The following is a 72,089-nucleotide window of genomic DNA, read 5'->3' on the forward strand; positions in this document are numbered from 1 at the left end:
AGTTTTAAAAACTCTGTGGTTAGAATTCCATGGGAAAATACAAATTGGCACATTAAAGACTCTGAGGATTCTTGTGTCAAAGAAACGTATTTAACTTTTTTTGTGTTCGAAATTCACAAATTTATTTGATGATGGAACTATTATTTTATTAGCGATCGATTGATGGAATAGTTCAGGGAACACACTTTGGGAAACACCAATCTAACGCAGTAAGAATTTTCTTTTTCCTGTGCTGAAGAACGGAACTCGCTGACTCCATTTCAGCCTCGAGTACCGCCCCTCTCCTGATGGAAGCAGACTGTGCTGGGACTCCCTGCTTGCTTTCTCATCCACTTGCGTGTCTAACAAGCTTCCCATTCACTGGCTCCTGCTCTGCCACCCAGAATGAGCAGAAGTTTTTCCATTGCCCTATTAAAATCTTGCAGACCTTTAAAGGATCTCACAAAGTGGTTGTGACCATCTTCAGCCATCTCAGCCAGTACTCTGGTGGTTCCATCGGACTTTGTGCTAACAGCAAACATCGCCTGTAAGGACTCCAGTCCTAGAATCTTGGGTGGGGCGGGGGGGCGGGGGGAGGGCGGGGGCGGGGGCGGGGTTTGTTTAAACTCTCTTGGACCAGCCACCTGCTCTGTGGCCACTCTGTGGACGACTCACTCCCCTGTCTGGAGAGTGTCATTATTCTGACTGCCTTTTTAAAGGTTTTTATCCCTACAAAAGTTGACTTTAGGACCTCCTAACAGGGGACCTCTGTCCCAGTACTGGCTCTATCTGCTGCTGTCAGTCTCACACAAAGTAATTCAACAAGCCATTAGTATTTATTGACTAGGTGCTGGTGCGGCAATACCTGCCTCTCGGGGCTGTTGAAAGAGTTGGAGGAGTTCATGGATGGAATGAGTGGTTCCCGGCAGGGAATAATCATTAAAAGCTACTTCTTCATAGTTGGTGCTTTGCACTGATAGTATAGAGGTGAGGAGCACAGAATTTAAAGCCAGAAAGAAGTGGATTCAAAGTGCAGCTCTTCCTCTTGCTGTCTGTGTGGCACTGGTCAAGCTACCTAACCTCTCCAGTGGAATCTCCACTTCATTTAGACAACGGAAATGATAGTGGCCTATCCCATTGTGGTACTGGGAGCCATAAATGAAATACTGTACGAAAAGCTAGCATAATATATGATATATGGCACAGAGTGAGGGTTTCATAAATAGTAACTATGATTTGTATTAGTGCAGAGCAATGGTGGGGTGTGTGCATCTGTGTGCAGATGCAAGGACTGCTCAGTCTATGGAGACAGAAATATCAGTAAATAAGTGTAACATCAAATGGATTGTACATGCTACACAAACATACGCAGGGAAAATAAATTAATTTTGACAAACGAAACAAACATTTTGGAGGTAGCATTTGACATTGACATAAGAACATGAGTAGATTCTATAAATTTAGGGCAATATGAAGGAGGAAGAGGATGCTAGGTACAGGGAACAGCATGAGCAAGTCAGGGATCAGAAAAATCACAGGATGTTAGAGGCTGAAGCAGGGTTGTGTGTTCACTCCTGTTTGGGATCATGGAGTGGGGAGTGTGGACATGGGGCTGCACTGCCAGGCTAGGACCAGATCATGGAGAGCTCTGGATGCTGATCTGAGGAGTTGAGATTTCCTTTTTTAAACTCTGAGGAACCAGCAAAAGTTGGAACAGGATAATTATAAGATTCATCCCTGAATGAACTTGCTCCCCATCTCACCAGCAGCGCTGTGGTGGAGCCACTGGGGTTGTGACCCCACTTTGTTTCTGTTCCAGCAGTTGAAAAAGGGCCAGATGTGTAGCAAGGATGTCACATAAATGTATAGGGGGCTCCTGTCAGAACATTTGGGTGTTGGGAACACTGAAGCGGCTGTGACAGAGCTGGGAGCTTTCCTCTCATTATCCACATCAGGGTTTGGAACCAGAAAGTCTGGCTTCTAATCCCTCTGTTGAATTGTGAGCTCAGTTGTGGGAGAGGTGTTTTCAGTTTTCTGTTTTTGTTTTAATCCCCCTTAGGAGTTGTCAGAGGTGCAAGGGGCCTCCTCACAGTATTCTGCCCTCCTGAGCACCACCAGGCGAACTGCTGAGTTTTCAGTGGTTAGCAAAACAGCCCTGCTTCCTCCCCTCCCCTCCCCCATTGATACTCATATTCTGGAAGGGAACTCAAGATGTTAATTAAATAATCACACAAAATAAGTAACTGGAAATTGTAATGTCACAAAGGAAAGGAGTTAGGGGAGTATAGGAGGGCAGCCCAGTTGAGTCTGGGTGACCAGGCATGACATCTCTGAGGTAATAACATTTGAGGGGGGAAAGAGGGGTCCAGGCAGCGAGAACAGCATGTGCAAAGGCCCTGAGGTGGCAAAGAGCTTAGAGCATCAAGAAACTTGAATAAGAGCCAGTGTAAGCCAGGTGCGGTGGCTCATGCCTGTAATCCCAGCACTTTGGGATGCCGAGGCAGGTGGATCACCTGAGGTTGGGAGTTCGAGACCAGCCTGACCAATGGTGAAACCTCGTCTCTATTAAAAACACAAAGTTAGCCAGGAATGGTGGTGCATGCCTGTAATTCCAACTACTCGGGAGGCTGAGGCAGGAGAATAGTTTGAGCCTGGGAGGCAGAATTTGCGGTGAGCAGAGATCGCACCACCATTGCACTCCAGCATGGGCAACAAGAGTGAAACTCTGTGTCAAAAACAAACAAACAAAAAGAGCCAGTGTAGCTAGCACGCAGTGAGTGAGCGGGAGAGAGGCATGGGCTGAGGTCAGGGGAATAGGAAGAATGCGATGATTAACTTTAGTGCTGGAGGAGAAATGGAGAAAGCAGGCTGTGTACGTGTACGTGAGTTGTGTAGGTGAGTTGCTGTGAGGATGGGAATAGGGGTGGAAGTCCAGGGGTGAAGATGGCCCACACTTGGTTTCTGATAAGGATAGACAGTTGAAAGGGGCTGATAGCATCTTGATGAAGGGTGATGGTTGAGTGATAGGAAGACGCAGAGAGACTGGAGAGGAGGTTTGGTGACTCTAAATAGGGTGAAAATGTAGCAGCTAAGGAAGTTATAAAAATGACTTCAAGTTATAAAAATGACTAAGGCAAAGTTATAAAATAGGCAAAATCTGCTTTATTGCTTCTCCATTTCTGTATCTTTGATAATTTCCTACCCCATAAGCATCACACTTCATGCTTTCATTCAACAAGCATTGACGGAGTCCCTCTTTCATGGCACATGAAGCCCCATGCTGGGGATGCAGAGATGGACAGAAACAGACACATTCCTGAACTTGTGGAGCTGCTGAGAAAGTAAGATTGAATAGCTGAATCCAGGTGGTTTTGCTTTATTTTTCTTAATAAGCTTTGTAGGGGGTCTTCGGTGTACTGTAAAACTGAAGGGTGAGAATTAACCTCTTAATTCTGGCAAAGACTTGATAATCACGGAACAATTTTTTTTGAGAGGGTATCTAAATTATTTCCAAAACATCATTCAATCCTTTCTGTGGAGAACAGAGTTGATCAATTTAACCTGAAATTTTAATCAGGAGGTTTTTGAAATTCACTGACTCAATGTGTCATTGAAAAGATCAAACTCTGCTATAATTTCACCTGTTTATTTTTAAATCAGACATTGAATTTCATCTTCAATTAGCAATGCTTTTGGGCATCTTGATGTGTGCAAAGCACAAAGACTGCTCATTATCTTTAAAGAGTTTGCGGGCAGTTAGATCTACTTTAGAACAGTTGCCAGCCTTTTGGCCCAAAGAATGAACATGGCATCATTTACTGGGCTGTCTACTGATTCTGGGCATCTGCAAGGCCCGTCCTGAATACTGAAAATACAAAATGCAGAACACTATGCATGAGAAAAAAGTAATTAAAAAAAGACAGCTCGGAGTGGAATGTTTCTTAGGCTGAGTGTAGAAAAAGTTACTGATAAGGAACATAGTGGGAAAACCAGTCAGGATTTGCAGTGCCCTGGTGTGGGGTATGGGAGCCTTGTCTAGTCTAGTCTTGGGCCCAGGCAAATGAGTAGCCTCTGAGCGCTGGGTGTTTTCTGTGATTTTCCTCCTTGGGGAAAATACTCTGGGCTTATCTCCACAGTTAGAGGGGTCGTGTAGCTTAATGTAAACACTCGAGGCAGCATTCTAACTTTTCTAGTTTAGGTTCCCATGAGTTCAGTTGGCCTGACTCAGCCTCTGATAAACTCGGGACACTGACGGAACCAAACGTCTGAACGGGCAAAGCTGAGGACCAGTCCCCAACCTGAAGTCACTTCACTGAGGTCCCTTAGGGGCTGGGCAGCCTGCCTTATCCTGGCAAGTCCCTCAGCCTCACCCTTGGGTGGAGTGCCACACAGTGATTCCCAGAAAAGCCAAAAATAATTAACTGAGGGCTTTATTTTCTTTAGCATTACTAGTTACTAAAGTAACTCAGTGAATTCTCTTGCTGCTCACACGGTTAGACCGCTGCCTCATGGAAAGATGCCTTGAAGTTTGACTGATTTGAGTTTTAGTGTAAGCTCTGCCCCTGAGTCACATTGTCTAAGTCCATTAACTTCCCGAACTTCAGTTTCTTCATCTGTACAATATAAACCCTCTTACAGGGTTGGAAAGAGCTTGCATGGATGAGCAATGATGTATTTAAAAATGTGGATCAGCACCTGGAAGAAACAGTCCTAAGGGCTGCTGTTTACGGAAATATTTGCTGGAGAGAGAGAGGGAAAGCCCAAACCATTTTCTTAGAGTGAGGAAGGAGGGAAGGAACACTAGATAATCCGGTCACAGGAGAAGCTCTGCTGGAGAGAGGAGAGGCTTGTCAAGAAAGATGGGGGCTTGTCAACACCTAGGCAGGTGTTAAGGTTCCAGGCAGCCCTGGTGTGCCTTAGAATCGGCCAAGTTCTTCGCAGTTGGAAGAGTTCCGAATCAGGCTTCAAGGAAAGGCGGGGAAATCACCGAAGCCTCTCTCTTGGGCTACTCTTCACCCCTTTCACCTCCCGGACCAAGCAGGTCTCCCAAAGGGCGGGGGGCCTCGGTTACTAAGCGTGAACGCGTCCATAGTAACCGCCGCCCAACTGGTTTCCCTCCTGGCCCGACAGCTCCCGCCTCTCCTCTGACTGGCCAATCAGCTCCCGGCGAGCCGCCGGGACGGCCGCTGAGTGGCCCACAGGTGCTGCTATCGTCACAGATAGGAAAGGCGGGGCCAGGGCCGGACTGGTCTGGGCCCCAGTCGGCGGCTGCAGGTGGCAAGCTGCGACCCCTTCCTCTCACCGCCCCTTCCCGCCCCTCGCCGGGCATCCGGCGACAGGTGAGTGGTCTCGCTGACTCCAGCCTGCCTCTAGGACGACCGCAAAGGATCCCCCTTCGCCAACCAGGACTCCAACCTCTGGCCTCCGGATCACGGGAGGTCGCGGATACCCTGCAATTCCTCCCACCATCTTCACTTTTCTTTCCAAATAAAAGCCATACAAATCCACAGGCACCTCCCACCCAGACGTCTATTTCCTCGTAATTTACCTTTCTGATGCTTTTCAAGGTTTGAGAAGTTATTTCTAAACGTGGAACCAGGGAAGGGGCATCCGAACCCCTGCACTGTGCTAACTCATTTAATTTCTTAATTCTAATTATTACCCGTTAGCAGTGCTGTGCCTTTCCACTGCGGTGCTGGCCGCCCCGCACGGTGTTCCTCGTCCCCTCTGCTTCAGTAGCCGATCCTTCAGATCTGCAGCCACGGGGAGGAGAGTTCAATCACCTGGTCTTGTAGTCAGAGCTCCTGAAATTCAGATCAAAGCTGTTCTCTCACCGTCCAAAGCCATTTCTGTTTAGCTATGGCTGCAAAGCTTTCGGTTGTGTTTGGGCAGTTTAGACCAAACCCCTTTATGTTTTCTCCTGGATGTATATGGTGTTGTAGAGAAATAAACATCCTGGAAATGGGTAAAATTATTTGTTTGATTATTGTGAAAAAAATACATAGTTTTACTAATAGGCAAAAATGTTTTGAGGTAACTGACAAAATATTCTACTTTTTTCTTCTTTAAAATAAAATACTTCACACAATAGGTAGAGTGAACCCAGGGGTGAATCCATGTGCCCAGCCCAAACTTAAACCAACAAAAAATCGATTACAGGCAGAGTTGAGGCCTCTTAACGTAACCCTTGGAAATCCTATTCTCCTCTCTCCTTCCCTATTCCTATTAACCTACAAAATGTAGCATTTACTTATGTTCTGCATATTTTTATACTTTTGCTACTCATATGTTTATCCCAAGCCAATGTATACTTTTTTTTTTTCTTTTGATACGGAGTCTCACTCTTGTCGCCCAGGCTGGAGTGCAATGGCGTGATCTCAGCTCACTGGAACCTCTGCCTCCCGGATTCAAGCAATTCTCCTGCCTCAGCCTGCTGAGTAGCTGGGATTACAGGCGCCTGCCAACACGCCTGGCTAATTTTGTGTGTGTGTGTGTGTGTATTTTTAGTAGAGACGGGGTTTCATCAAGTTGCCCAGGCTGGTCTCAAACTCCTGACCTCCTCATCTGCCCGCCTCGGCCTCCGAAAGTGCTGGGATTATAGGCATGAGCCACCGCACCCAGCCTACTATTACATTTTGAGTTGATAGAATGGTTATGCTGTACGTGTTCCAGGTCATTCATTTGAACTGTTGTGTGGTGATTCTTGTGTGAATTTACCGCATATTACGTATGCACCCTCCTGTTGATGGACTTTTAGTTTGCTCCCTTTAAAAATATTAGAAAGGAATTCTTGTACATTCTAATTGTAAACATATTTGAATATGTTTGAACACATTCAAACATATTTGAATATGACATTTCAACTTTACTGGATACCACAGTGTAGCTCTCCAATGTGTAATAATTTATACACCATCAATGAATCGAGTTCCTTAACCAAACTTTTTTTTTTGAAGAGATGAAGTTTTCCTGTGTTCTTACGTAATATATGCGTAAAGAGAAATTAAACATTGATGTCTGATATGATTTCTTCTACTTCTGGTATTTGTTAGTGCATTGGCAGCACTGTTTTATTTCCGCTCCAATTTGGAACTGTAATTAAGTGGCTACAAAGGAACTAAAGAGGTTTGTACGTGAGCCCTTCAAGCCTATGCTTGCCCCTGATCTAAGGCAGGGTGTGGAGCAAGTCATGTAAACCTGTGTCTTCTGCAGAAAATGGTCTGTAGATTTTTGTACTTTAAAATATTTATGATCTTCAAGTCTTGCTTAAATATGCTAATAAAATGTTTACCCAATATGAAGCCAACTTTTGGATTGCAAATGGAGCTTTCCGGTTCTTAAAACCTCTGTGTGATTGATTATATATTTAGCATGTTAATATTTATAGAAGACTATTATAGCATTTTTTTCAGTATGTAAATAACTGTTGACCATAAATTAAGTGCACCTAGTTAAACATTGTATTTCACTTTGTAGCCCATGTCTCGTTTCTTAAAATTCTGTTTGGTCATATGTCTTAGTTTTCTGCTGCTATAACAGAATACCAGATACTGGGTGATTTATAAAGAACAGAGATTTATTGGACTCACAGTTCTGGAGGCTGGGAAGTCCAAGATTCAGGGGCTACACCTGATGAGGGTCTTCTTGCTGCATCATAATATGGCAGAAGGACAAGAGAATGAAAGAGACAGAGACAACGGGGGTGAATTTATTATTTTATCAGGAGCCCACTTCTGTGATAACTAATCCACTCCCACAATAATGGTAGTATTCCATTTATGAGGTCAGACCCTTTATAACATAATCACCTCTTAAAAGTCTCACCTCTTAATACTGCACAATGGTAATTAAATTTCAACTTGAGTTTTAGAGGGGAGCATTCAAACCAAAACATCATGATTAAATGTACAATAAAAAACAATTGCCTAATTTAAAGGATTTTTCCATAGCTATTTTCAGTCATTTTCCCAAAGAATTTGCTCAGTTTCTTTACAAATATGAGATATTTATAGCGTCAGTTAATGATCTTAGTATGTGCTGCACATGCTCTCTTAAGAATTGACTGGAAGGGCATGGTAGCTCACGCCTGTAATCCCAGCACTTTGGGAGGCAGAGACGAGCGGATCATGAGGTCAGGAGATAGAGACCACCCTGGCTAACACGGAGAAACCGCGTCTCTATTAAATAATAATAATAATAAATTAACCGGGCGTGGTGGCGGGCGCCTGTAGTCCCAGCTACTCGGGAGGCTGAGGCAGGAGAATGGTGTGAACCCGGGAGGCGGAGCTTGCAGTGAGCCAAGATGGCGCCACTGCACTCCAGCCTGGGGAACAGAGCGAGACTCCGTCTCAGGAGAAAAAAAAAAAAAAGAATCGACTAAGTTAGAATTTAGAGAGTAAGTTAATCATTGTAAAAGACGCACACCACCAAAGTAAACCATAGGCTTTTAAAAACTAAGGTATTTCTTCCTTAACAGTCTGATAGAATTCACTAGTGAACCCATTGGAGCTTGAACTTTTCTTTGAGGAAAGTTTTTAAACTGTAGATTCAATTTTTAAAAAATACTACAGGGTCCCTCAGGTTATCTAACTCTTCTTTAATCAGTTTTTGTTATTTGTATATCTTTCGAAAATTTTGTCCATTTCACCTATGTTGTCAAATTTCTTGCCATAAAGTTGTTAGTAATATTGCTTTATTCACTTTATATAATGTTTGCAGGAATATTGCCTCTCTTGTTCCTGATATTAGTAATTTGTCTTCTCTTTTTAATTTTGATAAGCCTATCAAGTGGTTTATCAATTTTATTGATAGAGTTTTATTGTTTTTCATTTCTATTTGTCTATTTTCTATTTCATTGATTTTTTTCCTCTTTTCTTCCTTCTACTTTGGGTTTATTTTTTTTTTCCTAGCATTTTAAGATGAAAGCACAGATCACTGATTTTACCTCATTCTTATTTACTAATGTAAACACTTAAAGCTATAAATTTATCACTAATAACTATTTTAGCTGCATCTCACAAATTTTGTTATACTGTTTTCATTTTCATTAAGAATATTTTCTAATTTCCCATGTAATTATTGACTCCTGAGGTATGGAGTAAGGTGTTGTTTCATTTGCTACTATTTGGGGATTTTCCAAATATCTTTCTATCACTGATTTCTAACTTAATTCTGATATGGTCAGTTAACATACTTTGTATACTTTTGATATTTTAAGTTTATTTAGACTTGTTTGTGACTCATGATATGGTCTACATTGGTGAATGTTTTCTAAAACATTCTAAAGATGCAAATTAGGTCCAGTTAGTTGTAATGTTGTTCAAATAGTCTATGTATCAACCAATTTTTTGTTTACTTGTTCTATGATTTAGTAACAGACAAATGTTGAAATATTCAAATATAATGTGGATTTGTCTATTTCTCACTTTAGTTCTGTCAATTTTTGCTTTAGGTGTTGAAAGTTAGGTAAATGATTACATAAACATTTAATATTGTTATATCTCTTTGACTGATCCCTTTATCCTTATTTTTCTCTCTATCTCCGATAATACTTCTTGTTTAGAAGTCTACTTGATTTGATATTAATATAGCCACTTCTGTATTCTTTTGATTAGTGTTTAAACAGTTTATCTTTTTTTCATACTTTTATTTATTTATTTATTTATATTTTTTTGAAATGGAGTCTCACTCTGTTACCTAGGCTGGAGTGCAGTGGCATGGTCCTCTGCCTCCCGGGTTTAAGCAGTTCTCCACCTCAGCCTCTCAAGTCGCTGAGATTACAGGTATCTGTCACCATGCCTAGCTAATTTTTGTATTTTTAGCAGAGTTGGGGTTTTATCATCTTGGCCAAGCTGGTCTTGAACTTCTGACTTCATGATCCACTCGCCTCGGCCTCCCAAAGTGCTGAGATTACAGGCGTGAGCCACTGCTCCCGGCCTATACTTTTATTTTTAACTTCTTTGTGTTTTATATTTAAAATGAGATTTTTCCTAGACAGATTATAGTTCAATATTGCTATTTAAAAACCATTTCTAACAATCTGTGCCTTTTAATTGGATTGTTTAATTATCAGTGTAGTTGGATTTGTATTATTTTTCTATTTGGTTTTTCTTTGTCTTATTTTTGGTTCTCTTTTCTCTTGGAATAATTATGAGTCTTTTTTGTCTTCCGTTTTTTCCCCCTTCATTATTGGTTAAAATTCTTGTTTTTTAGGCTTAGATACTGCTCCAGGTCAGTGGTTCAAAACCACTTTTATCTCAGGACCCCTTTACATTCTTAAAAATATTGAGGACCTCAATGAGCTTTTACTTATGTGGATTATATCTATTGTATTTATTATACTAGAAATTAAAAATTATAAATTATTTTAAAATAACCATAATAACCCATTATACATTAGCATAATGTTTTTATTAAAATATTTTCTGGAACCAAAAATAATTTAGTAAGAAGTATTTAGTATTGTTTTATATTTTTGGCATAGTAATTTTTAGCGTAGTGGCTGGGCTCTCATCTTCATTCAGCCTGTTGCCATAGTATGAATCATGTCGCCTCTGCAAAACTCCATTGTAAATTTGTGAGAAAGGCAAATAGCATCTGAGTATTTACCATGAAAACCATTTTGACCATTTCACCTCCCAAGAGGTCTTAGGCATGCCCATGGGTCCTTAGTTTACATTTTGAGAACTGGCTACTCTAAAGTTTGCAATACGTATTTTTAACTTATCACAGTGTATGTTTAAGTGACATTATTTCATTTCAGTTATAAGACCCTTATCATCTAATATGGCCATCTAAGCCCTCCTGTCCTTTGTGCTATGGCTACCATATAATTTACTTCTATTTTATTAATGCCACAATTTTTTATTTTTACTTTAAATAATGATCTTTTAAAGAAATTTGAAAGTTAGAAAGATTTTGTTTTTCTTATTAACACACATGCTTACCATTTCTGACATTCTTCATTTCTTTGTGTAGATCCAACTTTCCATCTGGTATAATTTCCTTTTCCCTGAAGAATTTCCTTTAACAATTCTCTTATTGCAGGTCTGCTGATGATGAATTCTTCTGGATTTTGTTTTTATGAAAACATTTTATTTCAGCTTCATGTTTTGAAGGATATTTTCACTAGCTACAGAATTTGAGGCTTACACTTTCTTCCAGCCCTTTAAAACTGTTGTTTGTCTTCTGGTCTGGGTAGTTTCTGACAATAATTCAGCACTGATTCTTGTCTTTGTTCTTTTTTTCCAAATGTGTCTTTTCTCTCTGATTTTCAAATTTTCTCTTTATCACTGGTTTTCAGCAATTTGATCATGAGCCTTGGAGTGGTGGTGGCAGCAGGGGGTTGTGTGTGTGTGCATGTGTGTGTGTGTGTATATTTATCTTCTTGGAGTTTGTAGAACTTTTTGACCTAGATATTTATAGTTTTCAGAAAAGTTGGAAAACATTCAGCCATTATTTCCTCAAATATTTTTGTCCTTCTTCTTTTTTTTTATGACACTGCAAAACCTTAATATTAGAACCTTTGCTGTTGTACCATAGGTTACCAAGGTGCTTTTCATTGTCTTTTTTAGTTAAAAAAAAATCTCCGAGCTCACCAATCTTTACTACTACAATTTCTAATATGCTGTTAATCTCATGTAGTGAAGTTGTACAAGTATAATATTGTATGTTTTATCCCTAAAGTTTGTTTGGTTCTTCTTTAGTCTTCCGTTTCTCTCTTCTCAATGTCCTTGTATCAAATACTTTAATGCAGTTTACTAGTTCCATCATCTCTGCCATTTCTAAGCCTCCTTCCATTGACTGAGTTTTCTTTAGGGGTTACATTTTTGTGCTCCTTATTACGTCTGGTCATTTTTGACTGGATGCTGGACATTGTGATGTTACATATTTGCGTGTCTTGATGTTGTAAGGTAGTTACTTGTGGATTAGCTTGATATCTTTGAGACCTGTTTTCAAGCTTTGCTAGAGTGAGTCTTCATTACCTTCACTCCAGGCATAGTTAAGCCCTACCTCTAACGTATGGCCTCTCTGGTGTCTCCCCTGAATGCTCCAGGTGGTTGCCAGTGACCCTCCAATCTAGTTAGTTTGTGTTCATAATGTATCTCCACCCTCTGTCAGTTCTGGAAATTGTTCAGCTAACAGCTCTGCCATCGCTCTTTGCCAGGGTTTGTGGAGTGTTCCTTGATGCCTGTGCAGCCTATCCTCAGCAAAGACAAAGATCCCCATGTCGATTTCTGGATCTCTATGTCTGCGTAGCTCACTTTATTCCATAAACCTGCTTTACAGTTTCTAGCTTTCTCAGCCTCCCCGAATTCTGATCACTTTCTCAACTCACAAAGGCTTCCAGGCTCTGTTCAGTTTTCATGTTTTTTCTCATTGTCTGAAAATTGCCTTTGGGTACAATGCCTTGACAATCAGAGGGCTCACCTTATTTGTTTCCCTTCTTTCAAGGATCAGAGTCTTATGATGCCTGTTGTCTGAGGTCTGAATGCAGTTATTTCATATATTTTGTCTAGATTTTTAGATATAAGAAGCTAAGTCTGGTTTTTATTATTCTCTCATGGTTGGAGGTAGAAGTCAGTTTTCAGTTTTTAAGTATTTTTTAGTTCATGACAGTCTTGGTTTTCTTGACCATTCATGGCCCAAAATGCATGACAGTGGAATACTTTGGTGAAACCATCCCCACGTGATGTTTGATTCAGTCTTCCTGAATGACGTACGAGATGGCTGGTAGAACTAGAACTTCAGTTGTGGCTGTAAAATATTATCTCTCCATATGAAACTGACAGCCGTACATGAGGAGTTCTACTTCTATGATCTTTAAACCACTATGCTTTATGCTTTAGATCCCAGATTCTATGACAAATCTCACCTCTAATTAAAAAACAAATCACCAGGTGCTTTTGTAAACTGTATTTGTTTTTCTCAGTTCACATATCTCATCTGGTGTATAAACCCTTGCATCTTCAGATATCACCCCCGGAGCAGATGGCTTACCGTTCAAACATGGGTTGAGATGTCTCAAGATGCCAATATAACAAATGCTGGGAAAACTCGGGTGGCATTCTACAAGTGAAATTACATGGTTGAAGGATGAAGTGAGCTATTGGTTTCTAGATCTCTTATTGTCAAGAATTAAGCAGGCTCATTAAGCATCATTAAGATGGCTCATGCCTGTAATCCCAGCACTTTGGGAAGTTGAGGCGGGAGATCACTTGTGGCCAGAGTTTGAGACCAGCTTGGGCAACATAGTGAAACCTGCTCATCTCTACTAAAATAAATAAATAAAATTAGCCAGGCATGGTGGTGTGTGTTTGTAGCTCCAGCTACTTGGGAGGATTGCTTGAGCCTAGGAGTTTAAGGCTGCAGTGGGCTGTGATCATGTCAATGCATTCCAGCCTGGGCAACACAGCAAGATTCTGTCTCTAAAAATAAAATAAACCAGCCCAGCATGGTGGCTCATGCCTGTAATCCCAGCACTTTGGGAGGCCGAGGCAGGTGGATCACGAGGTCAGGAGATCAAGAGCATCCTGGCTAACAAGGTGAAACCCTGACTCTACTAAAAATACAGAAAAATTAGCCAGGTATGGTGGTGGGCGCCTGTAGTCCCAGCTACTCAGGAGGCTGAGGCAGGAGAATGGCGTGAACCGGGAGGCGGAGCTTGCAGTGAGCCGAGATCGTGCCACTGCACTGGAGTCTGGGTGACAGAGCAAGACTCCGTCTAAAAGTAAAATAAAATAAAATAAACCAAAGCAAAGTAGGAGTGGTCTATCACCACTTGAAGTTTCTTGCTAGAAGTAAACCAGATTATTTATTGATCTGACATGGGGAAGGGGTTGGAACTAAAGACAACCTTAAGGACCCTAAGGTCTCAGTACTTGAAATTTCCTTTTTCAAAACATAATGTTCAAGTTTCAAATTGAAGCAAAGAACTGCAAGTGGTAACTAAGGCTTTTATTTTCACCATCAGTCTGTAAGTTTGGCCAGTATAACATGTTTGGGGGCTATAGGAAGAAAGAATTTAGCAGAAAGAGAGCTAGGGTTGTATAAGCACAGGGCCATGGGTGGATGTTTTATCAAACGATCTGTGGGGATTGTGATTTGAACACAGTTCTACAGATAGATTATTTTGTAGTTGGGTACCAAAGTCCTCAACACATAGCTATTTTAGTAGTCACTAAATAATTTTTATTTTTCTGAGCAGTGCATAGAATTGGATCTGATTGTATTTTTCCTTTTTAGTAAACAAGTCCATAGACATTAACCCCAAAACAGAATGACATTTAAATGCTAAAAGATATGTTACGGTCTGTGGCATCCTTGGTTTTCTGGAATAATAATGATCAAAAGTTTCAGATAATGGAACTGGTAAAAAGAATGAAGTAGATTAGTAGATCTGTATGTTCTAACAGGAGGAGTGGCCCAGAAAATATACTTAAGTTAAAAAAAAAAAAGCATGATCTACAATGATACACACAATGATCAGGATAATTCAGTTTTTGTATTAAAAAGCTTTATATAGAGGTATAGATGGTATATAGGTAGAGGTATATAAAATATAAATAATACATATGTTGGTATATGAATAGGAAAAATCTGGAAAGATACAACTATTAATGAACTATTTAGTGGCTACTTCTGAGGAGTTCACCTTTGCGAGGAGGAAGGATATTTATCTTTTACTTTATCTACTTCTCTGAGGTAGCAATTTAAAAAGTTAAGATCTATTGCACACTTTCTATGTGCCCGACACTGTGCTAAGCCTTCTAAATACTTAGCATTGTCTTAGCCCTCATAACCCTATGGCTTCCCTAGGATTTCTGTTATACGTTGGAGGTGCTTACAGGTTGCAGGTGGCCAGGAAAGGAGATCCAGGTACTTGCCTTGAACTGTGTTTGCATATGAACCACACCATTGTTATCCAGAAGAAGTGTTTATTTAGGATGACTTGTGGGGGCAGGGGTGGGGAGTTGCCAAGCAATCCCCTGCTGCTACCACTGCTCACAACAGTCCAAAGAAGGAAGTGCTATTATTATTCCCTATTATTTCTAAGTGAAGTAACCGAGGCACAGAGAGTTAAGCAATTTGCCCAATGTCACATAGCTAGTAAATAGGTGGACTCACCTTATTTATCTTTTCTCATGGCTCAGAGTCCTGTGCTGTCCATTGTCCAATGTCTAAAAACAGCAGTCTAGATTTTTAGATATAAGAAGCTAAGTCTAGTTTTTACTACTCTATCATGGTTTGAGACGGAAATCTATTTATTTATTTATTTTTTAGACAGCGTCTCTCTGTATCCCAGGCTGGAGTGCAGTGGCGCGACCTCAGCTCACTGCAATCTATCTGGCCCCCACCCCTGCCACTGGGTTCAAGCAATTCTCCTGCCTCAGCCTCCTGAGTAGATGGGATTACAGGTGCCTGCCACAACAGCTAGCTAGTTTTTGTATTTTTAGTAGAGACGGCATTTCGTCTAGTTGGCTAGGCTGGTCTCGAACTCCTGACCTCAAGTGAGAATTCTATGTTGAATCCTTATCCATTAAGATGCATAGTTTAGGCTCCTAATTTGAATTTGTTGCAACAAGACAATATTACTCTCATAATTTTTATAAAAATTTAAAAGTTCAAATGGCCAATAAAAATGTGACCTTAATACATTCTAGAGACACAGAGATTAAAAAGAAACTTTGTTGGAATAGATTATCAACGGTGAATGTGAATCACAAATGAGAACAAGCATCTAATGTGTTTGAGCTGTATGTTTCATCAGAGATTAATTTATGTGACTGTCTTATTTTACTTTTCATTTTTTAACAGGAGAGATTTACAAATAGTGTTTTGGCATCATGGAACGCGTAGGTTGTACTTTAATGTCAACTTACGCCCACCCTAGACCAACACCAACCAACTTTCTGCCAGCCATCAGTACCATGGCCTCAAGCTACAGGGACCGCTTTCCCCACTCCAATTTGACCCATAGCCTGAGCCTTCCTTGGAGACCCAACACATACTACAAAGTCGCCTCCAGTTACCCAAGCGTGGCCCCGTACTGCACCAGATCACAGAGGGTGTCCGAGAATGCCATGCTTCCCTTTGTGTCCAACAGAACCACCTTCTTCACAAGATACACACCAGATGACTGGTACAGGTCCAATTTAACCAACTATCAAGAGTCCAACACTTCCCGACATAATTCGGAGAAACTAAGAGTAGATACATCTCGCCTGATTCAAGACAAATATCAACAAACAAGAAAAACCCAGGCAGACACAACCCAAAACCTGGGAGAACGTGTCAATGACATAGGGTTTTGGAAATCTGAAATCATCCATGAGTTGGATGAAATGATTGGAGAGACAAATGCACTTATTGATGTGAAGAAAAGACTGGAGCGGGCTTTGATGGAGACTGAAGCCCCTCTTCAGGTAAAGACCTTATGATAGAAGGCACTGCAGTTTTGTGATTGTAACCCACTGGTTGAGTTACTGTGGTTATTTATATATTGAATTATGTTTTACTTCTCTGTAGAAGCCAACCCCCATCAATAAATCTGCGACTGGTTTCAGCAATGGCAAAACCACTGTCTATTTTTTTTTTTAATGCATTATACACTGTAAGAACAACCATTTTAAGAAGTAATTCTGAATGCAAAGCAAAGAAGACCAATTACAGAGACACCATTAGGATACACAACGTTTTAAGGTGAACATGCCATCTGTATTCTGCCATTCTCACATTGCTATAAAGAAATACCTGAGGCTCAGTAATTTATAAAGAAAAGAGGTTTAATTGGCACCTGGTTCTACAGGCTGTACAGGAAACAGTGGCTTCTGCTTCTGGGGAGCCCTCAGGAAGCTTCCAATCATGGTGGAAGGCAAAGGAGGAGCAGGTATCTTGAAGGGTCCCGGGGCAAGAGAGAAAGGGGGAAGGTGCCACACACTTTTAAAAACGAGATCTCCAGAGAACTCATTCACTATTCTGAGAACAGCGACGAGTGGATGGTGCTAAACCATTCATGAGGGATCTACCGCCACGATCCAATCACCTCCCACCAGGCCCCACCCCCAACATTGGGGATTACAATTTGAATTGAGATTTGTGCAGGGACACAGATCCAAACCATATTACCATCTTATCTCTTAAATAGGCTGCTTCATCACTGCTGTCCCTAAATTAAAATAAACAATATTTGATTGTTTATTTATACAACCAAAAACTTTATTTTACAACCAAAATTTTATTTATACAACCAAAAACTTAATTTTTTTAGTCTGTATCATGAAACGCCTCCTGTGTATATGTTATGATTCCCTTTCAAGACGTAGTGACATCATCAAATGAGACCATCTTAGGACATGGAATTTGCTTGACTAAATAGAAAAATGGGGCTGAGATTAGGCCAGTTGCCATAGTAATGTAGGGAGCATTTCAGTTGGTTACTGGCCTCTGACCAGGCTTCTGAATGGGCTCAAGTCACCTCTAACCCTCAGGCTATGTGATGGGCCCTCCAACCCCTCTCCACCCTCCTCCATTGAAAGAAGACATTCCATGTTTGAAGACGTGCAAATTATAGAAATTATTTTAGAAGTATACATTTTGATGAGCACAGCTAGCACCATTTTTCTTCATGTTTGCATGACTTATTCCCATGCGATGAGCACTTCCCGTAGGTCTCTACCATGGCGTCTGTAGTAGAAGAGTTTAGAGAATCAAGGAACTGGAAGTCTGGTGGGTGGAGGAGTTTCTTGGGGCACCCTGCGCACTGTCACTTCCTATTGCAACCCCTCCCCACTATACAGAAACACACACAGAGGCACACAGTCCCCAGGAATCCTGAGAACAGTTGATAGTTCACTAATGATCTTTTTGAATTAGTTCATCATAAAATTTTGTTTAGAATCAGAAGGGCTTCTACACCTTCCCTGAGCCTCAGATTCCTCTGAAATATTGATTTATTCTACAGTTCATCCTACCCCCGACTGCCTTTAAGAATTGAAAATATCCTTAAAATGATAGCTACTTTCTTAATTTCCAGTGGAGATTCAGTTTCTTCTCTTAGTAACCCTTTCAGTTATGACTACTTTCAGAAAGATGGTTCTAACTGGAATTTTTTCTGCAGCTTTTGTCCAGATGTTCTTGTGTGTTTGAAAATTTATTGTCAACAAAGTATTGGAAAGTCCTTTTTAAAATTAGTCACATGAACAGATAAGCTTCCAAAGAGAAAATACAGGCAATCAACAAATATAAGAAAAAATGTTAAAGCTGAATGATAAAATACAAATTAGATCAATGAAATAACTACCTTTGGCCTATCAAACTTGCAATAATGAAAATTTATAGCATTTAGAGCTGCCATAGGAGAGAAAATGGACACTTTCATATATTACTGGTGGGGCTATGGATTGGTAGAAATTTCCTGGAAAGCAGTTTGGTAATATATATTAAGATAATCAGAGTTCCCCTCTACCCTTTAATTCTTTTTCTGGTAAGTGATATTATTAAGCAATTAGAGATTCGCCCAAAGATTTTGTTCAAAGATAGTATATCTGGATTATAGTATACATACCATTATATTTTATGCTTTTAAAAATTTAATATTATTTGGGAGTCCTATGTGATGAAATTGTCTTTGAAAAAAGCATTTTAACTGCTGCATAATGTTCTTTCATACATAATTTATTGTTAGAAATTTAAGCTGTTTTCCATTAGAGCCACTAACATACTTTATCTCAAAGAATATTTCATGATTTGGGTCTACTATTTAATGTCAATACTAAAAAGCACAATATAAAGCTGTAAGAACATTATAACCTCTATCTTGTTAAAACAAACAAACAAAGTAGTAATAGGAGTATGGCTAAATCATATTTTCTACTTTTCTGTATTTTTTCTCTTTAGTGAGTAAAGGCATATTATTCTGATAATTGGGAAAACAATAAATGATACTTTAAAAATAATCACTGGAACTCTTGGCAACACAAATATTTTGATGTTTTTTAGAGATAATCATTCATTTCTACCTATTCTTCTCAGTAGAAAATATTTAGAAATATCTTGAAGACTTGTGTCTCATGTTATTGAACTGTCTCACCTGAAGAAACTAATGCCAACTAATGCCCTCAGATGCTAATTTGTGGGGATCAAGTAAATGCCATCTGCTTCGTTTTGTCAAATTTCCAAATTAGGAATATTTTCAAACTATTTTGAAGAGCTACCTCTTTAACTTTGAACTAGCAGCAGGGATTCATTTAGTTGCTACAGTCTGTTTCAGGCTAGATTTTCACAAAAGGGCTGGAAAAGTTGGTATTGGAAGTATCTATTGCTTTATTTTTGAAACAAATTATTAGAGCTGCTAGTCATGGATGTCAGTTTTTATTAGTGCTTTCCATTATCTGTGTATCTGTAGGTAGCCCGGGAATGTCTATTTCATCGAGAAAAGAGAATGGGAATCGATCTAGTTCACGATGAAGTCGAAACACAACTGTTGACGGTAAATATGGGGGAAATGCATCAGTCACAAGCAGCTTAGTTGTAAATGTGTGTTGAATATGTAGAAGTAAAACAGGATGTTACATAAAATGACTTATAAGTAAAGCATTATCATATCAGATGTTGACAGCATTTAGCAAAGACATGTTTTTCTTGGTTATAATATATATTCATTGAGAATATGAAAAATGCAAACAAGAGTAAATAAAGATAAAAATCACTTGAAGCTCTATTAGACAGAAATCACTATTAATTTTGGAGTATTTCAGTTTTTTTTATTAATCATGCTTTTTTTTTCTACCATTCCGTTGCATCTTTTTATTAATCATTCTTAGATAGGCACCACCTAACTCAAACAATGATGCTCAGATATGTCTTCAAGACTCGAATCATTGTATTTATAAATTTGAATAGTGTATACTCATCTAAAATTATATTGGGGTAATTTTTACCATATCATTAGATATGCTTTTTTTTTTTTTTTTTTTTTTAGATGGAATCTTGCTCTTATCGCCCAGTCTGGAGTGCGATGGCATGATCTCAGCTCACTGCGACCTCCGCCTCCGAGGTTCAAGCGATTCTCCTGCCTAGCCTCCCAAGTAGCTGGGATTGCAGGCACCTGCCACCATGCCTGGCTAATTTATGTATTTTTAGTAGAGATGGGATTTCGCCATGTTGGCCAGGCTGGTCTTGAACTCCTGACCTCACGATCTGCCCGCCTCAGCCTCCCAAAGTGTTGGGATTACAGACGTGAGCCACCACCCCGGCCTAAATATTCTTTTAAGACACGATTTTTAATGGCTATGCAGTGTTCTACAATGTAAAGGTGCTACCTTTTTTTTTTTTCAATCAATCCTCTCTTACATAGTTAGACTGTTTCCCTATTCCACTCCTTTGTTTTCCTATTTTAATAGCACTGCAGTATACAAAAATATTATTGATAACTGTAGGTACTTCTGATTGTTTCCTTAGAATATATTTTGGGAAGTGTAATTGATATGCCAAAGATTCTATGCATTTGAAAGCTTTTGATATATAGCCAAATTGCCATCCAGAAACTCACAGTTGCATCTGCACTACTCTGCTGATTCTCACACTAATCTCTCTTCCACCTTCCACCAATTAAATCTGGTTTATTTCTAATTTCTCTGATCTTCACTTCTTAGACTTGTTACCACAGATCTCTATCATTTCTTAAGACTTCAGGGATCATGTACCTGGAGCCCTTCCAATCTCTTTTTTCAGCCCAGGCACTTTATAAAGCATTAGTTCTGCATTCCTAAGTACTTGCCAAACATTTTTTAGTTTGGTAACTTTTTTTTTTTTTTTTTTCTGGTTCACATTCATAAAGCCTGCTTAGCCTATTGCCTGTCCCTTTCTTTTCTTTTTTTTTTTTTTGAGACGGAGTCTCGCTCTGTCACCCAGGCTGGAGTGCAGTGGCCGGATCTCGGCTCACTGCAAGCTCCGCCTCCCGGGTTTACGCCATTCTCCTGCCTCAGCCTCCCGAGTAGCTGGGACTACAGGCGTCCGTCACCTCGCCCGGCTAGTTTTTTGCACTTTTTAGTAGAGACGGGGTTTCACCGTGTTAGCCAGGATGGTCTCCATCTCCTGACCTCGTGATCCGCCCGTCTCGGCCTCCCAAAGTGCTGGGATTACAGGCTTGAGCCACCGCGTCCGGCCTTGCCTGTCCCTTTCTGTTGATGGTACCAGTGTCCCTTCATCACCATGGCTTGCTGCCTGTTGTCTCCCAAACTCCTTTCATCAATTTCCAGCTCTTTAAAAAAAAATCTGGTTAATAAGAAACTCCAAAGCACCTTTCCTTCCCTAAGTTTCCCTTGGATCTGTCCTATACATTCTCACGAGTTTCTTCCCTCTGCTACGAATTCTTCCTTGACTCCCTAATTTCTGCAGGAGAAAAATCCACTAAGGCCTCCCTTGACTGACTCCCTCATTTCTCAGCTTCATTTCCAACTGAATCACAGAATTTCCACTGCGGTGAATCCATCTTCTCTGTCCCTGCACAAGCTTTGCAGGGTCCTACCTCTTTGCCTTTTTAAAATTGGTCCTTGGTGAGAATTGAGTCCTTGGTAGGAAAGTAAGTATGACAAGGTAGCAGCCCAGTCCTCAGAGTAATTTTATCCCCACACGGCATCAACGCTCTGCTTTAACATCACTTAAATTTTCTTAGTGACCCATGACATTAAAGATGACAAGCAGACTTTTTTTCTTTGCTCTCTCCTTTCCTCTACTGTCTGGTTCTCTAAGAGAACTCTGAGTTGAAATAATATACTCAGGAAAGCTTTGGCTACTACTGAAAGGTTTTGTAAATCTACTGTAAAAGTCACTGTCCCTATGGCTGGACAGGAGTGGTTAGAAATAGAACATTCTGCAGTGGGCTGTGATCATGCCAATGCATTCCAGCCTGGGTAACACAGCAAGATTCTGCCTCTAAAAATAAACCAGTCCGGCATGGTGGCTCAAGCCTGTAATCCCAGCACTTTGGGAGGCCGAGATGGGTGGATCACGAGGTCGGGAGATCGAGACCATCCTGGCTAACAAGGTGAAACCCTGTCTCTACTAAAAAAAATACAAACAACTAGCCGGGCGTGGTGGTGGGCGCCTGTAGTCCCAGCTACTCCGGAGGCTGAGGCAGGAGAATGGTGTAAACCCGGGAGGCAGAGCTTACAGTGAGCTGAGATCCGGCCACTGCACTCCAGCCTGGGCAACAGAGCGAGACTCCATCTCAAAAAAAAAAAAAAAAAAGAAATAGAACATTCTGAATGAAATAGTTTTGCCATGATGAGTCTCCACTCTTCTCTTTCTTCTTTCCAAGCCTTTGATGAATCTCACAAGCCTTAAAATAATCTGTTATCTACTTTGTCATCCTAACCGGATAGGAATTTACCATTGTCTCTCCCTTGGCCTTTTCTTCTCACTAATCCTGAGATGTTCTGTATGAAATAAATTACAAGGAAGTTCTAACAGCTGAACTTCATCAGCTTGCCCACAAGCACACTATGATATTTCCAACAGATATTTTTTTGGTACTTGGCTACATTTAGTGTTTCCATTACTTGAGTAGTGGCTCTCAAACCTGGCTACACATTAGAATCACCTGGCTAAGGTTTTAAAAATATCAGTGACTGGGTCCCACACCCGGAGATGCTGATTCAAATCTGCCGTAGGGACTAGGCATTGATCTTTTTAAAATATCCCCCAACTAATCTTAATGACTAGGCAGAGTCAAGAACAAGTGCCTCAGAAATTCAAAATGCTGTGGAAAGAAATTAAAGATGATCTAAATAAATGGGCATATCATGTCTATGGATGGGAACATCCATAAACGTGGATGTTCGTGTTAAGATGGCAATATTTCTCAAGTTGATTCATAGACTCAGCACAATTCCTATCAAAATCCCAGCTGGCTTCTTTGTAAAAATTGGTGAACTGATCCTAAAATTCATATATAAATTAAAGGATGGTGAATAGCCGAAATAATATTGAAAAAGAAGAAAGTTGGAGGACTCACACCTCCTGATGTCAACACTTACTATAAAGCTGCAATGTGTAAGACAGTGTAGTACCTGCAAAACAATAGACGCAATTTGAGAGTTGAGAAATAAACCATCACATTTACCATCTATTGATCTTTGACAATGGTGCCAAGGCAATGCAATGGCAAGACTGTCTTCAACAAATGGTATTTGGACAACCGGATATCCACATGCAAAAGAATGAAGTTGCATTCCTACATCACAACATACAAAATAGTTAAGTCAAAAGGGATCAAAGACCTACACATAAGAGCTAAAACTGTAAGACTTTTAGAAAAGAACATAGGCATGAATATTCGTGACCTTGGAAGAAGCAACAGTTTTTTAGAGGTGATATCAAAAGCACAAACAACACAAGGAAAAGCAGATAAACTGGACATCATCAAAATTAAAAATGTGGTATATTTTGAAGAACATTAACAATAAAGTGAAAAGACTTGTGTCTAGAATACATAAATAACTGTCACAATTAAAAAAAAATCAACCCAATTAAAAATGGGCAAAGGATCTCACAGTGAAATATGATGGATAGTTATAATAGAAAATACAGAAAATAACAAGTTGGCTGGAATGTGGGAGGAATTAGAAGCCTCGTACATTGCTGGTGGGAGTGCAAAATGAGGCAGATCCTTTGGCAAATGGTTAAGCATGCATGACCCTGTATGATCCATAGGATCCAGTAATTCTACTCCCAAGCGTCAGCCCAGGAGAAAAGAAAACATATGCCCAAACAAAAATTTGTGCATGGATATTTATAACACCATGATTCATAGCAGCCAAACAGTAGAAACAACCCAAATGTCTATCAACTGATGAATGGATAAGTAAAATATACGATAGCCATACAATAGGTTATTCTGCCAAAAAAAATAAAATAAAATAAAGAAATGACGTGCTGATCCGTTGCTATAACATGGATGAATATTGAAAACATTATGCTACATGAAAGAAATCAATCACAAAGGACCACATATGGTAATTCCATTTATATGAAATTTCCAGAATAGGCAAATCTGTAGAGACCATAAGTAGATTTGTGGTTGCTTATTATGAAAGGAGACTTGGGGGATTGGAAATTGTGGGTGGCAGCTAATGGGCACAGGATTCATGATTTCTTTGGAAGGTGATGGAAATGTTTTAAATTTGGTTCCGGTGATGATTATACAACTCTGTGAATATACTAAAAGCCATCAAACCGCACATTTTAAACAAGTGAATTATATGGTCTATGAATTATATCTCAACAAAGTTGTTTCTTAAAAACAAGAACCACTGCATTAGAGGTTTCTGGTTTCTAGGTCAGTAGCGGGGGGGGGGGCTTTATCTCAAAAAACTGAATGTGCAATTAGAGTAATGGTTCATGAACTGAGAGACGTGCTTCGGTCATTGCCAATCAATTCAAGTAGTGAATGTATTCTGTGGCTTACTCAAGGTAGTGATATTGGCATATGTTTTATTTTTTTTACCAAAATAGGTCTTCATTTTTGGAATAATTAAATGTGTATTAGCCAAGGAAAGAAGTAGTCTTAAAAGGCCTACTTTTGAAAAACATGGATGCGATGAAATATTTTCTTACGAATTCTGTTGAATTCTGTTGGCTGTTATATTCAGTCAGTAATAGTTGATAAATTCTTACAGAATGGCTTCTGTTGGGGAGTCAATCATGGTACTATCTTCTTAGCCCTCCCCGACCGTGCTGACTCCTTGGACTTCGGAGCCAAATGAACCTGCAAAGTCATCTACCCTGCAGCCTGCCCTGGTCCGGCTCTGGGATGGGGGCTGAGACAGCTGCTCAGAACTCAGGCTGAGGCTCTGGGCCTGGCCCCAGCTGGCCAGTTTCCTTCCCACAAGAGGCTTTTCCTTCCTCTGTGTTGCAGAAGCAGAAAGCAAAAATATCCAGCCTCAGAGGTTTGTTGAGAATGCAGTCAATGAGTTCCAGAGATGGCAGACCTGCTGCTGGAGAGACGTTTCAGCATTTCAGCCCAGTCCAGCCCAAGGGGCTTCTCCTCAAAGAAAGGATTGAATAGCAACCAGCAAGGAAAGAAGATCTGGGTGGGCTCTGACCCCCAGCAATAAGAACTACCCTCCTCACCTAGGTTTCTGCCTCTAAGCAGGTTGTGGGACCAGAAGCTGCTCACCAGCAGCCATGCCAGAAAGGGTAGCTGACAGGTCACCTTGGCCGAACTCAGGAACAAATACTGAGAATGCAGATCTCTAATGAAAGGAAACGCCTCTTCCCACTAAACTCAAGGATAAGTGAGAAGACAAGAATATTTGGTGAATCTATCATTAAAAAGCATTGTATATGGAAACGAAATGTCTGCACCTACACGTGGTATTCGCTTATTAGCTAGATTCAATTCAGGCTTGCAGCTTGATTTTGAAGATTTGATTTCAGTAGCCCGTTCACCTGTTAGGCTGGCAGTTTACCCACTTTCCCAAAACTTAAAAAGACTCAGTTAACACAGGTAAACAGAACCACATATAAAGCCTCAACCTGTGGGAGCAGGGTCTGAGTTTAACAAGGACATCCAAGTAATGATTTTATATCCACAATTCAGACCACAGCACAGGGTCAGCACTCGTCCATATTTGTGGCTGAAACTCATAATGTTCCTGTGATGTGGTGCATATTCCTTAGCTGAGAGTACAGCAGAGCCCACATCTTACATGAGGATTCAGTTCTAAAGTCATGAAAATCATCCATGTTACAAAATTACGAGACCTAATGCTTACTGAGCACTTAGCATCTGCTGGCCCATCATTATCTACCCAGCAGCCTGGAAAGACGGGTATTACTACCATTAGTTCATAACTTGCCTCTGGTCAGGTTTAGCAAGTAGCAAAGATGTTTGAACGGGGGCTGTCTGACGCTGAAGCCTATGGCTTTTGTTAACATTTTAATTTTGTAAAAAATGTGTATGTATTCATGGGGTACAAGTGCAGTTTTGCTTCATCGATATATTGCACTGTGGTGAAATCGGGACCTTCAGAGCATCTATCACTGGAGCAACTCACATTGTAACCACCAAGCAACCTCCCAACATCCCACTCTCCTCCCTCTCCTCCTTCGAGTCCCACTGTTCATCATTCCACACTCTCAAGGCCTATGTTTTCAACCACTGTTCCAGCCAAGACCTGGGAGTGTGCACGAGCAGGGATTTTCACTTGAGGTGATGGGGAGTCAAAGGCTGTGAAGTCTCTATTCCGCCTTCCCAAGCCGCACCTCCCAAGAGGTGAACTGTAACGACAGATGCTTCATGAACGTTTCAGCCGCTCAAATAGTAGGATGCATTCAACGTTCTTCAAACAACTGGACATGATTCCATGTCTTGTTTTCATCCGAAGCCCCACAAATGAAACTGCATTTTAATCACTTTGGCCATTGCAATCTGAGAATCTCAGTGAAGTCAGTGTGACCCTGTAACTCATGGGGCCTGTAATTTCTCCCTAAGTCTAGGATCTGGAAACGTTGGACCCACCTTCCAGGGTCCTAAATGTGCATTTCACTTCCTTAGGTGTGAGGCAGCAGCCAGAGATCTAGTTAGATGAAGGCTCTTCCTACGCTTCTGCTTTCTGTGTGTATCCACCACCTTCTTGCAAACTTTCTTCTCATGGGCAGGTGAGGGAAAGGTTTGTCCTGCTTTTTCTCTACTGTGGTATTTCAAGGCCACCTCCACGTATGGGTACAGATGGATGGATAAATTAGCACTGGGGACAGTGCCAGAGACCTTTGGCTTTGGGCTTTTTGTATTCTCATGAACCCTTCTGCCCCCAACCATCTGACATTCATCATATGACATTATTTAAATTCACATATAAAAATTATTGTTGTAGGAATTTTTTACAGCAAGAATCCCACTAAATGCATTTTTTTTTTTTCGCACTAAAAGTCCTAAGAATTTCCACTCTGTGCTTTGTGTACACAAAGGATGGAAACACAATTTGGGGTTTTAAAGGGTCCTTTCTAAGCAGAACTCCATGCATCTTTTGTTAAAATCTCATCAAAGTACACACAGGCACACACATACACGAGGCGTTGAGAAAGATAAAAACTAAACACAAAAATTCTAAGACTGATGCACAACCCACTCTGAGGCTGGGAAATCTTGCCTGCTTGTCAAGGCAGGGAGAATGTTGGTGTCAGTGTGTGAAGGGAATTTAGCTCTTCCTTTATTCCACTAATTCAGATACCAAACAACCAGACAGTAGGGTGATCACTCTAGACACATTTGATATTTTTATGTTAAACGATTAAACAATAAAAGAAGACGACTACATAGGTGAGTAATACTTCATATTGGAGTGGTGAAGGCCTTTATTATCTAAATGACAAAGGCAGAAACCAAAAGGAGATACATTTGATAGATTCGATATCACAGAAATCAGAAACATCTATATCAAAAGCACCACGCACATTTATAAAAAATTGTGACATGTATGATAAAAAAGATTGAATTTTAAACATACTTATAACGCTCACACGTGAAAAAGAAAAAATAAATGACAGAAAAAGCAGACAAGCACATGAACAGGCAGTTCACACAAGCAAAAAAGGCAAATGGCGAACAAATGAATACTCATAGTATCAGCTTGCAAATTTAGGCAGGTTTGCTGCTTTTGGTGGGGCGCTGGGGATGTGGTTCCATCACACTGGTGAAGATGGAAAGGAGTGACAGTGACCACTTGCTGGGCAAGACAAGAAAACACATGTTCATTTGTTGTTGTAAATGCGTACCACTTTTCTGAAGGGCAATTTGGCTGTACTTGTCAAAACCTTGGAAAAAGGCATACTCTTCGGTGGTGTCTAAATATTGATTAAAGTCCTTCATCACAGTGTTTTTTAATGTCATGGGAAAATGTTCAAGTTGAAAATGCCCCAAAGCAGTATGCATAGTATGACAACTTTTTGGCTGAGAAAATAACAGTAACGATGTGCACTTTTGAAATATCTTGGTGCTATTTTGAGTTCCCACATTTTCTAATGTGCATAGAAATTTAAAGGGGGAAATAAATGTTGATTTAATAGTCTGACATGTTATGGGCTAGTGGATACGTCCTAGCAGCATCAAAAGGCAACGTGTGTGGTCCAGTAGAGAGGCCTGGCTAGCACAGGTGTTTGTACAAGGACAGATGCTGGGCTGCAGTACACAAGCAGGACGCGAGGGCGACCTCCCAGGGTGGAAGTCAGCCTCCATGTTTAGACCCAAGCACTGTCTTCTGGAGGATACATGTACTGCCAGAGGGAAGCTTCTTTTGTTTGTGCTTTTTTCCTCCCTGACTTACTTTGTCTTGGAAGAATAGCTATTATAGAAGAAGCGGTGCATTTAAATTTGACCTTGTATATTACCAGAATTTTGGCTTTTTTTTTTTTAAACTGTTTTAAATAAGGACAAAAAGAGAGAAAAATCCTAAAATTTTAACCATGTCCCCACTCATTCCATAACATAATTTCCCCATAGACCTATAAAGTCTGCATCTTAGTCTGATCTTTAGATTGCAGTATCACGGAGCGTATAGATAAATAAGCGGATGCAAAATTGTTTTCTTGTTTAACTTCACAGTATTTTAAGAAACAAAATTTTCCTTCATTGATGTTTTGTTACATTGCTGATTTTGAGTGTTATATTCAATAACGAAAACATTAATGTGTTTTTTTTTTCCAATTGAGTAGGAAGTTGATACTATTCTGTGTTGTCAAGAAAGAATGAAGCTACATTTGGATAAGGCTATTGCCCAACTTGCGTAAGAGCTTTATGTCTCTATACAATTCAAAATCTATCATTGAACTATGCTTTCATGCCTCTCATTCAAATTTCTCTTAATTTCTTGTAAGGACACACACACACACAGACACACACAGGCATATACACATATCTTTATTCAAAAGCTAAGATGATTACTTGATACCCCAGCTACTCGGATGTGATTCTTACACGTTGTACGCCTGTATCAAAATATCACATGTGCCCCGTAAATGTATATACCCACTATATACCCGTAAACATTTTTAAAAATAATACAAATAGACACTTTGGGAAATTAAGGCAGGAAAATCGCTTGAGCCCAGGAGTTCAAGGCCAGCCTGGGCAATATAACAAGACCTCATCTCTACAGTTAAAAAATAAAAATTAGCCAGGCATGGTGGTGGGTGCCTGTGGTCCTAGCTACTTAGGAGGTTGAGGTGGGAGGATTGCTTAAGCCCAAGAGTTTGAGGCTTTGAGGCTGCAATGATGGGCTCTGATTGTGCTACTGCACTCCAGCCTGGGCAACAGAGAGAGTCAGTCTCAAAAAAATATTTTTTAAAAAAATAAGCACATGGAGTACCTTGCTTTAAGTTTTTATTTAAATAATTCTGAGATGCAGAAGGATTTCTGCCGTCACTTGAGTGTAACTAACATTTCTTTTAACTCAAAAGACTGGCATTTTTATTATATGAGAGATTGACTTATAGTTGTTCAGCTCTAACATTTGAAAAAGTAATGAGTGGTGGTTTACTTGAATGTTTATTTTCCATACCTCCTTAAAGATCCGGTCTCTGCAACTGGGCACGGTGGCTCACACCTGTAATCCCAGCACTTTGGGAGGCTGAGGTGGGCGGATCACGATGTCAGGAGATCGAGACCATCCTGGCTAACATGGTGAAGCCCCGTGTCTACTAAAAATACAAAAAATTAGCCAGGCGCGGTGGCGGGCGCCTGTAGTCCCAGCTACTCGGGAGGCTGAGGCAGGAGAATGGTGTGAACCCGGGAGGCGGAGCTTGCAGAGAGCCGGGATCACGCTACTGCACTCCAGCCTGGGCAACAGAGAGAGTCAGTCTCAAAAAAATATTTTTTAAAAAAATAAGCACATGGAGTACCTTGCTTTAAGTTTTTATTTAAATAATTCTGAGATGCAGAAGGATTTCTGCCGTCACTTGAGTGTAACTAACATTTCTTTTAACTCAAAAGACTGGCATTTTTATTATATGAGAGATTGACTTATAGTTGTTCAGCTCTAACATTTGAAAAAGTAATGAGTGGTGGTTTACTTGAATGTTTATTTTCCATACTCCTTAAAGATCCGGTCTCTGCAACTGGGCACGGTGGCTCACACCTGTAATCCCAGCACTTTGGGAGGCTGAGGTGGCGGATCACGATGTCAGGAGATCGAGACCATCCTGGCTAACATGGTGAAGCCCCGTGTCTACTAAAAATACAAAAAATTAGCCAGGCGCGGTGGCGGGCGCCTGTAGTCCAGCTACTCGGGAGGCTGAGGCAGGAGAATGGTGTGAACCCGGGAGGCGGAGCTTGCAGAGAGCCGGGATCACGCTACTGCACTCCAGCCTGGGTCAGAGAGGGAGACTCCCTCTCAAAAAAAAAAAAAAAAAAAAAAAAGATCCGGCCTCTGCAATGATCACGCGCTTGCAATGCTCCTTGCATCCCACAGCATTGTAATTGTTAATCCATCCTATTCCTCACTAGAATACACATTCCTCCAGGGAATGGGCTCTCTTTTCTTGGCGGTACTTAATATTTATGGTTGGGGGTGGGATGAGGCGTGAGAAGGGGGAAGAATAATAATAAAGAAGGTCTCAGGCAATGATCACAGCCGTCAGCATAGGAAAAGTATTGGCTGAGACTGTTGGTTAACATTAAGTAGAAAGATCAGTGCCATTTGCTTATGGCCACAGAAGGAAGTAGTGTCGAATATGCCACCCAATAGGAGAGGTGGTTATGTATGTTACAAAATCGTCCGTGCTGCCCATTTCATTTGCCCACCCTGTGCGTCAGGATCAACACCACGAAGGTTGGCGAGGTTTGTATGCTGAAATTCTCTAGAGCTGTGACTGGAAGGGTTTTTTAATTTGGAAATTGGTGAGGATAAGCAAAAGAGTAGTTGAGGATGACTGCATGTGGTTTCTGCTCCCTAGGAATTTTAGAAACATGTTTAAGAGTTGTTCGAAGCATTGATTCTAGTTCCTAATTCACATTTTATTTCGTAGTCTAAAATTTGCTGCCCATCTTTTGCGTTCTTGGCCTAGATTGTTCTACCATGCAACAGCCTCATCTGATATAAATCCCTGTTACAAATTGCCTCAATACTGGCTGTATTGCAGACCTCTGCAGAAAGTTGTGTGTGTATGTACCTGTTTGGAATCTTTATTATTGATCCTTTAAAGAGCTTGGCTTTCCTTTAATACACAGTGGGCAAAATGCCTACCTCACTTCCTGGGATGACTTCTCCAAAATTTGTGGGGGACCACTGTGCTCTGTCCCGGGCAGGTGACTAGAAGAGAGTTTATCAACTACATTTGTTTCAGAAGGAGCAATGAAACCCTCAGCTTGGATCTCAGCTTAAAATAGAATCTCATTAGGCACTCACAGGGCAGCCGAGGTCTTCCCGTCTTGGGCTGTAAGACGTGTTGATGGGACGCTGCCTTAAATGCCTGCCCAAGCAGACTCTGAGGCCAGATCAGAGGCGGTCCAGGCAGCCTCAGTTCTAAAGTCATAAAAATCACCCATGTTACGATATTATGAGACCTAAAGCTTACTGAGCACTTAGCATCTGCTAGGCACCTGATTGTCTACCCAACAGCCTGGAAAGACGGGTATTACTACCATTAGTTCATAACTTGCCTCTGGTCAGGTTTAGCAAGTAGCAAAGATGTTTGAACCGGGGCTGTCTGATGCCGAAGCCTATGGCTTTTGTTAACATTTTAATATCGTTAAAAATGTGTATATATTCATGGGGTACAAGTGCAGTTTTGCTTCATCGATACATTGCACTGTGGTGAAATCGGGACCTTCAGAGCATCTATCACTGGAGCAACGCACATTGTAACCACCAAGCAACCTCCCAACATCCCACTCTCCTCCCTCTCCTCCTTCGAGTCCCACTGTTCATCATTCCACACTCTCAAGGCCTATGTTTTCAACCACTGTTCCAGCCAAGACCTGGGAGTGTGCACGAGCAGGGATTTTCACTTGAGGTGATGGGGAGTCAAAGGCTGTGAAGTCTCTATTCCGCCTCCCCAAGCCGCACCTCCCAAGAGGTGAACTGTAACGACAGATGCTTCATGAACGTTTCAGCCCCTTCCCTAACAGGGTCTCAGCTTAAGACAGGAAGCTTGTGGGACATCTTGGTCCCAGACCAAATGAGAAAGGCCTTCTAGTCCTAGAATTTCAACACAATCACCTAAGGCAAGAGCCTCAGCACAGAAGTAGCAAGGGAAGGGAGCTTTTTCATTTTTTATCCTTCGCGCGTGTATACTGTCTTAGAATTCACGAAGTGCAGATCATTTGCATGCTGCTACTCTCATTTCCACTTTACAAATAAGAAAAACAGCTTTGAGAGGTCAAGCGATTTGCTTGAAAGCACAGGCTGAGTTGAGGGGAACCTGCAGAGCTGGAATTGACTCATTCCATTCAATGCAGCCTTTACTGAGTGAATGGCTTTGCTCTACCAAAACTGAGCAAAGTTTTTAGGTGCTGAGAAAACAGAAATTCCCAAGCTCATTCAGCTATCTTACTTTTTCAAATACTAGTTATCTGCCAGTGGCTCCCCACTTTTTATCTCTAGCCTACACATCTCTTTCAAATTCCAACAACCTCCTTCACGTCTCCCATATAGATGTTCAGTGAACACTCAAGTTTACTATGTCAACTGAACTTTCATCTTCTCCCCTAGCTTCTCCCTCCCCAGCCAACCCCCCTGTTAGTTGATGGAATTCCATTATTCCAATGACTCAAGTTCTTTTTTTTCTCACTAGTGTTCAATTTAATAGAAGATTCTCTTGGTTCTATCTTCAAACCATATCCAGAATCTGAATACTTCTTCTTGCTTCCTTCACTTTCATCCTCTTGGTCCAAGCCACCTTCATCTCTCACCTGAGTAACTGCAGTGGCCCCCTAATGGTCTTCCTGCCCCTGGCACTCTGTTCTCAGCCCAGCATCAGAATGAGGTCCTTTTAAATTGTAAGTCAATGGCCTCCAATTTTACTCAAAGGAAAACCTGACTCATTGCCATGTCCATTAGGGCCCTGCATGATCTGATTCCCCCTTTTTTATGTCTTTGCTCAATGTCACCTGGTGAGACCTATTCTGGCCATCCTCTTTAAAATCATAACCACAGTCCTGGTCTCTTTTTTCCTGCTTTGCTTTTTAGCATTGTTCTTCAAACCACACAAATTGCTCATTCACTGAATGTGCTGTCTCCTCCCAGAAGCATGTCGGCTCCTTAGAGGAGAGATGTTGGTGTTGTCCACTGATGCATCCCAGGCTCGCAGAATGGTGTCTGCCATATAGGAGGCACTCAATAATTATTTGTCGAACGAAGTATTCCATGTGGCTCACCTGTCACCCATGCCTGCCCGCAGGGTCTGTCTTTGGTAATAAGCTGTGGGTCCCCTGTCTGTCTGGCAGTGCAGGCAAGACCATGCATCTCAGAGCTCACCGAGGCCTTTTCCTTCCAGCAGGGTGGCTGCTGGAGTGTGTGAGCCTGGGGGGACCATCAGTTCCTGATCTCTGTTGAGGCCCTCTCTCACTCCTGTCCTGGAGGTTAATTTTGACCTTTGGTTTTTATCTCCTGGCAAACTTCTGAGCCACAGCATGACCACAAACCGAGGTTACCAACGGATGGCAGGAGGCTTGGCTATAAAGGCCTCATGATTTCTTGGGGATTTATATTCAAATAACAGAGAAAAAGGGAGCTGAGATGTAGAAGAGAAAAAGGAAAAGGAAAAGGAAGGAATGGAAGGCACAGATGTGGACAGATTACTTTGAACCTGTGTCCTGTCTGGAAGACTGTGTGTGTTAGGAAGATGGGCCCCAGATGGGGCTGCAGATTCCGGATCCCTGTTTATCTTCACCTGCTCTCCCCACTTCCATCCCACCCCATGAAAGGAGAAGTGTAGACATGGTGGGAGTTGGGGTCCCAGTGATGTAGATGTATGGCCATATTCAAAGAGTGCTCGTTTTGACTGAGAAATTGAACATTGTGTGAAGAGGGAGAGATGGTGAGAGCAACAGCAAGAGAGGTCCTAATATGGAAGGGCACTCATGTGTCCCTGCAGGACATTGTCACCTGAGGGTGAAACTCCACTTCCCGACTCTGTGTTGCAGAGCCGACAGAGCGTCCCAGCATGAGCTGGAGAAGGACCTGAGTGACAAACAGATAGCTTACCGGATTGACGACAAATGCCACCACCTGCGCAACACGTCAGACGGTGTCGGCTACTTCCGCGGAGTGGAGAGGGTTGATGCAACGTAAGTCAGGCACACGCCACTGCTGTGATTTTGATGTCATTTAACTCTTTCTCCTTTCAAAAGGACACAGCTTACAGGTTAAAACGGAAAGCATGGTAAGATATCTGAAGGTGAGAAACACACCCAGCTTTGGACAAGTCTCCAGTAATCAAGCACGTTCTGTGGTCAGACCTTGATAATTACATCCTGAATTCTTTTGTAAAGGAATATTTGTTGTTTGTATTTTCTAACTATGAAAATAACCCTACCTGATGCAGAAGTCCTAGAAAAACACAGACAAGGCTGGGCACGGTGGCTCACACCTGTAATTCCTGCACTTTGGGAGGCTGAGGCGAGAGGATCAGTTGAGGTCAGGAGTTGGAGACCAGCCTGACCAACATGGTGAAACCCTGTCTCTATTAAAAATACAAAAGTTAGCCAGGCGTGGTAGTGGGCACCTGTAATCCCAGCTACTCAGGAGGCTGAGGCAGGAGAATCGCTTGAACCTGGGAGGAGAGGTTGCAGTGAGCCGAGATTGTGCTACTGCAATCCAGCCTGGGTGACAGAGGGAGACTCTGTCTAAAAAAAAAAAAGGAAAAACACAGACAAGCCACGCGTTGCCATTGTATAGCATGCCCTGGATGCTGTGGGATACAGGCTGAAAATAGTTCGATGCCTTTCCTACCAGAGCTTGCTCCACTCACCCCATCAGTGGTTTCTTTGCCAGGCCCCTGGATGCAATTTTGGGCAGGATCCATGGTCTCTTCCAGCCACTCCCTTCAAAATTTTACCTTGATTGAGGTGAAATTCACGTACCATACAATGCACCCAGTTGAAAGTTGAAATACAGCCTGTCTGATTTTTCAGTAACATTGTTTATAAAATAAATATTCTACTTTCACATGAATTTGCCTGGTATATGGATTACTTTTTTGAATGTACCACAATCAACCTTTTTGGTTTCAACTTTTGAGCATTTAGATTGTGTCTCATTTTTCAGGGATCAGCATAAATATGGCTGAAATGAATGTCCTCACACATACATCCTTGGATACATTGTTTCCTTATAATAGATTTCTAGAAGTGGAATTTCTGGGCTTTCCACATTTGAATGACAGCCTCTTGGTTTGTGTTGCCTTTTTACCCTCCAGGAAGGTTGTACTAATTTAACATTCTCATCTGTAGGATACGAGAGAAACTTTTTCTAAAAATGCTCTCCAGCCTGGCTAATGATCGTTCTCTCTACTCGTGCCAATATTTCCTTAGTAGGCAGTTTTCATGAATGCTTCTTTGATTACCCTTGAGGTTGAACATTTTGTCATATGCTTATTGATGTGATGTGTGACACATTTATAATGAACCTACACATTCACATCATTCATTAATCTTTTTGCCCCCTGAAACTGGCAGAAGAACTAGCTTATGCTTTAGATATATAGACAACTGATTAGCAGTAAAATAAGAAGGAATTAAGAAAAGTTTAAAATAAGCCTCACTCTGATATTTATATAATGAAGCTAGGATCAGCGACCTGGGGGTTTCTCTGTCACAGGATACATGGTTGCCTAGCGATCCTGTAGGCTGATTCATCACTCTCACGGTTGTCTGCTCCTGCTTCTCTTTTTCAGTGTCTCAGTGCCCGAGTCCTGGGCCAAATTTACAGATGACAATATTCTCCGCTCCCAGAGTGAACGGGCAGCTTCTGCTAAGCTAAGAGACGACATTGAAAACCTCTTGGTTGTGACTGCCAATGAGATGTGGAATCAATTCAACAAAGTGAACTTGTGTTTCACCAATCGCATTGCTGAGACTGCAGATGCTAAGAATAAGATTCAGATGCACTTAGCAAAGGTAAATCAACCACCAGTGGTACCTCTTAGCTGACCTGGACAGAGTGGTGTGCTCTGGGACCACAAATCTCTCACCACTCCCAGAGAGGCACCATAGGCATGTGACAGCCTGGCCACACAGAGCAAGAAAAATTTAAAACAGCACAAAGCATGCCATTTATTTCAGCCAGGTAGCCAGGTGTCAAAATGAAATTGGAATCCACTAGTATTTGGAACACAAAGAAGGCACTATGTAATGAAAGGTTCTTAGTCTTTAATAGAAACAAAAATATTATTATTAAAGTTTAATGAATCACTGTATATAACTAGGAAGTGAATTTATTATTAGAACATATGGCAGAAATGTCTTCTGTTAAATTATTTCAGACCCCTTTTCTGTAATACAAAACCAAATACAGGAAACTGTTAGGTAGTTCAAAGTGTTTCTGATATTGAAAAATTTTAAGTGCTCTAAGCATAAGAGTTTTACAAGGACTATAAAATGAAGGAGTACAGCAGAATTTGTATGTTTCAAGATAGACTAGGAGCTGTTCCTTTCCTTAATATCAGTCTTGGAGCTCTTACTGTTTTTGTGGATTATGCTGAATATAGTTTGTTGTGTCTTTTTCTAAAAATTGACAAAAAATAATTGTACATATTCATGGGTGGACAGTGATGTTCTGATACATTTAATGTATGGTGATCAGGTCAGGGTAATGAGCGAGCATATCCATACTCTCAAACACTGATCATTTCTTTGGCTTGGAAACATGTAATATCCTTCCTCTAGCTATTTGAAACGATATAATGTATTGATGTTACCTATAGTAAAAAAAAAAATGGAACGTTTCATGAATTTGCATGCCATCCTTGCTCAGGGGCCATGCCAACCTTCTCTGTATTGTTCCAATTTTAGTATATGTGCTGCTGAAGCAAGCAATGTTGTTTCTTATTTTGAAGAACCTTGCAGCATGAGCTATGTTGCCTCCGATGGTTTTACCCAGTTGAGGGAACCACATTTTCTCAGGCTGCAGTGATTTACCTTTCCTTCTCGTGGTGCCTGCTTTAGGCAACAAATGTTAATTGAGCCAGACAGTGTGCTCCATGCTGTGAAAGGTGGAGAGTAGCATCAAATGTAGTTTTTGTTCTTAGGAAGTTTACATTACAGAGAAGAAATGCTTGCATATGAAAAGCTCATAAACAATATGAATAGAATATTGCAAATCGTGATTATCAAATAACAAATACAAAAGTGTTTTTGGGATTTGGAGGGAGAAGTGAACATTCCAGGTGGGGCCACACCTCGAAGAAAGCCTTGGAGACAGCAAATCAGAGGATAAGCTGAGGTCTGTCAAAAGACTGGTGTGTGGCTGGTGTAGATGGTTTGTGTCCTGGGAGAGGAACGTGGAAAAGTAGGTTGAAGACAGTTTGTAGAAGACATTGATGAGAAGGTTAATGGGGTCAGACGCTATGAATTGTAAGAAGACATTCTAAAGGCCTTTTGGAAGGCCGGTGTGACAGAGTTCCTTCTTCAACAAATTTTTATTTACTGTTATGTTAGTTTGCCAGGGCTGCCCTAACTCAAAGTACCACAGACTGTGTGGCTTAAACAGTAGAAATTAATTTTCTCACTGGAGAGAGAGAAAATTAATTAACAGAGGCTGGAAGTTTGAGATCAAGGTGTGGGGCAGGATTGGTTTTCTCTGAGGCCTCTCTCATCAGCTTATAGATGGCCACTTTCTCCCTGCGTCTCCACATCATCTTCCTTCTGTGTGTGTCTGTGTCCAAATTTCCTCTGCTTATAAAGACACCAAAGTTGTACTGGATTAGGGCCACCCTAAAGACCTCATTTAACTTAATCACCCCCACAGAGATACTGTCTCCAAATATGATCATCTTCCAAGGCACTGGGGATTTGTACTTCAACATAGGAATTTTTGGGGAAGAGGCACTATTCAGCCCTAACAGTACACTCAAGGTATTGTGCTAGGCACTCAGGGATGTACATATGTCTCATGTCTTAGAGACAAGACATGCACATAGAAAACAGGAAGTTGCATTAGAAAGGTGCAGAAAGAACTTGGAAACACAGATGAAATGTGAACACAGTTTACAAGAAGGAGCAGTTGTTTCCACTGGCAAGAGATCAGGATGGTTTCATGGAGCACATAGTATCTGAAGAAGGCCTTAGTGATAGAAACAGTGAAATGATTTTTATCTCGGGAGAGAGATCAAAGCTCAAGTGACAGATTGAAGAGTGCCTGGATTACACAAGTGCTAAATCTGTGATTGCATGAGGTCTCTGTAGTGTAGAAAGGATATTGCAGAGACATCACCCAAGGACACAGCCTTGCACTGGAAGGGAATGAGGAGTAGTTGGAAAGGAGGGAGTTGGAACAACACTTGGCCAGAGAAAACAAGATGAGGGTCTCAAGGAGAGGGAGGTATCAGAGAGGTCTTGATGTTGGCTTTGAAACTGAAGTTTCATGACAGCAGCTAGGGCCAGAGACAGAATCCAGGGGCCACTGGGAGACTGGGTGGGTGGGAAGTGAAGGGAGTGGGCACAACCATGGTTGAATACATTTGGCAGAGGACTCAGTTGGGACTGGATGGGAGAGTGGTGGTAAAAACATAGGGTTTCAAAAAAAAAAAAGATGATTCTTGGTTGTTTCTCCAGGCCATGGAAGGGAACCCAGGAAGAGGGACAGTAATGGGGAGGATGTAGAGTTATGGGAGTGCAGAGATCAAGATGTGAGAAGAAGGGAGGCTTTTCAGAGCATAGGACAGGGGCTCTCTTTACAGAGAAAGAGAAGGGGGAACCAAGGAGGGATCCATGTTTACACAATTTGGGGGAGTGGCCTCTTTAAGAAAAAACGAATACAAAATCAGGAATACAAAACTGCCAATATTCCTCTGTTGTAAGTAAGGTACCCTGAAACTTAAGCTTGATTCGCTGCAAGGGAAACCCTCTGTGAGGAGGAAAGCAATGTTCAAGTTGGTAGGAAGAGAAAGTGGGAAGAGACGCATGGACAGATGGATGTGAGGAGGGAGATCAGGGCCACTCAAAGCCTCACTTTTATCAGAACACAGATGTGTGCTGGTCAGTAATTAACAACGGCCACTGGGGGTGGCATGCAGGGAGCCCTTGATTTGTAGTATTTGCCAATTTCTGTGGTTGAAATACTCCCACCCTGGCTGATTTCCAGCTACCAAAATGAGGTCGCTGAGCCTAGGGTTGGGGAGAGAGGCGCCACCCACTCTCCAGAGTAGGTGCATGCCAGCTCCAGTCAGACACGTGGGTTTCCTGGGGCAGGGCTGGGACGGATAGATCGTCTTGGTGAAGCAACCTCCTCATCAGCGAGGTCGAGGCAGGTGCTGGGCATGGAGTGGACAGGCAAGAGGTGGGAGGCGGGTTGTTGAAGGGACTGCACCAAAGCTTCAGGCAGTTGCTTCTCTTTGTCACAGACCCTGCAGGAGATTTTCCAGACTGAAATGACCATAGAATCCATCAAGAAGGCCATCAAGGACAAGACTGCCTTCCTGAAGGTGGCTCAGACCAGACTGGACGAGCGCACAAGGCGGCCGAACATTGAGTTGTGCCGAGACATGGCTCAGCTACGGTAAGGTGGGAGGGGACAGCTCAGGGCTCGCTCGGAGGACTACCAGACTGACTGTGGCTCTGGGCTCTCTAGAAAGCTGCTTTCTGCCCATACACATCGTGTAGGAGCCTTCTGTGAGAATGGTAGCAATGGGGAGATGTTGAATGGGGAAGAGTTTCAGTGTGGGATGATGAAACAGTCCTGCAGATGGATGGTGGTGACAGTTGCACCAACAGTGTGAATGTGTTAATGCCACTGATCTGTACACTTAAGATTGGTTAAAGTTTTATGTGATGTGTATTTTACCACAAATCCTTAAAAAAGGAAGGGACATCAACATTACACATAAAAAAAGTGCTATTAAGCATTTAACTCATTCAGGGAGGCCAGCGTGGTGTTTGGGTTCTTTTGCATGTCCTTGGAATCTTCGGAGTTTCTAGAACTCCTATCTTATAAGCAGCAGTTTGTGACTTTCTATGTAGTTCTCAGCATGGGGGACCCGACAGAAAAGGGACTTTCAGTGCCAATTCCACTGACCCCTATCTACTCATTTGCTGTCTTTGTGACTGAGGGTCTCATTTAAGTTTACTTCAATGTGTTTCATTCTCAGTAGAAATCAAAGCCAGCTGGTCTTCATCGAGCACAGCTCCTATATATACACAGCAGGAGGAATCTGACCCCACAGTTTTATCTACCAAACACTACATGAGTTTTATTATTATTTTCACTTTGAAGATTCGTTTTGGGATGGACTTGTAAGGGACTGGCCAAGATTCCCTCCCCACCCCTGCCACAATCTGGCTTCATTTCCAATTTCCCAATACCTGTGAGTCTGCCTTTTCTTTCTGGATTTCATCATTGCTGTTCTTAGGCCCTAAAATGTTCCGTGCAGAAGTAAATCAACTTGATAGCAACTGGAGGAGCCAAGTGGCAGTGCGTGAACTCCAGAAGCCTTTCTGGTGCAGTCGGGGAGATGCCACTCGCTCTGCTTCCACGATAAAATTCTCTTATCTTGAAGGATAGATCCTAAGGATAAAATAAAGAAATAAGTGGTGGTTTGAGACAGTGGATTTCCTGAAATGGAAGGAAGGGGGATCTTGTGAGGCCAACATTGATGATAATAATAATAATAAAGACAATGATGGCGATAATCAATGCAATGATAATAATAGCTGCTACTATCTCTTAATCTGACTCTATGCTGAGCACTGCCCTAAGCACTTTATACTATCTCATTCATTACCTTCATATTACAAGTGAGGAAAGTGAGGCAGGAGTGGGTGAGTGGCTTGGCCCAGGCCACATTTAGTGGTAAGAGAGAGCTGCAGTTTGAATCTTTGCCTGTCTCACCCCAGAGTTCTATTCCACCAAGCCAGTTGCTTCTCCTTCTCCCATCTTTTAGATCGTGTAATGCTTTTACCACTCCCCTGTCAGGTATCTGATCTCATTTGAGAAGAGTTGGCAAAGTAAAGGCTACATCCTCATCTCTCTCTCACACAGAGGATGAAACTGAGGGTCACAGAGGAGATCGTTATGATAAAACACCTTATGTATGTAGCACGCATGTTGTCTGCGTTGAGTGCCATGAAGCATGCTTTAGGTTGTACGCACATGATCTTCATTTCCAGGATGAGCTGCATTTCTCCTGGTGGAGCTGTTATCTAGGCCATAGCCACAGAGGAGGTCACTCAGGCTGCATATTTTTCAAAGTGGGTTCCATAGAGCTCTTCTTCATGCACAGCTCATTATTCAGGATAAGCAGCTCTCCACTCCAGAGACTAGATGGGCCCCTAGACAGCCAGCTGGAGGCACCTCTCTGCCTTAGAAGAACCCAGCAGTGAGTGCACACCCACTTGGCCTATTAGGATTAGATCACCAGTTTTGACTTTATGTAAATGTTATTAGGAGAAGCTGAGCTGATGTTTCATTCTCCAAAAATCTCTGCAGAGTCATCAAAAGTGGAGATGGGAACAAATAAATTGTTTATACTGCCGTTAGACAAACACAGGATTGCTTTTAAAATGGGTTTTGGGTAGTGGTCTAAGAGGACTTTAGAATTATCAAACAATGAGGCATTCACAGCTTCTCCTGAGGAGCTGAATGATTTTTACTCTTTTTTTTTTTTCCTTTTCCTGGGTAAACAGAACTTGCTTTTCTTTCACTTCCTGCCGACTTCACAGTATGTCTATTTCCTCTGCTCCTTCACTGACTTTTGAACAAAACCTACTTTTGTTTCCGTCAAGTTTTCTTGTTAAAATATCTTTGCCAAAAATCTTTAGGATTATTACTGGGGGAGGGGATTACTTTCCTTCTTTAATGGATCATTCTGAAAGCAGCCCTTTGGCGGTCTAGATTTAGAAAAAATAAAGATCATAAACTCAGGGGAGTGGGGACTGAGAAAAATTGCTGTTTTCATTTCAAGACTTTTACTTTTATTTAAAAATGGTCTAAACAAGTTATTTCAAAAGTGATTCTAAACATTCTTGGCATTTTTGGTGGCAGGCCAGACAGACCAGGCTCTGCTCTACTTAAATAATCTATCTATCTATCCACACACACACACACATATATATATATATAAGTTTTAACATATATATATAAACTGTGGTAGCTTTATTTGTATTTGAATGCAAGACGTTTTGTGGTTCTGTAATTCCAAAAAAAAAAAAAAAAAAAGAAGAAGAAAGAGAAAGAGTGACTTCAGCAGAAGAGCTCTCTGCAATCAGCCAAGAACAAGGAAACTGGGAGTGAAACAGGGCCTTGAAGATGATGAACAATATATTTCTAATTAACGCTGAGGGAAGTGGAAGCATGTTATTCCCTAGCTGTGTCCATGCAGCAGTGTGAAAACGAATACTCTAGCTGCCTACGTTCTATGTCTCTTGAATTTTTATTATTATTATTATTATTTTTAGCATTAATGTTTTGACATGTATATGTCAAACCTTCCCTCCCAGATAAAATTTCCACTAGGCTCGTATTTGGCTGAAAGGAGTAAAGACTCATACATTGTCCTGCTCTGTTTCCTATGTTGGGGTTTAGGGTTCCTGTTGAAGCCAGGGAGGGTGGGAGGCAAGAGGCAGTCCCCCCACCCCCGTGTTTGTAAACAATCCACCATCAAAAGTCCCATTACCAGCCAGCTGCAGCAGCCTCGCCGAAGATCTGTTTCTTTGCTAGTGATGTTTTACACCCTGGGATCTTTAAAAAGCCTTTCTTTTTTAATTCAATTTGACCTAAACAATAACAAGAAATTTGCTTTCTGATGAGTTCTCAGATTTAGTATTTACCGTCCCCAGACAAAACCAAACGTTGGCACTTAAGCTTTAATTCTTCCTCTCCCCGTTGGAAAGCAGAAGACAGTAGAGCTTGTAAGACGAAAGGCGTTGCACAGCGTGGATATGTTCCCATGGCCTGTTGTTGCTTCAGTGAGCACGGGTGGGGGCCTTTCCCAGCGCCTTCGTCTTCTTAGGCCACCTACAAGTGGCTTGGAAGCGAATGTTCCAGGCTCCGTCCTGCCTTTCCTTCCTTTTTATTGCCTTGGGCCTGGGTCTTTTTCTTAGTAGATCCCATGGATTCACACCTTTGGGCAATTCCCTACCTCCCAAGACGTCCTCCGTTTCACCTAGGGCATGAAAGTTGGTCTTAACCCAATAAGTAATTTTTGCACACCTGTATTTTTGCAGGAGGGGCTGTGGACGCAGCCCTGGGCAAGGACAGCAGATGCTGCAAGCAGACCATCACGAGACCCTGAGTGCCGTAAAAGGCTTGGTCCTCTTGGAAGTCATAACACAGGGCAGCAGATGGTTTCCGGGTTAAGGGAGGGACTTCCGGAAGAAGTGTTAGTTCACCTAGGACTTGAGGATGGGATAAATTAGCGGGATGAAGAATGGGTTAGGAGCATTCTGAGCGTGGGGGACAGCAAGAGTGAAGGACTTGAGGTCCGAGAAATTGCAAGCGTATTCCAGGATGTGTCTGCAGATGATGAGATGGGTCTTCCCGGATCTCTGCTTCTACTCTTCTGTCTCAAGGCGCTGAGAGCGGAACGGGGCCAGGAAATGGGACCCAGTTTCTTATTATGGCCACTGAAGCTCTGTATTTCCTTCTTAGCTTTCTGGATAACCAGGTACAGCTTACAAACATATATGGGCCCTGTGTCAAGGAGAGGGCAGCATATGAACCCCCGGGCTCTATTTCCTAGTCTGTAAAACAAGAAAATACAGACTAGGGCTTGGAGACCTCTCTAACTTTGTTTTCCAGTTGTGAATTTCTGTGAAACTATAGAATTGCCTTAGAATAATGATTTTAAAATGGTCTGGATATTTTTCTATAATTATGAAATCCTTTTCTGTCTCCTGGGACATCTACATTCCCATTGGCTCATTGTCACCATTCTCTTTATATTTCTTTATATTTTATTAATTTCATGCACCCCTCATTTGCTGATACATATATCCTAAAGTAAAGAAAACGTGAGCTTTGCGTCACTGGTTACAATGTGATGTACTTGGAGTTACATAAGCTACAGAAGTGTGACCTCTGCTGACCTAACTATGCTGATTCCCTTATGCTGCAGCCTTGTTAACGAGGTACACGAGGTTGACGACACCATCCAGACCCTGCAGCAGCGCCTGAGGGATGCAGAGGGCACCCTGCAGTCGCTGGTCCACACCAAAGCTACCCTCGAGCATGACCTGGCTGTCAAAGCCAATTCCCTGTACATCGACCAGGAAAAATGCATGAGCATGCGCAAGAGCTACCCCAACACCCTCCGGCTGGTCGGCTTCTGCTAGGGACGCTACCGGGTGTGGTTTTGATAACCCTAAGTTAAGGCTGAGCCAGAGCACTGTCTCAGCATTTGAACTGAGTGCTAATATAGTCACTTATTAAAGGATTATGCTGATGGAAATGTACCAACGTCCTGTCTCAGAAAGCCTTTTGTTTGCATCCAAACCTTAATTTTCTACTATTTACTAGGCGTCTGGGTTACGGGAAGGATATGAAGAAATATAATCAATCTAGTAGAGAAGGTAAAAATGATAACTGGTGTGATTCTTGTCATTCTGTGTATAATCCGAATGGACTGGAAAGGAGGACTGTATTCTCTCGGAGGCAGTCAGGAATCATGAAGAAGGTGGTTTCTGAGTTTTGCTTTAAAGGATCCACAGTGAGAAGGGGAAAGGCCATTGGGCATGAGGTAGTTGGGGTAATTTGATCAAAAACAAAGGTAGAGAAATACAGAGTGGCTTTGGAACAATAGTAGGTAGGGCCAGCTTGGCTGTGATTCATAATGCATAATTCTTAATGTGTTCTGCACGTCTCTTTTTGTTCCACTCTCATCTCTGCAATTCATACTTTTTCATTACTTGAGCATTGCTTTCATAAAGCCACTTCCATGCTCAGAGATACTCATCAGTTTCCCCAGTCCCTGAACCTGGAGTTGAACACCCCCTGCCCCACTTCTCCAGGCACCTCGCCCACTGTATTTCTTCATATGTGACACTTTTGTCCTATGTGCCGACCGTCTATTCTTTATATGTTACTTTACATTTTGTTTATGGTCTTTTTAAAGTACAGAAGTAAAAATGTGTCAGTGTTTTCTGTATGATTTATGCCTTTGGAATTATGCTCAGAAAGCACTTCTGTATCCCAAGATAATTTATTTATAATTTATTCTAATTTTTTTGTATGTTTAAAAGTGGCGTTTAATCACCTGGAATGTATGTTTCGACGGTGTAGAAAGCATGCTAGTGTTGAATCCTTTTGGTCTGGGAGCTCGGAAATGGGAAGATGAACCAGGAGAGGAGCAAGGTTTTCTTTCTTTTCTTTCCTATTTCTCACGCTTGTGTGTATGTCTCTCTCTCTTATTAGCATTTCTCTCTGTATCCTTGTGTTCTCCTTGCTCTGCCTTAACCACTGTCCATTAACCCCAACTCCATTTCCTTCTCTCTCTCTGTTTCTTAAAAGTGTTTTAAGACCTTGGTTAGTCAATTCCACAAATCATCTCAGAACGCCAGAAGAGCGGACATCCAGATGAGAATCTTGTATTGGGGTTGTGCTGTGGTCTCAGTATATCATTTTAGAAATCAAATTGTAGGTTTAGTTGTTCTGTTTTTGCCTCTAATGGAAACAAAGGTATATAAATGCCACCAAAATTTTTAGCAATGAGAGTAACCAACTGTTGGTAGTTATGACTTTTAGACAATAGCGGGAATAAACTTAAATTCAGCATATCTCTTATTTGTTATGTGTCTGGGGTAAAACCTTTCTGACTTTTTTCATGAACTGTATTTTTGCTTTTAGGAATATATGCTTATGTAGTCCTTTTACTGAAGCGTATATATTCCTGGCATTACAAGACTGTGATGGGAAGGAAATGTAATTGAGACATAGAAAAGTTTTTTTGTTATTTTGGTAAACCGTGGGCAAGACTAAATTCCACAAAAAACATTTGGTTTCTCATCTAAAATACTGCAGCTACTCCAGGAGGGTAAATATTCTAATGCTGAAGTCCAAAGCTCCAAGGCTCAGAAGCGTGGTCCTGTTTAAGAATCTTAGGACTACAAATAGTGGCACGTGATCTGGCTTCATTTATTTAGGCCCAAACTATCTTTAATATCATGTGGCTTTAAGAAGGGCTGCTGGAATGTCAAAGGCTTCCACTTACCCAAGCATCATTCAGATTTAGAAATGTGTGTAATTGCCCCTAAATAACCGAGTCGGCTATAATTTTAGTAATTTCCATTTATGTCTCTGGAGAGTGTTGTCATAAACACCTCACCTGGCACTTTTGAGTCCTGAGTTTGTGCTGTAAATAGCTGAAGTGTGGGGTCTGGTTTTAGGTTATAATTTTTGTTTTGCACCAGAAACGGGCGGATTCCTTCCCTTTGTGTGCAGGGCTGACCCAAACCACAAGGAGGAGGTGAAGCTGCTGCTCATCTTTGTGGCTGAGTCTTCCTTTGCAGCCTTCCTCCTTGTAGCCCTGGCCCTGAAGCTGTTCCCAGCAGGGCTGGATTCACTATTGGCACCAATTGCCAAGACCAGCCTTCTACGCAGAGTGCTCTGATGGTATTATCTGAGCTCTATATTAATATATATGGTCTGATAAGCATTCATGCATTAATGGGGAAAATAAACAATACTCAATCTCTTCCCCAGGGATGGTGAATCCATTCACCTTGGGGGCCAGCCCTAGACCACTGGGACTGTTTATTTGGAAGGCTGAGTTGAGAAGGATCCTGAGAGGTCAATAGATAGTGTCACATGAAGCGGGTGCTGTGGCTCATGCCTATACTCCCAGCATTTTGGGAGGCTGAGGCAGGAGGATTGCTTGAGGCCAAGAGTTCAGGACCAGCCTGGTTAACATGGGGAGACCCCATCTCTCTACAAAATAAAAAAAATTAACCAGGCGTGGTGGCACACACCTGTGGTCCCAGCTACTTGAGGGGGTGAGGTGAGAGAATCACTTGTGACCAGAAGGTTGAGCTTGTAGTGAGCTGTGATCATGCTACTGCACTCCAGCCTGGGCTACAGAATGAGACCTGTCTCAAAAAAAAGACTCTTCCGTCTGCAGGGAATCCAGAATGGGGAAGTGGCTGCATACATTCCCTCATCCCTCTCTCTAAACAGCTCTGAATTCTTTCTCAGCTCAGATAGATCCTTGGCTTTCAACATCAGAAGGACCTGTCTTGCGACCTCTGACTCATTCCCACAGGACCTTCCCATTTGCTAATTTTGCTAGGAGCCAGAAAGAGAACCTTTCTGCAGCCCACTTTTACCTTTTAGCAAGACAAGACCCCTACATATATCACTATGACTCCTGAACAACTCAGATGGCCTCATGGTAGAGTGAGGGGGGAGCTTACTGGCAACAGGGAGCTTTTCATAGCTATTCTAAATAATATCTCCTTGTGTATGCATAGGGCTGTGGGAACCATAAAAATAACTTTTATTTTGCAATTACTTTTTTTCCTTCCCTGTAGAGTAAAGGTTAATTTTAAGGTGATGTGAAATCTTTGCACTAAGTTTCAATGTTCCTGTCTTTGGCATTTTAACCCTGCAGTCACTCAGACATAAGAACGCCTTCCCTACTTCCATAAAAATGGTGCCCTGCTTGCTCAAGAACCTGCTCTTTAGTAAAACCTGCACATTTTCTGATAATGAAAATCTGTATCTGTATTGAGGGCCACCCATTTATTTGCAACAAGCAGGTTGTCTTCGTCTCTCAACCCCAGTGCTCTTCATGGGTATAGCAAAGACAGGGGGCTCCTGGAGAGACAGGAGGACAGGCAATCTGAGAGGAAAATAATAATCCAGGTCCACACACAACACCCATGAGCACCACATGTAGCACAGTCTGAAAGATTAACACATTGGTGCTTTGCAGCAGTGTTGGAAGGGGTGACCAAATTTCCCAGTTCCCTAAGGTAGATATCATAGATTTTAGTCAGCCCCTGTGGGAAAATAACCATGCCTCCAAATACTCATGTCCTTGTGAAGTCTTCCCTCCTTGAATATAGGCAGACCCCGTGATCACTTGAACCAAGAGAGTGCAGTGGAAGTAACATTATGTCAATTCTAGGTCTAGGCTTTAAGAAGGCCTGGAAGCTTCTGCTTTTGGAAGCTAGCTGCCATGTAAGAAGTCTGACTAGCCTGAGACCACCATGCTGTGAGGAAGCTTAAGCAGCCCATGGAGAGGCTCCCCAGCCAACAGCCCTAGATGAGCTCTCTCAGGCTAGGCAGGCACCAACTGGCAGCCATGGGAGTGAGGCCATTTGGGATCTTCCCACTCTTCTAGTGCCCCAGCTGATATCATGTGAGACAGAAGAGCTGCTCAGTCAACCCACAGAATCTCAAGAAATAATAGATTGTTGTCTTAAACTACTAAGTTCTTAGGTAATTTGTTATGTGACAATAGACAACCAAAGTTTTCACTGGATTCTCAGAAATCAAATTCCTGGAGAGGAAGGAAATCTGACATTTGTGGAGTGCTTACTGTGATCCCATCATATAACATGACAAGCTCCTGAGTCCTCTTGGCTGATGCCAGGATGTGAGCTCTTAACTACCATTCTATACTGTTAGTTGGTCTCTGAGAGGAGGGTAATCCCTGACAGTGGTTCCCTTCTCCACAACAACAAAAAATGTGTAAGATGATTGTATTATTGGAATTAGAACTGAGGACAGAGGCATTTAAGACATTTTTACTTTTGGAAAATGTGTATAAAATTAAAACATGAGCGGGATCCAGCTTCTGTGTCATTGATCTTATCTTGAGATTGACACATGTAATGATAATGATAGCCAGCTTTTCCTGAGCAGAAGAACTGCACGTGTATCATTTCAACATCACGGGTAAGGTACATACATTTAATGATTTATATTCTAAAATGGGAAAATTGAGACTTAGGGAAGGAAAATAACCCAAAGCCAAACAGGGGCAAATTTCAGAGTCAGGAGTTAAACTCAGATAAGCTTGCTTCCAAAGCTCTTTGCTGTAATCCTACAGTGCCTTCTTCTAAGCTGTTTAGAATGAATGAGACATTCTCAAAAGTTGTGTGTTTAAAGGAAAATTATTTTAAAACCAAGGTTTTAATATCCCAACAGATATTCATGAAGGTGTAATATTTTATTTTAAATAATCAATACCATCAGAACAATAAATTTTACTTTAGTATTGCCAAGACTTAGCTTTAAACTTCTTTGATTCTATCTTTAAGTAGAATTTAAGTATAAGAGCTGAGTATCTATGTGCTCTGTTTTTTCAGATAGAAAAAACAATTCCCTGACAATTTGTTAAAAGGTATATGGAGGTTAGTCCCACATCACTGTCAATGGGTATTGCCAACAGGATGCTAGAAGAGATTGGGTGAGGTACAATTATTTGATTTCCAGAACTCTGTCATTGAAAACCAATGCTCGTAGCTATTAGTGGCCCTGACTACTAAACTATTTACAGCATTCCATCTCCTTAGTCCCTTGTGGATGAGTGGATCCATGTGACCGAGTGGAAGGGATGTGAGTCACTTCAGACTTGCATATTTAATTGCCAGTGTGAGACTGTCTAAAGTTTTCTTCCTTTTGACATGACAACCAAGAACATTTGAGATATTCCCTGAGCCACCAAGATAAACAGAACTTACTTGTTGACCCACTGCAGCCATTCAACATGTTGAAGAAATATATTCATGTAGTCGTAAGCCATGGACACTATGGAGTTGTTACTGCAGCATAACCTAGCCTATCCTGACTGATGCACCAACCAGAAGAAACAGCTGAATGCAGGGACTACAACGTGAATGGGTACTCCGTAATTCAGACTGTTTAGCTCCCCAGAGTGCAGGTAGTGCTGGCTAGGCAATTGAGCACATCCCATCCCTAGAAATAGCAGGCTAAAATGAAATAGTTTTCAACTGGGCATGGTGGCTCACGCCTGTAATCCCAACATTTTGGGAGGCTGAGGCGGGCCGATCACCAGAGGTTAGGAGTTTGACTAGCCTGACCAACATGGAGAAACCCCGTCTCTATTAAAAATACAAAATTAGCTGGGGGTGGTGGTGCATGCCTGTGATCTTAGCTACTCAGGAGGCTGAGGCAGGAGAATCGCTTGAACCCGGGAGGCAGAGGTTGTGGTGAGTGGAGATGGTGCTATCCAGCCTGGGCAACAAGAGAGAAACCCCGTCTCAAAAAAAAAAAAAAAGTTTTTACTTATTTAGGAAACAGGACAAAGCAAGGCCCTCTAAGCACAGAATAGCCAGCCCAGAGGTGCAGGTATTTCTAAGATTATGGGAGCCAAAACAACCCAAGGCACTTCAGTGTTAAAATCCTCGGAGGCTATAAAGTGGGGATGGCAAGCTCAAATGTTTATGCGGCCAGCCAGGAGATACAAGCGAAGGTTATTTAGCTTTCCTGGTATCACTTTACTATACTAGAAACAACAGTGAGGCTCAGTGGCAGCTGAACTTCAGCTGCTGGGTTGGGGAAACAATACGAGGTTTTAGGGGAGCAGAGAGCAGACTTCGAATAAGCAGAGCTGAAGAACGTGTGCCCAGACTAAAGAGGGAGCCTCTCTTCTGCTCTGGAATGTGCCCTTTGTGGCTGGAACTGCTGTACCCTGCTGTTGAGGTTATTGAAACCCTGGTAAGACTCAGAAAGCTCTGGCTTAGAGACTGAAATAATACTATGATGTCTTCAGATGCTTATTTTACAATGCATCTTAATAAGGATAACAGTAGAGACGGGAGCCCCAGTTTAGTCCTAGGGTTTAGTTTTGTTTTATTCATACTTTAAATTGCAGCGTTGGTGGCCACATTGGGTCTGAGATGAACTGAGGCCCAGAGATGCAAGAATGTACCAGTCGGGACAGGTAACATGATGTGGTTTTAATTTATGGCACTAGTGTACAGTCCAGTAGAAAATGGGAGATTGAGTCATCTGGGGGACATAGACCTGTCAAATTAACTTTAAAAGTATATGTTGTTAGAAATCAAGAAATAGGAGCTAACCCATAGTGCAATACATGTTCATCCATGTCTACAAAAGCAGCATTATAGCATAGCTTAATTCTATTCATAAAAAATAAAAGAAGCTTGAAATTCTCTAACACAAAATTTGAGCTGTCAATTGGGCAAACAGAGGAAGAGGCACATGAGCCAAAGACATGGGCTTTACTACAAATTCCAAATGGGTAATACAGAAGGACTTGATGGCGCATACTCTTGTGATTCTTTACTTTCGCATGATTTTACAGAAGACTGCGTGGTTAGAGTGTAATTTTGAGTTGAAGAGACATCAAATTAAAATTTAATAACCAGATTGGCATTACTGAAATACTCTGGCTCAGTGAAGAGATCAAAACAACTAGAGAAACTAGTCAACAAAATCCATCCCGTGATAAGAATGAGCTCTGTAGCATCAGTTATGTGATAGATATAATCAAGGCAGCTGCTTATTTTAACATTTAAACCATATCTATATATTTATATCTGTATGTTCATATATACGGTTATTTTTGGCTACAGCATCCTTGTTTTTAAGAATTTGAGTTTTAATTTTTTTATGGCCAGGATGGTGAAGCAAATATATAATATTAAGTTTTATATACTTTTTTCTTTTTTTTCTGTCCATATTACCTGTATAGCAAATGACTTATATGTTATATCTTAATATTATAAAAAAATTACATGACAACATAGAAATATATTATCCCTTTAAGATGATGAAACATTACAGATGAGGCTAAACTCTTTTTTGACCTCCATCCCCCAGTCATAGCCTCTCTCTCCTCAGTTAAATACTGTTATCAGTCAGATGAGACACACTTATGTTTTTAGTTGTAAAGACTGCATTGCTTGGCCTTTTGGAAGCCATTGCTATGTCTTTAAAATAGAGGTCAGAAACCCATAAGACTTTGAGGAATAATCTAATGAAGTCTTTTTTCGTAATCAGTAAAACTCCCTGAAAAATATATAAGCAAGTCAATTTCAGTGGCAAGTGAGAACAATACATTGAGACCCACTAGGAACAACAGGATGGTCCAATAATACATAAAGCTTTGGATTTACTGTCTCCCTGCTCTCGGGCTGGTTGAATCAGGTGTCCTGAGTGACACTAGGCTGGATACCGGATTTGGACTGGGAATTGTGGTATGCTCACCTCCAGAGTCATCCTCCTCTTGTCCCCCCTGCCAATCCTTTGAAGAGATGGTATATAGAAAATTGCAATTCATCCGTTTATTCATGGACTCAATAAACACATTTTTGCTTAATACCCTCTATGTGCTGGTGCTTTATGCGACCATGGAAATAATATGATGAACAAGACAGAAATGGTGTCTGTCCTCATGGAGCTTACAGTCAGTGGATTAGATTGGCAACCAATAATCACACAAAGAACTAAGTTAATTATGAGAATTTATAAGGATTTGAGTGTTTGGGCCTTTGGAGGTTTCAGTATGCAACACGATGGCAGTGGGACAGCCCCCAAGGTTGTTCCAGATAGAGAGAAACACATATTAAAAGACCCTGAAAATTTGCGTAGCTATCTATAGGAGTTACATATGGGCAGAGCCAGCTTCACTGGTGTGAGACTCAGAAGGGTCTATGCTCGGTTTAGTGCTTTATTCTCACCATCTTAAAATTCTATGTATTTATTTATTTATTTATTTATTTTTGTGATGGAGACTAGCTCTGTTGCTCAGGCTGGAGTGTAGTGGCGCGATCTCGGCTCACTACAACCTCCTGCTCTTGGGTTCCAGCGATTCTCCTGCCTCAACCTCCTGAGTAGCTGGAATTACAGGCACGTGCCACCACACTGACTAATTTCTGTATTTTTAGCAGAGATGGAATTTCGCCACGTTGGCCGGGCTGGTCTCAAACTCCTAACCTCAGGTGATCTACCTGCCCTGGCTTCCCAAAGTGCTGGGATTACAGGCATGAGCCACCGTGCCCAGTCCATCTTGAAATTCTTAATAATTTTTGAACAAAGAGCCCTGCATATCCATTTTGCACCGGGCACCTCAAATTATGTAGTCAATCCTGGGTATGTGAGTGAGGTCTGGAACCCTTTGGAGGGTTTTAAGGCAAGGAGTGACACGAATCTCAAGTCCCACAGGAGCACGGTGGTTGTGCTGTGAAGAATGAAAAGATGGACATAGGCATCGCCCTCCAGGAACTAAGGGTATGCCTGGTAATGCCAAATCCAGCCAAGGCGTTTGTTAAAAGTAACACATTATAGAAATATATTGAAGAGGATCCGGGGAAATTGGAGGTCCGGCAGTCATCTGACAGTATCTTCTCGTTGGGATAAGCTATAATCTCTTATACATTGCCTCCCAATCTCTTTGCCTGAGCTAAATACCATGCAGTTCACTTTGCCTTTTTGACTGAAGGCTCGATTTCTTACATCGATTAAGAAGCTTAAAAACCTGAAGGCCGGCCGGGCGCGGTGGCTCACGCTTGTAATCCCAGCACTTTGGGAGGCTGAGGCAGGCAGATCACGAGGTCAGGAGATCGAGACCATCCTGGCTAACATGGTGAAACCCCGTCTCTACTAAAAATACAAAAATAAAAAAAGAAAAAAAAAAATAGCCGGATGTGTTGGCCGGCTCCTGTAGTCACAGCTACCCTGGAGGCTGAGACAGAAGAAGAATGGCGTGAACCCGGGAGGCGAGCTTGCAGTGAGCCAAGATCGCTGCACTGCACTCCATTCTGGATGGCAGAGCGAGACTCTGTCTCAAAATAAATAAATAAATAAATAAAAATAAAAAATAAAAAAATCTGAAAGTCATCGCTTCTCATTTGAAGCTTCAGATTATCCTTTAGAATTGTTTGGTATCTTTGACTCAACACTAGAGGCTCCTGTGCAAGGTGGGGCTACCTTTCCAAGGTAGCCTTTTCTTCTTCTTTCCTATCATTCAATGAGTCCAGATGATTGCAATGGGGTTTTTCAGTTGTTTGTCTGAATCCCTGCTAATCGACTTCCATGGGCACACTGGAGTAATCAAGAGACAGAGGCTGTCTCCTCTGCCAAATGCAGTGTTTCTGTTTTTTGTGTAGCTTCTGTTCTAGGTATTTCCCATAAATAGTATTTAATGACATTATTGGCAGACACACTACTCTTCGTGTAGTGTTTTATCTATCAGCACTGTCCAATAGTGCTTTCTGCAATGATGGGAATATTCTATATCTTATCTGTCTGAATGATAGCCACTAGCCACATGTGGCTATGGGACACTCACCAGAGCACCCCATGAAAATTTAGGGCACTAAAGCTTAGCAAGGTTATATAGTTGTTGAATGTGATGCAGCCAGAATAGGGCAAATCTGAACCTAAACCAAGATCTGTTGGTTCTCAGTGATCTTTTCTCTATACAACGATTGGGTGGTCTCATGCAACAATTCATTTGCAAAGTCATACAGAACACCTATTACGTGCAATGGTCATTTTGGGGATACCAAGAAATAGCTCCAATGGGTCAAAAGGGGTGACCAATAAGAAAGGAAGAGAGAATCACTTTGTTGATCTCCAAGAGCAGAGAAGAAACAAAGGAGGGTCTCTGTGTTGACCTCTGAGAAGATGGAAGAAGGAAGGGAGGGGAGCCCTTTTGTTCACCTTCTGAAGTCCAGAGGTGTTACCATTACTGTTGTTTAGTGTAGCCGCATCCTGCGTCTATGTTCAATAAGCAAGATCGTTGATCACTGGAGGGTCTTCATCGTTTGACACATGCAGGCTACATGTGGGAAATCCCACTTATGCCACCTAAGGTCTTTGATGAGAGTGAGGCTGAGTTACCTGCCCAAGCCCATATACCCACTAAGAGACCAAGTCCAGCTTGAAATCCAAATCCTGTTGACTTCAGTATCAGTCAGGGTGGCAGCAAGGAGTACAGATGGTGCAAACAACATTTGTGCACCGACATTGGGGTTTTTGGGTGCCAGGGTAAGAAATTTTGATTAATCCAGTTGGGACCAGGAAGCCAGAAAAGCTTTTAATAAAAATCTCCATGGAAGCTACTTAGGAAGTAGGAAGAATAAGCTAGTGGAGGTGGCAGAGTGGAAGGAGGAGAAATCACATGGTAAGGGTTTGTAAATTAGGGACTCCTTTCACGCACATCCAGAAGATGTCTTGGAGGTGCTGAGGACAATGGTGCCATCAGTGTGTCAAGGAGAGGAACTGTTCTGGGAGTCTACAGGAAGGCGGGCAGTTCCTTTTAGACCAGGAAGGTGTTAGCTGACAGTAGACCATGCTGTGAAAACGGTCAGCTGGTCCTTAATGAACACAAGCCATGTGGGCTAAACCACCTCATGTTCTCAGGGTTTGGGGGTGTCTTAGTCTGTTTGTGTTGTCTGAGACTGGGTAATTGATACAGAAAAGACATTTATTTAGCTCACAGTTCTAGAGGCTGTAGAAGAAGCATGGTGCCAGTATCTGCTTCTAGTGAGGGCTTCAGGAAGCTTCCACTCATGGCAGAAGAGGAAGGGGAACCGGTGTGTCCCATGAGGAGAGATAGAGGAAGAGAGAGAAGAGAAGATGCCAGGCTCTTTTCAATAAGCAATTCTCTTGGGAACTAAGAATGACACTCATCCACTCCTGAGAGAATGGCACCAAGCCATTCATGAGGGATCCATCCCTACGACCCAAACACCTTCTCACCAGGCCCACCTCCAACAATGGGGATCAAATTTCAGCAGGAGACTTGGCCAGACCAAACAAACCATATCCAAACCACAAGAGGCAGGGAGTGAGGTTAAGGAATGTGTGCAAGGCGCCCCCAGTCACACTTGAAGTGAAGTGTGTACAGGCAGCACACATGCAAGAAAAGCAAGAAGGCAGAGAAGTTCCCAGCAGGAAAGTCAGAGGAGGTCCAGGGTAGGTAGTGGAAAGAGGGTACCAAGGTGGTCCCGGGCAGTGTGTTGATGGGGCAACATTATATAAGGGAGACCCGGGAGGTTGAATATCAGAAATAGACTTGAAGGACATGAAGGAGGTCACTGATAACTTTTAATAGTTCTCTTTGGGAGTGCAGTGTACTCAGATAGCACAGGAATTTAAGGGAAAGAGGAACATGTTCCATGACAGCAGGGGCGGATCGGCAGTGAAAGGAAGGAGAGAAAAGCAACAATTAGAGAGACAATGAAGTCAATGCGAGTTGCTTTGACATAGAGAAAGCTGTTTACGTGTGCAGGCTTGCAGAAGGCAAGAAAGTAAAGCATGTACAATATAGCATATACTATCTTCTAGTGATAGATGAAATTCTTCATAATAACTTTGATATTATTTTTAAGGTAAGACTTCTCTCATTATCTTTAAAAAACTTTTCATCCATTTTCGCTTGATTATTATTCCAGAAGCAGTATTTTTAAACTATAGTCATTATGACTGGGATAGACAGACAGATCAATGAAATAGAAAGTCCAAAAACAGGCCCACATGTGTGGGTGGATCCAATAAAATCCACAGTTCATGACAATGAGGGAAAGAATGGATGACCTAATAATTGGCTTTCTGGAAAAAAAAATTAGAGTGTAATTTCATATGGTATGCTCATGTAAATTTCAGAAGATCACAGACTTTAAAAAGTCATGAAAGTACTAAAAATTAAATTTAATAATCATCTAAACATATCAAAATCATAAATCTTAGCTCACCATTATAGGCCATTCAGACCGGAAGGAAATTTTAGGTGGCTCTTTCAGAAACCACCTGACGAAGAACTGAATAGATTATGGTGAGAAACTGTTCTATACCCCCTGCATCCATTTAAGGATTTAGAAGTGTAGTAAGAGTGTATTAAACTCAAAAGCTGGAAGGTAGCAGTGAATGGTTCCTAACACACTTTTTATTTGAATTGGGCTTTGGAATTTTTCAAATTCCATGGAATCCTTCAGTTACAGTTTTGATGTATTGTGTACCCAACAACATGCCACTACTCTCTTCCTCTAGTAATTGAAGAAAATCATCAAATATCTGAAGGGAGTCAAATTCTTAGCAATTAATTCATTTGCATCCAGTGACCATCTCTAACAATCCTCATGAATTGCCTAATATACTGCTAAAATATTCCACATACCACATGGACGAATCACTTACTATTATTTAAAGGGCCTTAACTGATATTATCAGTGCCATGTAGTAATAATGACTTAAAAACACACGCACAGTCATAGCTGGGCGTGGCAGTTCACACTGGTAATATCAGCACTTTGGGAGGCCAAGGTGAGTGGATCATGTGAGCCCAGGAGCTCGAGACCAGCTTGGGCAACAAAGTGAGACCCCTATCTCTACAGTAAATAAACAAACAACAACAACGACAACAACAAAAACCTCACAACCACTCATTCCTAATTTCAAATCCTCATTTGGTTACCCCTTATCCTAATAGTCTGTGTGGAAAATAAATTTTATATTCTGCTAATACCTTCACACTGTGAAGATATATAATATATATATTATATATCAGATATATAATATCAGAAGATATATATACACCAAATAGGCACTGCTTGGTTCTAATTTCTAATCTGAATGTAATCCTTCATTATTGCATCACAATTAATATGTATAATGTTGAATGCCAGGTAGTAAGAAGACTGACATTGGGAAACAAGTTTTTTTTTTTTTTTTTTTTGAGACATTGTCTCACTCTGTTGCCAGGCTGGAGTGCAGTGGTGCGATCTTGGCTCATTGCAACCTTCACCTCCCTGGTTCAAGTGATTCTCCTGCCTCAGCCTCCCAAGTAACTGGGATTACAGGTGCACACCACCACGCCAGGTTAATTTTTTGTATTTTTAATAGAGACAGGGTTTCACCGTGTTAGCTAGGATGGTCTCGATCTCCTGACCTCGTGATGTGCCCACCTTGACTCCCAAAGTGCTGGGATTACAGGCATGAGCCACTGCACCTGGTCGAGAAACAACTTTTTTTACTGTCATGGCATCTCTTTTCCCCAATACCTATGTAGCTAGTTTCCATGTATCCTGATTTCAACACACATTTTCCAGTCCTTAGCATGACTCATACCATAATTGTTAACTCAAACAAACACCTCTTCTTTTGTAACATAAGTTTCCAACAGGAAAACATCACCAGCCATTTTTTCCTTGAATATATATCACTCTTAGTCCAAGAGTGAGTTCAAAATTTACTGTATCAGTGGTTTAATCCAATCATAAACCAAAAGCAAACACAAGCCCTGCTACCACCTCCATGTGATGTTGCTCATTGTATGCTGTGCATATGCACTTTATATGCTATTAATACTCTGCCGCATCCAACTTATGTCTAATGGTTAAAGAGTTCTGTCAGTCACTACGTATCACTCAGAATGGACTAAGTTATGCTGCAGTAACAAATGACCTCCAAATCTTACTCAGCCAAGTTCATACCTAGCACAGGTCAGCTGAAAGTCTGCTGCATGCCTTTCTCACTCTGGGACCAAGACTGGCAGAACCGCCGTTACTGGAACAGTGCCAAGTTGTCATGGTGGCAGGGAGAGAGACAGCATGGTACATGGCATACAAACTCTTCAAGCTATGTTTCCACTCGTATTTCCTGAAGCAGGTTATAAGGTCATGTCTCACTTTATGGGCAGCAGAGAGATGTACTCTCTTGATGAGCTAGAGAAACATAGTGAACAGTACAAATGATTTCCACAAGCGTATTCTGTTTCCTTTCTGAGCAGAAATGTTCAAAAACTAATGAAACTGGTTTTACCAATTTTGGGGGATTATTTTGACCTAAACCTGTTTGTGCTTTGGAGAAGGCTTTGAGTCTTGGCTGTGTGACTCTTTAGATAGAAATATTCAGCTTAAAACTGGAAAAGCAATATTTTGTGTTTGTTTTAGGATTTTAAAAACCTCAATGGTCATATTAAAAAAGGCCACTGTTGGAAAATGATGCAAAATCTTCACATCTCTGTTTAACAATGTTTCTAAACAGATAAATTGTTGCCGAGTGGAAGCAGATTCCTTAGTCTAGGGAAATCCAATTTAAAAATTTAACTCTGCAATTGAGGTTATTTGTAGGAAATATATTTGCCTGTCCTTGCTCTAGAATATGTAGCTTTATAGTCTATATTTGAACGAGACTGGAGTCATCTCTCTTATTTATATTTATGATGTTATTTTGAGCTGCAATATTTATATTACTATTTTCTTTACAGTTTTATTCTTTAACAGACCAGTTTTGAGTCAGTGACTCTTTTTTGTAAACTAATCATTTAACCCAACAGAATAATGACAAAAAAATAAACGTTTTTTTAAAAAGAAATTATTTGCAAAGAAAATAAAACTGTGCTAAATGAATTAAGGTAGACTTTATTGAAGAGAATGGATATATTTGACAAAAGTTGATTTTAAAATACATCAATTTTTTCCTACAATGTTCCACAGAAAATGTTTTCCCATGGGGCGAGTGGGTCAGGAAGGCAATATATCAGGAAATTAAATTTAGAATATCTCTGAGTAAAGTATTTAGAGGGGAAGTAGCTTATGTGTCCCAGAGATCCTGTATTGTGAAGAAATATAAGCAAAAGTCCACATCCCTAGAGTTACATACTGTGTAGGACCTTACCTCTTTGAATCTCAGAAAATGAGGTACAATCTGAAAAGGTGAAAACTTGGAATCTCCAGAGAACCAGATTTTTTTCTCTGTGCAATCAGACAGTGTCGCTCTCAATACCCCTAACTACATTTTCCTGCTTTGTGCAAGAGCTACCTCAATCATTTAATTGGCCTTCCTTCCCTTTTAGCTTTCAACCTATTTCCATAGAACCAATAGAGGTTTGGAGGTCATTCTCTCTTTCTCCTGCTGGAATATATACAAAACTGTCATTAAGCAACAGAGAGACACTTTCGCTTTATCACTCAGGATTGTGATAACCGGCTTGCTTCAGGAAGCCACTGTAAACACCAGAAAAGGTGGGTGGCACATGAGCATTGGTTCTGACTCCATGGCCTTGTTTGCCTGTAGAACCAATGAATGTCAAGTTTTGATGAGTTGCACGGTCCCTTCTCCTGCTCGAGGAAGGATCCTGGAGGAAGAAAGAGAGGGAAAGGCTGCATACATTCTCTTCACCATTCCTCTAGATGGGAGAGAGAGCAAAATCTACTCTTCTTTGGGCCAAAATATGAAAAGATAGAGAAAAAGATTTCTTCTAGTAGACACTAGTGTTAGTGACTCAGAAGACAGAGGCAGCAGTGAACAGCTTGGATGTAGTGCTGGGCTTACATCCAAGGGCAGCAACTCCACAGTCAACGAAAACTGGATAAGTTGGACGACATGGAAATTAGCAATTCTTGTGCATTAAGGGGCATAACAGACTGAAAGGCAACCCATGGAATGGGAGAAAATATCTGCAAGTCATATATCTGATCACAGGTTAATATCAAGAGTCTATAGAGAACCCCTACAACTCACCAACAACAAAAAAACCAGAAACAACCCAATTAAAAAGTGGTCAAGGGGCTGGGCACAATGGCTCATGCCTGTAATCCCAGCACTTTGGGGGGCCGAGGTGGGCGGATCATGAGGTCAGGAGATTGAAACCATCCTGGTGAACACTGTGAAACCCCATCTCTACTAAAAATATAAAAAAATTAGCCAGGTGTGGTGGCAGGCACCTGTAGTCCCAGCTACTTGGGAGGCTGAGGCAGGAGAATGGCATGAACCCGGGAAGTGAAGCTTGCAGTGAGTGGAGATCGTGCCACTGGGCAACAGAGTGAGACTCCGTCTCAAAACAAACAAACAAACAAACAAACATACAAACAAAAAACAGTGGTCAAGGTACTTGAATAGGCATTTCTCCAAAGTTATCCAAGTTATCCAAAGAATAGGCATTTCTAGAAATGATCAATAAGCTTCTGAAAAGATGCTTAATATCACTTATTGTTTGGAAAATGCAAATCAAAATCTCAATGAGATGCTACCTCACACCTGTTAGGGTGGCTGCTATTTAAAAATAAAACAGGGCCGGGCGTGGTGGTTCACGCCTATAATCCCAGCACTTTGGGAGGTCGAGGAGGGCGGATCACAAGGTCAGGAGATCGAGACCATCCTGGTTAACATGGTGAAACCCCGTCTCTACTAAAAACAAAATACAAAAAATTAGCTGGGTGTGGTGGCAAGCACCTGTAGTCCCAGCTACTCGGGAGGCTGAGGCAGGAGAATGGTGTGAACCCAGGAGGCAGAGCTTGCAGTGAGCCGAAATTGCACCACTGCACTCCATCCAGCCTGGGCGACAGAGCAGCACTCCATTTCAAAAAAAAAAAAAACAGAAAATAACAAGTGTTGGTGAGGATATGGAGAAACTGGAACCCTTGTGCACTGTTGGTGGGAAAGTAAAATGGGGAAGCTGCTATAAAAATCAGTACCACAATTCCCCCCCAAAATTAAAAATAGAATTGTCTTAAGATCCAGTAATTTTACTTCTAGGTACATGTACAAAAGAACTGAAAGCAGGGACTTGAAGAGACATTTATATACCTATGTTTATAGCAGCATTATTCAGGATAGCCAAAATGTGGAAGCAGTCCATATGTCCATTGATGCATGAATGGATAAGCCAAGTGTGATCTGTTCATACAATGGAGTATTATTCAGCCTTAAAAAGGAAGGCAATTTTGACACATGCTGCAACAGGGATGAACCCTGAGGACATTACGCTAAGTGAAAAAAGCTAGTCTCAAAAAGAAAAATATGGTTCCACTTATATGAGGTACCTAGGGTAGTCAAATTTATAGAGACAGAAAGTAGAAAGGTGGTTGCCAAGGGCTGGAGGGAAGGGGAATGAGGAGTTATGGCTCTATGGCTAGAGAGTGTCAGTTGTGTAAGATGAAAAGTGTTTTGCAGATGGATGATGGTGGTGGTTGCACATAAATGTGAATGTACTCAATACCACTGAAATGCACACTTAGAAATGGCTAAGACGATAAACCTTATGTCATATGTATCTTACCACAATGAAAACATTGAAGTAAGTAAATAAATAAATCAAAAGAAGGGGGCCCCAGCTCCATCCAATTAAGCTTGGGTGCTGAAAGTCCAGGTAATGTACTAGGCATTTTATAGTAACATGAAGAGGAAACAGGGCTGCCCTTGTGCTCCAGGGATCATGGAGGGATTTCATGAGAGACCACACAGGGTAAGTGCCATTCAAGAAAGGTGAAGTAAATGATGTCAGGAGGAAGGGAGAGACAGAGAGAGAAATTGTGAGCAAATGCATATGTGAGCCCAAGGCGGCAAGTGCATGCTCTTAGTTTTTGAAGGACAGGAAACTTAATTGGGAGGTGAAATTCAAAGGAGGCACAAATGCAGTGCTTGAGTTGTGACAGACAGAAAGGGTAAAGGGAAAAGTTGGAATAAAGGCATAGAAAGGGAAGCTTTGGGGTTGGGATTTTAAAATATAAATTTTGGAAGGACAGAGTTCAGCCCATAACACCCCTCCCTGCCCCATGCAGAACAGTGTGGTAGGGCCTTGGTAATTAATTAAGCATCCCCAAGGGAAGGCAACGTTGGGAGAAGAAACTTGAGACTTCAAGTCTGGGTTTCCCTCCCCCAGGGGATTCTCCTTCCAGAGCAGCCTTGCAGTCTCTGGTGTGTTTCCCAGTTGCCTGGATCTAAAGGATCAGGGAGAAAAGTTGTGGAGGACATGGCTGGGAAAGAACTCTGGGGCATATGATGGAGTAATTCAAACTTCAATGACCAGTCCATGAGGAGACATTAAAGGATTGAGCCATGCTTTGGGAAGATATTTTGAGCTATTCTGTGTGGGGTCTATGGAAAAAGGGAGGGCTCAGGGGGGCAGGAGAATTAGTGATGGGTGGGATATGGTTTGGCAGAAATTGAGTTTGGCTAAGAGACAGACTGCAGAGAAATAGAATTCTGATGAATAAAGAGGAAACCAGAAACTCCAAGCTGCCCTGGAAGGATGATCTATTTTTGGGGAGGGGAAGCCGGACTTGAAGCTACAATTTTCTTTGAAATTTTCCTTCCTTTGGAGCTCCCCTATTAATTGCTAAGGTCCCACCACACTTTCTGTGTAGTGGAGTGTTGAGTTGAATTGTGTCCCACAAAATTCATATGTTGAAGTCCTAACCCTCAGTACCTCAGAATGTGACTGTATTTGGAGAAAGGACTTTTAAAGAGGCAATTAAGGGAAAATGAGGTCATAGGGGTGGGACCTAATCCAGTATGATGATTGTGTTTATAAGACCAGGAGTTAGGACAGACACATGCAGAGGGAAGGCCATGTGAAGACACAGGGAGGAGATGACCCTCTGCAGGCCAGGGAGAGAGGCCCAGAGGAAACCAGCCCTGCTGACACCTTGATCTTGCACTCTAGCCTCCGGAATTGTGAGAAAACAAATTTCTGTTGTTTGTGCCACCCAACCTGTGGCACTTTGTTATGCCAGCCCTAGCAAACTCATACAGGGTGTATAAAAAATGACCCTTCTTTTGATGTCTTATAGTATGGCTGTGGGAAGACATTTAAAATAGGCCTTTGGGTCAGGCTCAGTGGCTCATGCCTAATATCTCAGCACTTTGGGAGGCCAAAGTGGCTTGAGCCTAGGAGTTTGGGACCAACTTGGGCAACATAGCAAGATTCTGTCTCTACCAAAAATTTAAAAATTAGCCTGAAGTGTTGGTACGCACCTGTAGTCCTGGCTATTTGGGAGGCTGAAGCAGGAGGATCATTTGAGCCCAAGAGTTTGAGGCTGCAGTGAGCTATGATCATGCCACTGCACTTCAGCCTGGGTGACAGAGTGAGACTCTCTCTAAAAATAAAATAAAATAAAATAAAATAAATTAAAATAGGCGCTTGTAAAAGTTGAGAGACAGCAACAGGGAACCAAACTCACAAACTAAGATAATACTAACAACCCATCTCAGGCATAAAAGGGTCTGTCCAGGGATGAAAGGCTTTGGGTCCTCCTACTCCTCTATGCCTACAAGGGGGAAGCCCTACAGTACGGCCGTGGGTATTTTGTCACGCAATCTTGTGCTCACGTGTGCTGAGACCAGAGCTGGCATGCAGAACCACAAGTGGCCTGTGCCTGGAATTTGTGACCGAGAAAGGAGCCATAAAACCCAGACGTTACAACCACAGAATTCTCCAGAAACCCGTCTGGACATCCAGGGACTTCAAATGGCCATAGTGTCCCCATGTGCATGCTGGGAGGGCTATGCCATGCAGAAGTGTTTGTAAAGCATTTGGGTGAGAACTGTGTGTTTTGACGTCCCTGTGCTCCGGCCCCTGAGTGCAGCCAAACAGGCAGGTGCCATCCCATCATCTGCATGTTAGAGCGTAGTGATGGTGAGAAACATTATAGGAATGCTCTCTGGCAAAGACTAATCCTCCAAGATGCCCCAGGAAAATAGTTTTGGATGCAGGAATTGCCAGGTCTGGATAAACATAGTTCAGACCCTCAGATGTTTTGAACATGACTAAACGTTCGGCTGCACGGCCCTTCATCTGGGGCCTTCAAGTAATTCACGTTAAATCCTGATCCTGTCCCAGGCAGTGGCCAGTGAAGAGTTATCAGATCCACTGCTCTAGTAACCAAACACCTTGGAGGGTTTATCCTTCAGAGATAAAAGCGAACCAGCGAGAAAGTTAGAGTTTCACACTGAACTGCTGGAACCGCACTGTACTTACACAGGAGGGTCCAATTCCAGTCTTCTTTGCTAATAAAGTTGCTTTATACTGGGATACTCATTTTCCTGATGTTTAAAACAGAAAAAAAGTCATGCCTCAGTATCTGCAGGGATTGATTCTAGGACTCCTTGTGGATACCAAAATCCGAAGATGCTTACCAAAATCCAAAGATGCTTACCAAAATCCGAAGATGCTTAAGTCGCTTATATAAAAGGGTACAGTATTCACACACAACCTGTACACATCCTCCAGTACACTTTAAATCACCTTTAGATGACTTGTAATACCCAGTGAAATACAAATGCTGTGTAAATAGCTGTTACAATGTATTTTTATTTGTATTACTTATTGTTGTATTTATTTTTATTTTTTCCTGAATATTTTAATCTCTAGTTGGTTGAATCTGTGCATGTGGAACCCATTGATATGGAGGGCTAAGTGTGATAATAAAAACGTGCCTTGATATGCATGGCCTCTAAGTATTTTATCAGTTTGTAAAGCAAAAAGGGATTGTCTTTGCACAGTAAAGGTCTGGAAGTCCCTGCACACCATAAACATTCAGGAAGCCTCAGGGATGATGGTGGTAAAATGATAAAGTCCCAATAGCTCTTCCAAGAGGTGTTTATCCCTGTGCTAAGGATTCTTGAGACATTCTGTGATATCATCGGGCCGCACTCTTTCTTTTTTTCTAGTCTTGAAGTCTAAGTGGCAGAATGACACTAGATGAGCCATTAGGTTAGAAATTTAAAACATTTGAAGCAACACAAACAAGCGAGTTGTCAAACAGCTGAAAGTGATGTTTGAACAGCCAAAATGTGACAAATATAAACACAGGGTCATCAAAGTGCAGGCATTCTAGTAATACATAGAGGTTTGGAGATTTGTACGTTTTTCTTCTTATGCTTTTATTCATTCATTCAGCAAATACCTATTGTATGCCAGAGACTGTATTTAGGCAGAGGAATAAAAAATGGTAAGACAAGTCCCAGCCTTCAACAGGCTCCATATATATAGCCTATAAGGAGGAGTCCAATAAAGAAACAAATGAAGAAATAAATTCAATAAAGCATAATTAGATCCATAACAACTAGATTTGGTATTCATGATGTCAGCAGTCCGTGAGCAGTCATGCAAGTCTGTGACATGCAGTAATGTTAATTCTGCTGAGGCACAGAATGAACTGATGGGCTGAGAATAATAAGCAGAAACAAGGCACCAAACGAAAAGAGACCAGCTCACTTCTCGTTGCCCATGTCTCAGAGATGCGTGGTTCTCCATGGTAGCCACCAGCACAGCTGCCTTCTTGTGATAAAATACTTTCTCAATATTGTCTGGGAGAAGCAATCTTGATACAAAAGCCAGATGCTATTGATGATGGACATGAGGAGAAATTAAATTCTTCTAAGGAAGCAATTGCTCTTATCCAGAAAACAGAAGCATTTTGAGAGAAAGGTTAATGCTGTATTGGACATTACCATGGAAACTCATGAAGTGCTCAGAATGTAGCCCTCATGAATAGCACAGGCTTTATTCCATGTGCCTTGTGCAATGGTAGGTGAAAGACGTCAGGAGAAGATTCATAAAGGAGGTGGTCTTGGATCAGATTCTTGGAAGGTAAGTCAAGTGCTAACCCTCTGACTAAGGTCAAGGGTTAATAAAGCGCCTGACCTGTTTGGAAAATACAGGTTGAAAAACCAAAAGGACTTATGTTTCTGGCCAAAATGGAATGATAAGGACTGGACTGACTCTCTGACCAGAAACAGCAACAACAAAACAAACAAACAAACCAATATCAGACAAAATACACAGAACAACAGTTTTCAAGACACTGGACATTGGACAACAAAGAACAGTGATCTCTGAGAGACAAGAAATGAATGAGGTGAATCCTATGATAGCCTCAGCTCACACCACTGAGTTTCCAGTTCATGACTCAAGGAGGAGGAATCAGGAAGATCCCAGTGAACTCCCTGAGTTGAGGTGAAAGAACTGAGTTTGGGCAGACTAAGGATGCTCGGGGTCATAGGACTAGAGTACCAAAGAGGAGAGAGAGAGAGAGAGAGAGAGCCCTTGAAAACTCAATAGAGTACTGAGTGGTCCATTTGTGCAAGAGAACAAAAACAACGTGAGACCCAGGGAAAGGACCAGTCAAAAGAATTAGAGGGGACAATACTTTGCGCTCACACCAGGGTGGTAGTAATGCTTGTTTCCACCATCCAAACTGGAACAACTTCTAATTAAGTAGGCTAGTCAGAAAGGTCTTGATTCAGTAGTGGGCAATAATTAGCCCTAGACCTGCCTAACAAATCTCAAAAGCAAAATCAGAAAGGATCAAACTGTTTCCAAGTAATTTAACTGTGGCGTAAAACAAAACTCGAAAATATTTTTAGGAAGACAAAAATATCCAGCACCCAACAAGGTGAAATTCACACTGTCTAGCATCTGATCAATATAACCATGCGTGCAAAGAAATAGGAAAAATGACCCACAATGAGAAGAAAATCAATCAAGTGAAACAAACCCAGAGCTTACACAGATGTCAGAATTAGCAGACAAGCCCATTAAAATGGTTATTATAACTGAATTCAAGTTGAAAAAGTTTAGTAGAGACGTGGAATGTATGTAACCAGAAATCAAACCTCTAGCAATAAAAATGACAACATCTGAGATGAAAAATACATGGGATGAGATTAATGACAGATTAGACCTTGCAGAAGACAAGATTAGTGAACTAGAAGACACAGCAATGAAAACTATCCCAAGTGAAACACACAGAAAATAAAATAATTTTTTAAAAATGAGGCCAGGTGCCATGGCTCCCAGCATTTTGGGAGGCTGAGGCAGGGGGATTACCTGAGAACAGGAGTTTGAGACCAGCCTGGTCAACATGGTAAAACCCTGTCTCCACTAAACATACAAAAATTAGCAGGGTGTGGTGGTGCATGCTTGTGATCCCAGTTACTCAGGAGGTTGAGAAGGGAGGATTGGTTGAGCCTGGGAGGCAGAGGTTACAGTGAGCTGAAATGATGCTACTGCACTCCAGCCTGGATGACAGAGTGAGAGTCCGTCTCAAAAAAACAAAAAAACAAAACAAAAAAACAAAACGAAGAAAAAGAAAAGAGCATCAGTGCCCCATGGAACAACCTTAAGTTGATTGTGTGTGTGTGTGTGTGTGTGTGTGTGTATGCAGCCCTTAAAGGAGGAGAGAACAGAAAGGAATTGACAGAAAAAAATTTGAAGAATGAATGCAGTGTTTTTCAAATTTGATGACAATGAACCACAGGTCCAAGAAACTCAATGAAACTGACGTACAAGAAATAGGAAAAAAATGACATCAGTGCACATCCTACTCAAATTGCTCAAAGTGATTAATAAAGAGAAAATCTTATAAACAGATTTTAAAAATCAAGTTCTTTAGAGGTAGAAAGAGATGATAACAGCAGGACCAGCTTCCTGTGCACACAACCTGTGCAGTTGCACAAGGTACACTTTGAACGGTCTCAAAGCTTGGTTTAATGCCTTGCTGTTGCCATCTTGAAATCTTTAATAATTTTTGTGCAAGGGGTCTGCATATTCACTTTACACTGGGCCTCCCAAATAATGTAGCTGGTCTCAGAATAACGTATGTTTGATCAGAAACAATGCAAGCAAGAAGACAGTGAAGCAACATCTTTAAAAGCCGGAGAGAAAAATATATCTGTCAACCCATAATTGTATACAGAGGAAGAAATATTTTCAAAAACAAAGGCAAAATAAGGACTTATCAAATTGTGTTCTTTAAATTTGTGTGGTTTACTCCATGCTAACTACACTTCAACAAAATTGTTTTGCAAAAAGGAAAAACAAACCAACAAAACCCGTTTTGGTAATGGTTGATGCTCTGCCCCTCAGCCTTTCTCTGCATTTACCTGTTGGCTCAGGGGAGGGTTCCTATACCTGCTGACAGCTCTCCCACCTCAAGCACATGCATCTCTGCTTTGGTGCAGGGGGGTGGGGGGGATGGGTTTCAAAGGAACCGTGGGAGTTTTCTCAGCCTGTATGCAAGGATGCAAGTGACCAGGATTTAATGCTTCCAGTAGCAACTCTCAACCAATGACATATGGAAATCAGTGGATAATACCCAAAATGAAGCAAATGAGGCTCAGACAGTATAAAGGATCTTCCCTATCTTCCCTATGCCCATTAACGAGAAGACTGAAATTGGGTCCTCCTGCATCAAGACAATGCTATTCTTCTGGATCTACCCAACAGATGTTAAAAGCAAATCCAGAAAGAATCAAACTGTTTCCAAGGAATTTAACTATACTGTAAAACTAAGATCAAGAATACTTATAGGAAGACAGAAATATTCAGCACCCAATAAAGTGAAATTCACATTGTCTGTCATCCCATCAATATGATCAGAGAGACACTGGGAGGTGTGTTCTACCTGAGTCTTTAAAAAGTTCCCAGCAATAGTAACCCTCTCATAAAAGAATCCCATGTTGGCTTCCCCCAACCCCCCCGCCATCTTATCTTACTTTCCTAATTCCCTACTTTTGATTACTGGAATCATCTCTCAGACAGAAAGGCTGCACCAAGCCCTTGCCTCCAGGTGAGTTTTTGGAGGAATCCAAAACCAATACACTTTCCTTCTTGACCAACTTCTTGCACAGTCTTGCACTCAGAATTCCTGTTCTCTCCTAATTTAGCAATTCCTTGGTTGCTAAGTTTACAGAAGATGCCTATCTTTAATAAATCCTTTTGAATTGTATCTTTCTTTGGATTCTTGATTCCTCTTTAATAGTTAAGCAATTTACATTGTAGCTTAACTCCTCTAATTTGACATCTAGATCTGCAATGACCACTAAGTAACCATCAGCCTCAAAGGGTTATGGTGCTTTTGAAATGTGGCTAGACCAAATTGAGATATGCTATAATATAAAAAATATATATTGGATTTTGAAGACTTAGTACAAAAAAGAACAAAATATTTCAATATTTTAATATTAATTATTTGTGGAAATTACTTTGGACATACTGGGTTAAATAAAATTTATTGTTTAAACTAATGTTTCTTGTCTTATTTTACTTTATATAATGTGACTTCTAGAAGTTTTTAAATTTACATACATAGTTCACATTATAGTTCTATCAGGCAGAGGATTTTTGCAGTTGTCCAAGACTGTGAAGGACTCTCTCATCTTTTGATTGAAATTAATTGGTTACTGTAGGTGTCTTCTATCCTGAAGGTAAAAGGTATTTAAAATCTAATTTTTATACAAGAACCAGGGGCAAAAGTGACTTTTAGTGAGTCATTTTCAGATAGTTCGTTACAGGTAATTTCAAGTTTACAAAGCAATCATTGTAAGAACTGTTTCATAAGTCAGTTATTTGCCCTTGAAATATCCTTTCCCATAGAATTGGTTTTAAGTGATAGTTTTATTCCTAGCTAGCCACACAGGGAATTCAGCCACGTGGGGAATTTCAACCACATTCTTTGTTCAGTAGGTGTTGTGGCCTGGTTTGAAGACTCAGTCACCATTTTAGACATGGTGTTTTGGAGAAGATGTCGGGTGAAAAGCGAAGAGAAAACATCATATTTATTCAAAAGGTTCTTTTTCCCAGCTGACAGTGTCTGTTGAGACAGAAATAGGTGCTGGTGACAGGTTTGGCCTCTGGAAAAAACTGGATGTCACCTCTGTCTAGGAAAAGGGCATCTTTTAGTCATTGGATGAAGGGCTTGTTTAAGGCCTTGGAGGGCTTTTTCCTCCCAGGAGAGGCCTGTCTAAAACTCCTGGCTACTTCAGATCATGTCAGTCCTGAAGAGGGAAGTGAGGTATTCTTATGAATCCAGAGGCTCTCCAATTTCATAGAGGTTCTTTTAACTCAGAGTAATGTAGTGAGTGAAGAGGCTTGTGTAGGATGATAAATGGAAAATAAATGCCAGTTTTGGAGAGGCAGTAGGGTCTGTGGGTAGCTGGTAAAATAGAACACATATCTTCCTATGGTAGAGATAATGCTCACCAGATTCTGTGTGCTCGCCCACATTTCCCTGTCTCCTTTGCAGTTGGCTTGGGTCCATTGGATTAGTTTTGGTCAACAGGTTCTGAAGAAAAATGACATTTCAGGGAATTAAGAGCACGTGTTCCTCCCTCTACCTTCTCTTTCTTCCCCCAGTGACCTTGGAGGCTACTTGTTGATAAGGTGAGTCACAAGAACGAGGAATCCTGGATCCCTGAGTCACTGCTTGGATTATAGTGCTTACCAACCCTCACTGGACTTTGAGTGACTAAGAAATCATCTTTCCTCGGATTAAACCACTAAGATTTGGATTTTATTTGCTATTTCAGCAGAGTCCATTCTATCTTGACTAATATACTACCTAATAGTGAGCCATTACTCAGCTCCAAATGACTCCTGCCATACAGTCATGTACACATGGCATTGCCAAATAGCCCAGTTTTTCAAGAGAAGCCAGAAGCAGGGATTTTCATGTGACTCTAGGTTTAAAAGGCTGAAAATGAATTCAGTTTTAAAACACTGTGACCCAATACTGTGTAGACCAAACATGTCAGTGAGCTGAGTTCAGCCTATCAGCTGCCAGTTTCCAATCTGAGTTCCCTCTAGCCTACTTAAGTATTTTGCAAACTGTAAATGTTACAGTCTCTTTGTAATTTTAGACATATAAGCACCAATTATGTGAAACAGTGGTGTAGAAAGAAATGTCTCAGAAACTTCAGTGTAATGTGTTATGAGGCCATGACTGACAAGGGACAGTCCATAATCCAAAGTGAAACCACTTCTTCATCTTTTCTGTCTTCTCTCCCTGCTCTCCTATTTGTTTCTTTCCTCTTCCACCACCGTCAAGAAAATATGTGAGGCGGTGCCTTATGTCAGGTTTCCCAGAAGCAGACTCTACCACAAGGATTGACAAGCAAGTGACTTGTCATGCCAGGGCTCCCAGGGCAGACTGGCGAAGCGGGAGGGAAAACAGGGCAGGCAAGGAGAAGAAGCTGTGCAAGGGTATGATCTCAGGCAAAAACAACAGAGGGTAGCTTCAGCCTGATCCCATGAGGAGCATTGGAAGGTAGGTTCCAGCCCATAATTATCCCATCCCAAAGCTAGCAACCTGAGTTCATTTTCCTCAATCTGACAGTCCGGTTAATGGCTGAGGTGGGGTGGGGGGCAGGCAGGTGGGCTCCCATGCATTCCCAGCTCTCTCTGCCTGCAGGTTAAGTGGCTCAGAAGCCCAAACAGGCTCCAGAGAAGAGCTGCAGGACTGG

At 41.5% G+C, this 72,089-nt stretch overlaps 1 protein-coding gene, 1 long non-coding RNA gene and 1 other non-coding gene across 4 annotated transcripts; 1 reads left to right on the forward strand and 2 right to left on the reverse strand.

The window, feature by feature from the left end:
- Window positions 1-4,432: 4,432 nt before the first annotated feature.
- Window positions 4,433-8,080, reverse strand: LOC117067663. The gene is made up of 3 exons (XR_004430813.1): window positions 7,569-8,080; window positions 5,642-5,783; window positions 4,433-4,674 (listed from the first exon to the last, which is right to left on the reverse strand). It is a non-coding gene; the product is annotated as an uncharacterized LOC117067663 (long non-coding RNA).
- On the forward strand, window positions 5,204-44,588 carry TEKT3 (tektin 3). 2 transcript variants are annotated; one of them, XM_033184490.1, is made up of 8 exons: window positions 5,204-5,318; window positions 15,796-16,403; window positions 19,385-19,468; window positions 28,696-28,766; window positions 34,124-34,267; window positions 35,875-36,097; window positions 39,541-39,695; window positions 44,248-44,588. In XM_033184490.1, the coding sequence occupies exons 2-8, from the start codon at window positions 15,825-15,827 to the stop codon at window positions 44,462-44,464; spliced, it is 1,473 nt and encodes a 490-aa protein (XP_033040381.1). In that variant the 5' UTR covers window positions 5,204-5,318; window positions 15,796-15,824; the 3' UTR covers window positions 44,465-44,588. The 2 variants fall into 2 exon arrangements, with proteins under 2 accessions (XP_033040381.1, XP_033040382.1); XM_033184491.1 differs by lacking the exon at window positions 5,204-5,318 and having other exon boundaries at window positions 15,792-16,403.
- Window positions 36,909-37,011, reverse strand: LOC117068157. Its single transcript, XR_004431008.1, has one exon. It is a non-coding gene; the product is annotated as a U6 spliceosomal RNA (small nuclear RNA).
- Window positions 44,589-72,089: the final 27,501 nt, after the last annotated feature.

The sequence above is a fragment of the Trachypithecus francoisi genome, unplaced genomic scaffold (genome assembly GCF_009764315.1).
Source record: "Trachypithecus francoisi isolate TF-2019V2 unplaced genomic scaffold, Tfra_2.0 Lachesis_group20, whole genome shotgun sequence".
Classification (NCBI taxonomy): domain Eukaryota; kingdom Metazoa; phylum Chordata; class Mammalia; order Primates; family Cercopithecidae; genus Trachypithecus; species Trachypithecus francoisi.

Excerpts from the sequence above, each read along its gene's own strand:
- TEKT3 (XM_033184490.1), top strand. The coding sequence starts at position 15,825 with ATGGAACGCGTAGGTTGTACTTTAATGTCAACTTACGCCCACCCTAGA. Across the intron at positions 16,404-19,384 it reads AGACTGAAGCCCCTCTTCAG|GTAGCCCGGGAATGTCTATT; the intron begins GTAAAGACCTTA and ends GTGTATCTGTAG. Across the intron at positions 19,469-28,695 it reads TCGAAACACAACTGTTGACG|GAAGTTGATACTATTCTGTG; the intron begins GTAAATATGGGG and ends CCAATTGAGTAG.